The sequence below is a fragment of the Pteronotus mesoamericanus genome, unplaced genomic scaffold, assembly GCF_021234165.1.
Source record: "Pteronotus mesoamericanus isolate MK-2021 breed Mesoamerican mustached bat unplaced genomic scaffold, CSHL_Meso_final contig_502, whole genome shotgun sequence".
Taxonomy (NCBI): Eukaryota; Metazoa; Chordata; class Mammalia; order Chiroptera; family Mormoopidae; genus Pteronotus; species Pteronotus mesoamericanus.
In genome coordinates, this window is record NW_026555187.1 from 6,616,967 (window position 1) to 6,689,055 (window position 72,089).

The 72,089-nt window shown below is 41.0% G+C and overlaps 1 protein-coding gene across 1 annotated transcript; it reads left to right on the forward strand.

The window, feature by feature from the left end:
• The first annotated feature begins 3,970 nt into the window (after positions 1-3,970).
• On the forward strand, positions 3,971-45,636 carry ADAM7 (ADAM metallopeptidase domain 7). The gene is made up of 21 exons (XM_054578819.1): positions 3,971-4,022; positions 4,947-5,050; positions 9,325-9,401; positions 11,138-11,216; positions 12,348-12,424; positions 13,389-13,581; positions 15,012-15,065; positions 19,463-19,534; positions 22,340-22,509; positions 24,809-24,893; positions 26,312-26,442; positions 28,062-28,236; positions 30,028-30,117; positions 31,121-31,316; positions 31,728-31,830; positions 32,781-32,967; positions 36,650-36,730; positions 37,829-37,907; positions 38,447-38,552; positions 38,866-38,965; positions 45,574-45,636. The coding sequence occupies exons 1-21, from the start codon at positions 3,971-3,973 to the stop codon at positions 45,634-45,636; spliced, it is 2,274 nt and encodes a 757-aa protein (XP_054434794.1).
• The last annotated feature ends 26,453 nt before the right edge of the window (positions 45,637-72,089 follow it).

The following is a 72,089-nucleotide window of genomic DNA, read 5'->3' on the forward strand; positions in this document are numbered from 1 at the left end:
GCTGTACGCCTGATACCTATATAATTGTATTAACCAATGCCACTCCAATACATTCAGTTAAAAAGTTTTAAAAATTAAAAACATAAAGACCTGCTTTTGTCTAACATTTGGAATCCACAGAGCCCCTTTGATACTGAAACCTGTTTCTGGGATCATTGTTGTTTTGTTTTTCAAAGGTTTATATATTTTCAGTGACCATGTTAACTTAAACACAAAAAGCTGTAACCTGACAGCGAGAAAAAAAAAATTATAGGCTATTTATAGTTTAACATGACACCATTCTGCACTAGTCACTTGGTAGATTTTGAAGTTGAGATGTAATACTCTCCAAGTTTAAAAGATTAATAATAGAGTAATGATGAAAAAGAATAAAGTTTGCTTCCCCTAAAGAAAAGAGACACCAGTGTACAATTTTTTTTAAAACACAAGGAGCCAGGCAGAAATTTTCTTTTAATCTCTGCTTTCCATTTACTGATTGTGTCACTTGAGTATGTTATAAAAATTTTCCTTCTTTGAGAGCTCATGGTTGTTTCACTTGGGTTGTCCATAGATAATGCTGTAGCTTTAATATTTTAAGTATGCTATAAATTAAGGCTAGCCATAACTTGCTCAAAGACATCAGACAAATACCCTAAAGCCGTATCATTTAACATGACACCATAAATAATTGAGATTTCATGATTGGTATTTTAAAAGTTGTTTATTGTATTGTATTTTCCACAATTTTACCTGTAATACAGGCAAGCTCTATATAGTTTCTATCAACCAATAAACAATGTTCTTTTCAACTGTTACTGTCCATGGAGCTCGTAAGTTTCATTTGATAGTGGATAAATGTGTTTGATAACCAAATATACTTAGCGCGCCCGTGAGCCTTCAACCACCTCTTGTATTTACATTAAAGTTGCTTTAATAATTAAAATTTCTGGAAACACATGAGGATGTAACAACAATCATGTTAGCTTACAGCATTCAGTAAGTTTATGTTGACTATAGTGTCTATACACAAGGCACTGCTAGGTGTATGTGGTAAGAGAGTGAACAAAAACAAGCAGGATCTTTGCTTTCTGGAGTCAATAATCTGCTGGAGGAGACAGACAAGCAAATACTTAGACAAGTAAGTGTGTGATAAACTAACATAAGTTTTCAGATAAAAAGAGAATGTTGTTTCAGACTGAAACGTGGTCTGAGCTATGGGGTAGGGAAGCCTTTCCTGAGGGACAGACTCTTGAACTGAGAAATGAATGAGGAACTATAATAATTTGGCCACAAAAAGGACAGAAGAAAACACCAGGTAGAGGGAAAAAAATACATCAATAGGCCCTTTAGTGGGAAAGAGCACAGTATGTTGGGCTAGAGAGAGAAAGCCAGAGAATCTGAAGCTCAGAGAAGGAAAAGAAAATGAAAAGTGGGTGGAACTGGTGAATAAAAAGTAATAAAGACTAAATCAACATTAATATACCTCTGAAAAAGTAATACTTACCTAGCTTTTAATACATATCAGGCACTGCTTTTGAATTATTTAGAGAAATTACTTCAATTAATCTTCACTACAACTGCTGAGCGTCAGGTGCTGTTGCTACGCTGTTTTTGGGAGATGAGACAACAGAGGCAAAGAGAGATTGGACGTCGCCCCAGACCCGCGGGTAGGGATCGTCAGCGCTGGGGACTGAACCCAGGTGGTCTGTGTCTGAAGGTGTCCTCCTATGGGCTGTACTATCTAACCTCCGCATGATTAAAAGTTAAGATAATTACAGTTTCCTTTTCTTAGGTGCTTACTCTTACCAGTATTCTTTCCAAGTTCTTAAATGTACTGCATTAATATATTGATGTACTAAACATCATTTAGCAACCTGTCATTCTGGGCAATGAACAAAATGGACAGAAATTCCTGTCTTTATGAAGCTACATTTTTAGAAGGAGAGGTAAGCAATTAAAATATAAATACATAGTCCTGGCCAGTGTGGCTCAGTTGGTTGGAGCATCATCCTGTAACCAGGAGGTTATGGGTTCGATCCCCGGTCTAGGCAGGTTCATTACCCAATCTGGTGCACATAGAAAGGCAACCCATTGGTGCTTCTCTCTTGCATTGATGTTTTTCTCTTTCTCTTTGTCTCTTTCTAAAAGCAATGAAAAAATGTCCTTGGTTGAGGACTAACATATATATGTGTAATATATACAATCCTATATATACCGGTAAATATATAGCATTCCGGATGGCACCTAATGCAAGGCAACGAAGGGCTTACGGTACCAGGGTGGAAGTGAGCATGTCTGTTTCGCATAGGGTTTTTCGAGAAGACTTCACTGACACGATGACATGTGCGTAGGGACCCAAAGACAGAGAAAAGGCAAGACATGTGACTGAAAGGAGCGGATCCCGGGCAGCAGAAACAGCAAGCAAAGACGCTCGAAGCAGAGTGCGCTTGGCACGTTCGATAAATAGCGAGGGTACGCGGTGACAGGATTAGAGTGAGCGAGGAGAGCAGCAAGAGGCGAAGCCCGAGAATGTCAGGCTATTTCCTGTAGGTCCTGGAGGCTGAGACGGTTCTTCAGTGGCTACTCTGAGAAGGGAAGCCGCTGAATATGCTTGAGAACAAGAAACACATAATGTGATGTGTATTAATGAGATCATTCTAGATGGTCTAGATAATACTTTGTGACAGACTAGAAGAAAAAGAATAAGATCCATTAAAAGGTTGCTTTGATAAAGCAAGGTAGAGATTGATTCAGCTTGGGGGACCGCTAGAGGGATAATCAATAATGTGAGCTAGGGGTGAGGGCTGAATCCCAAACACAGATAAGGGGCTGTATTGGCAAAGAGATGTCTTGTCTAATACAGCAAGAGAACACAAACGTATACATAGGTTTGTACAGGTCCTTTGCACATTTACCTATTAATTTTTTGGCGGGGGGAGATTGATCTGAAAGAGTTCTCTATTATAAGGACATTTCCCTTCAACTTTTATTATATATGTTGCATGCATTTCTAGAGTTTTTGTTCATCTTTTAATTTAATTTAATTTGAGTTTTATAGCATTAATAAGTTTTCATAAGTAAGTTCGGTTGAAGGTGGTCAAAAGGTACAGGTCTAAGATGAATAAGTACTAGGGATATAATGCACTGCATGATGACTATAGTGAACATTGTCATATGCTATGGAAGAAAGCTGTTGAGAGAGTAGATCCTAAGAGTTCTTAACACAAATGTGTTTTTCTCTCTTTTTTTTACATTTCTATGAGATGATGGATGTTAAACAAACTTACTGTGGTAATCATTTCACAATAAAGGTAAGTTAAATCATTATGCTGTACACCTTAAACAGTGCTGTGTATCAATTACATCTCAAAACTTGAGAGAAAAGAATGATAAAGTTATGTTTTCTCATTTTTTTCTGGTGCCCCAGTGACTCTCAGTTCTCTCATCGGAGGGGGCGTGAAACAAGGATCCCTCTTTTGTGCTTCATCCAGCGCTCACCAGGCTGTTGTGACCAAAATAAAAGTTCTCAATACTTCTATCTACTTTGTTTCATCGAATTTTCCTTATGGGTTCTACATGTGGCATTTTGCATGAAAATATCTATTTCAACCAAAGTTTATGCAAACATTCTTCCATCACTTTTTTAAGGCACGCATGATTTTCCTTTCCTTTCTGAACTTTCAGTGCACCAGGAATCAATCATATTTGTAGTGGGAGTCAAGTCGGGGTCGCGGCCCAGCCCACCTGCACCTGCACCACCACCACCACCGGGCAGCGGTCGCCTCTAATTGGTACGTGACGTCCGCCCTCCAGGCTTTAGCCCCAGGCGTCTCACGAATTGTGCAATGTGACCCGGGAACACTTCCTTGAGCCGGATCAAAACTGCGGACCTACCTGGTGGGCCCTTCATCCTTGCGGTGGAAGCGAGGACAAGGCACTGTGAGCGCTTGTTTTCAAGCGCATGCACCCTCTTCAACCAGAACCATCCAGAATGCTTCCCGGGAGTTTATTTTTCATGATTCTACTCACTTCTCACATGAGAGGTATGTCTTAACCTTTTCTTATGTATGCTATGAGAGAATGTCCCTTGAACCACAAAGTTTAAATGGTAATCGATAAAAACATTGCTATCCATTGATGATTTTGCTGAGGACACAGCACAGGACAGGGCCCCGGTCGGGGCTCCCCACGAGATTCTGTGATTCGGTCCCTCCCAGGGCCCGGAGCCAGCGTGGGAGGGAGGCAGGGGCACCCGAGCGCCTGTGAAGCGGCGGCCACTGCGCTGCCCCGAGCCGCTTCGTATAACAGCACGCTCAGAGTTTTACACCGTGACCTCCACTTCCCAGAAAAGGAAATTGAGACCGATGTCGACAGATCAGAGAGATGAGATTGCTACTCACGGCCATACTGCTAGTAAGGTGGTAAAACCTTGATTCAGATAAGAGCAGATTCCACACTCCCACGCTCTCTCCTCTATATGGCTCTTCAGTGCGAGAGAGGGGAGCGGGCCTCAGCTGACAGGTGACTCCGATGTGGCCAGGAATGTGTGGGTTGTTCCGTTTAGCCCTGATTGCAGGGCACCAAAAATCCCTTTAACAAGGGAAGTCTGCTATTCAGTCACTGGAGTTAAGACTTCAAATGCAACCCTGGGAAGTAAAAACAGTGACTCACACTGAAACAGTGCCCTTTGTGAGGAGCGGAAGGTGACAGCAGAGAACCAGGTGAAGAGATGGAAGATGCTGAAGGACCTTGACTTCTGGGCCTCCTTTCCAAGTTTACTTATTTTTGCCCTAATGTGGAAACGCCTGTCTGGATTTCCTCCCTGCACAGTGGGGGTGCGCTTTTATAATGATGCTGCCCATGGCTGCTCATTGGGAGCAACTGAACTCTTACAAGAGGGGTTCTGGTGTCCGAGCCCGTGGGTGAATGTCAATGCCACATGTGTTTCCCCCTGTGCTTCTTCTTAGAAAAGCCAATCCTTGGAGCTCAAGGTCAAGAACTGGTTTATCCTAAAAGGCTTCCCCTGATACAGAAGCGCGAAGTTTGGCATACCCACGAGGATGACGTCCAGGTATAGGTTTTGCAATAGTAGACGCATGGCTTTGCAGGCATGTGGAGAGCTCCCCCTGTTTCCAATTAGAAGCAATCAAGAGAAGAGTCTCAATTTTTCTCAGGACTCGCACTCAGCTTAGAGCCTGTGCTTGGGTGGGCGTGTGGGCGGGTGGGAAGTAGAGGAGAAGTGGTAAGCAGCCCCTTGACAGAGTAGGAGGCAAAAAGGAGTGAAGTTCGGGTTTTAGGGGGTGCCATTAAACATTTTCTGGTCTGTGTGAGGCGTTCCACTAACAGCCTTCCAGATGGACGGAAGGCGCCTCTCCTGTTCTGAGCTGCCTCCCCGCACACTGCAACCTCGGGGTGTTTTGCTTTCCAGCGATCTGAAACGTAGGCTTATTTGCCTTACAGATTCTGCAGCCAAGTCAGACAACTTTCCCAGGAACGAAAAGGCCTTCTTGGCCTGTTGGCTAGAAGGGTGTTTATTCAGGTGTTAAAAGGAAAATCAGTTACTATTTTATTTTCAACAGTAATTGATGTTTATTTATGTAGAAGATACATAGTATACGTCGTGGGGCACAAAATTTTAAAATGGAGTTTTTTTTCAATTCTCGTTATTATAAAAGACATTCAATGACTTCATTTTGAGCCTCAGGTTTCTAATTTGGGACATAGAGAATATTATCACTTTGCCCCAATGTGCCTTGGGAGGGCAAAGCTTTCCCAATGCATTGGCCGTTGTCCCCTCCCCCATCAGAAGAGCCAGCCTCCCTGGCTTCCACTTGTCAGGTTTCACAGTGGTAAACGAGGCACCTTTCAGCTCTCCCATGGTGCTGCTGAGGCCTCTTTGCCGTGGCTTGAGATGATGGAAAAGCACCTCTTTATCTCCTGCAGTTTGGAAATCACGTCTGAACATTTTTGTCCAATACTCTCCTTCCTTACAAGTAGATTTGTCTTGAACTCCGGTTGTTTCTCACTTTCCCAAACCTTTCACTGGTTGAATGTTGGTGCTCAGCTAAGAGGGAAACACCAGCTTTCTGCCACCCCTTGTGTCAAAGCTGGTGGGCTCTTCTGGGGTCTGCTATCTTAATACTAATAAAGACCAAATGGAAAGTCCTGTAATGAATATACAAGGTGAGCCTGAACCCGGGCAGGAAATATACAAGATGAGTTTGGAGCACCTTGTAGTACCGGAAAGTAAGGAAGTTCTTAAACAAAAAAAATCCGAACCCACAGTGAGGGGAATATATTAAAAGAACCCAGGAGCCAACTGAAATAGCTCCCAATGGCCAACGAAGAGGCAATTTGAGCAAAACAAAATAAATAACATAGTTTTAGACAATAACAAAGTATAAATTAATATCCACAACACCATATTGATATAAATAATTAATAAGTAAATAAATGGGGGGGTGAAATAGACAAATGTCCCATATAAAAGAGTCAAAAAGTTGCGCTAGGTGCTGCTGTGCTCAGGAGGTGGAGCGTGGCTCCTCACCCATACATAATGGGCTGCGCACAGTGACCGCCTTTCCAAGAGCAGGACATGAACGGGGGAAGGTGCAACTTGACAGTGGAGGGAGCCATCAAGTGCCACCTGGGCCAGGCGCTCAAGGCGAACCTCACCAGTGATGCCAGCGATGTCACGTCGACAGCACGTACTCTCGCGATGATGTGATGAAAATGGCACTTTATTTTGTTTTCTCCCAAATCTCCATAACCCCAGTCTAAGCATGAAAGAAAAAGCATAAAAGTCTAAAGTGAGGGACGGCCTACAGGATAGCCGACCAGTCCTTTTCCGAACAGTCAAAACCTTCAAAAATAAGGCGAGTCATAAGAGCTGGCATAGTCTCGGAGCCTAAGGAGACGTGACGGTCAAATGGAATGTGGTGTCCTGATGGAATCCTAATGCAGTAGAAGGACATCAGACAAACGAAGGAAATCTGGCTAAGTGTGGATTTGAACTGCACTATCAGTCTAGGTTCATCAGGAGTGATAGATACAACAGAGTAAGGATAGCAATATGGAGGCCTGAGTTGCCCAGTACAGGAAAATTCTCTTTATTATTTTTCCAAGTTTTCTCTAAGTCTAAAATGATTCTAAAATAAAAATAAATTTGTCCTGGCTGGGTGAGTCAGTTGGTTGGAGCATCGCCTCGTACACCAAAAGACCGTGTCAATTCCTGGTCGGGGCACATGCCTAGGTTGCAGGTTTGATCCCTGGTCGGGAAGCGAATGGGAGGCAACCAGTCAATGTTTCTCCCTTTCTCTCTCTCTCTCCCCAGCCTCACTTCCTCTCTTTCTAAAATCAAATATATCCTTGGGTGAGGATTAAAAAATAAAAATATAAAGTAAAATAAAAATAAATTTAAAAATTGGGTAAAAATGAATAAAATTCTGAAATAAAAAATTAAATAGTCTATTAAAGTCTTGTCTAAAATTAATGACAAGATTAAAAATAATTTTTATCATATTTGCCCATATAAAGGGTCCCTCAATATTAACTAATGTAAAAATCATTATTCAAACAGTCAAATTTCAAAAATTCCTGATATACCATCTTGTTACACACAGAGAGACATCCACACATGAAGGTCATCGTGTTATAAAATGGGAGTCCACTCTTATTTAATTGAGCATCTGTTCCTTGCCTGCTCACTGTGAATACAGTGTCTGTATAATAAGGTCCTAATTTTATGTGAAACTTGCCATCAAAAAAGCCCTAACTGATGCCTACCTCACATTCAATAAATATAAAACTCTTCTTCTCCCTCCCTCAAAGCTGCCTCTCTCTAATTAAACAAACCAGAAACCTGAAGTAATTCTTGACTCCTGTCTTCCGCCTACCCCATCAAACAATCTCCTAGCCTTGTAGATTCGAGCATGTAAGTGTCCCTCATAATTATCTGCCCTTCCTTAGTCTTGTTGCCCCCACCCTGCCCAAAGCACGCGTATCCCATCCACAGCCTTCAAGTGCTTCTCCTGCGAACAGCCATGATTCCTGCTGATCCGTGACATATAATAGGGAAGTCATCCAAAATATCATACCTACTGAGTTGCTCTGCCTAAACCTTTTGCTTCCCTTTGCTAGCAAGGTAAGGTCTAAATCCTCAAAAGTGCCTTACTACGCTGTACATGAGTTGGCTCCTTTCTATCTTTTCATTTCTCATTTCTGCTCAACTCGACACTCCTGCACCACTGAACTCCTCTCTTCCCCTCAAACATGTCAAGCCCCTTTGCACTCGCTGTTCTTTGTCCCTGACATCTTTCAATAGCCCCAACACAGTCTCTGTGTTTCTTCTATTATAATACTTATAATATTCAATTACATTTTCTTGATTTTCTTTTTCGCCAAGCTGGGGCTTCCACGAGGGCAGTGACCTCCAACTTGTGCACCACCGTATCTTCCATATTGTCACTGTGACTGAAATAACAGCAACCGAAGACGTGAATGAACACTAAACGAAAGAAATGTATAGCATATATGACCAAGAACTACGAATTCTTAAATTACAAAAAATTCCTATTAATCATAAAGAAATAAAATGCCAGAAAAAAATTATGAAAAGACATAAATTAGAAATTTGTATATTGGTATACAAATAACAAAAGAAAATATCAATTCTAATTTTTACCAAAGAAAATGATTTATCACAATGTTATTTTATTAATGATAACATTTAAGACAAGGAAATGAGAACCACTATAAATTTCTAAATTTGTACTTTTGTTCTTCAAGGTTATCTGGTAGTATTTACCAAAAGTTTTACACTTTTCCTATGTTGTTGACAATTAAATTCTGTCTAATTATAGTGTATAGCCCAAATCAAATCTCTGATCTAAGTGTAGATTAAATAAATTCACATAGTCAGCCATAAAATACAGACCATAAAGGAATACTTGTTGGAATAGGAAAATGACCCTGGCTATGATTTACTTTTATGTGAGAAAGTGAGCTATAAGACAGAGTGCACAAAATTTTTCAAAATACATAAAGAGATTTATTTGGGTTTGAAACTGCAAGGACATATAGTAACATATATTTCTGGATTAGGGGACAATATAACTTTCTTATTTTATTTTTTAACTTAAAAAACATAAAAATTTAATGAAAAATAATCTGAAAGCAAAAATCTGCTTTTATTAGCTCTCTTATCAATTCAGCTTTCTCAGTATTTATCATTTTGTCTGAAAGGACAGTCTACCTAGCAGTAGTCGACCAGACTCTTTACCCCATGCCCACCCCCAGTCCACACTAAAGGAGCACATACTTACACGATGGATTTTTTTTTTTCAGGAAACTTACGAAGACGAATTGTTATATGAAATAAGTCTACATAAAAAAATCTTAATACTTCACCTTTTAAAATCAAGGTAAGTTCTGTTATGATTCAATAAAAAAGATTTATTAGTCTGTAGTGTTAACAGTTTATGTAAAAAAACTGCCAGTGAAGTTAATTCCTCAAGTCATTGTCATCTGTACATAATCTGAGTTCTTACCTTTCAGACGTAAGCCTGCCTCACTTCCACAGCCTCACATTGTGGGCACTGCTCTCTAGTTCTTAAGTTAACCCTGTGTGCGGTACTGGAGTACTCTGAGATCCACTGGCTCTTAGAAGAGAGGTAATGCTTTGTGACTCAGTGGAACAAAAGAAATTTGAAAACCATGGTTTTTAAAGTAACTTCAAAGTTATTTAAAATAGATATTGAACCAAGTTATGTTTACACATATAGCAAAGTTGAAAAAATTTTATAGTGAACATTTATACCCATTTATATATCCATATACCCATAATCCCATCAATATAGACATATATACATATACTCACTAATATTTTATTATGCTTGTTTTATATCAAAGTTCCTTGTCTATTCCTTCATCCATCTATCCTCCATTATTTTTATGCATTTCAAATTATATTGCACACATTAATATACTCTCCCCTAAATAACAAGCACACCATTAAAGTTTTTTATGTGAAAATCTTTATAATGAAATACACGAACTTGAAGTATATATACATTCATGGAATTTTGACAAATGCATATACCTGTGTTACTTTAACTTCTATAAAAATGAACTACAAAAGTTTTCTTTTATTTGAAATGGTCTTTATTTTTTCTTCATTCTTGAAGACCACTTTTTGTAGATATGAAATTATGGGTGTGACCGAATGCAGGTCTGGCTGCCTGTCACTACTACGAAAGCCAGTACTTGCGAGGCAGGTGCTGATGTAAAGGAAGGTGGGTTATTTGCTGATGCTGGCCACCTAGAAGACAGGGGACACATGTCACAAAGCCCATCTCCTGAAAGATGAGGACTCACATCTCAAAGCCCATCTCCCTCTCTCAGTGGGGGCAGACGTTTTATAAGGAGGGAGAGGGAAATACAACAAAGAGATCAAGGGGGCATGTTGGAAAGTCCTCTATGTGCAGATGAGCACGGTCCATTCCAGTAAGGCAAGTGACGGTCCGGTGTGGGTCACGCTGGTTTAGTTACCCTGGCTTCATGGGTGAAGGTCAGCAAATCTCCCAGAGCTGGGATGCCTGAAGGTTGCAATCTGTAGCTTCTGAAGTCAGTTACAAGAATTCTTATACAAACATGCTGTTCATGCACAAGCTGCATGTTAGTCTGAGTCAGCACTCACAGAAACAAGGTCACAAGAATGGGGGGGTCACAATTTCCCACTGTTACAATTTTCCACTGTTACACGGGTTGACAGAGTCTTTATTTCTTTGACAAAAGATGCTGATATTTTCTCCTCTCCTGTGACTTTTATGCTTTCTAATGAGATTTTTTTTGCATGAATTTTGATTGTTAAGGCAAAGAATTTTTACTAAGATAATATTTCCCCTAGGTTCTTCTCAAGACGCTGCCTTGCTGAAACTGCCAGTATCTTTTTCTGTCTTTTCTGCAGTCTTTACCAAACCATGAAATCTAGGTAGAAAGGTTTTTCATGTGAGTAGGATTGATTTTGCTTATCTGGTTTTAGCCTGGGAAGACTTCCTGAGATTTGAAAGCAGTCCGGAGGCTTCTGGTTCACATAATCGTTTTTATCTATTAACCGTTTAAAATAAGTAAATCTCAGAACCTCTCTCCTCTGTTCCAGGGAGTTCCTAGCCTCAAATTATAGTGAAACGCACTACACGGCAAAAGGAGAAGAAATGACAAGACATCCTCAGATCTTGGTATCTTATAGAATCTTCCTACGCCCCTTTTTTTCTAAGACTGTTACTTCCTCATGTGATTTTGCAACCCACTTCTAGCTTTACAAGCAGCTTCAGAAAGTGTTACATCAGAAACGAATCCTGCCTTGACAATTGTCACTGAACGGTCCTGGAATAGGAACTAATGCCCTTTGAACTCTACATCTAAATAGATTCATCACTGCCTAGCACCCTGATGAAATTGTAATCAAGCTAAATGGATAAAACCTAAATAAATGAAACAATTTTAAACCCTCCATCTAATTGACCCCGAGGAGGGTCACATCCCCTTTCCCCATCCATCTGATGCACCAACACTGAAACTTCACCTTCATTCTCCTGATAAACTTGCGTTTATTTATCATTAGTATCATTTCAGTGGGTATAGGTTTTATTTTTATAACTTTATTCAACTTTCCAGAACATGCCTTATGCGGCCTTCTGACAAAGGAGAACATTATCTCTCTTACCAAAAGTATGCTTTTAAAACTTATTTCCTCTATTCAAGGCAACTGTTAACTATGAAATCTAAGTCATCATGCGATCCTTGTAAAAGAGAAGAGCAAGAAAAGTGGAGCACGTGTCATGTGGGGGTGGGGGTTGGTCTGTGAGGGTCTGAGGTCCCTGGAGGCCCCTGGAAAGTGTCACGTGTAGGCGGAAGTTGAACGGATGGAAAGGGTGCAGAGAGTTATTACCTGACGGAGTCACATGGGAGGAGCACCACGTAGGGAGTGACAAAGATACCAGCTTGGTTGAAGCAGAGAAGCAGGACAGAAAGGCACAAGGGAACCTGGTTGAAGAATGAGACCTACTTCTAACAATCATAGTCAACTCAACTGGAGGAAAAAATATAATAACACATGAGAGGTAGTTGGTTGAAATTTTAGGAAGGATTTAAGTAGTAATATTACAGAAAGTAATCATGCAATTAAAATTAAAAGACTCTAAAGTAGTTTCAATATTTTTAAATGAAAGAATGCATTGAAGGAATGCATGGATGAATATAAATATAATTTGTGAGAATGAAACGCTGATATATTGTGAACATATAAAATATAGATATTTATATACCAATAAATGTACTTATATTAATAGGCTCTTCACCTATTTTAGGACCACTGTTTTTACCAAGGATCCATTATACACGAACATGATTCTGCTGCCAGCATCAGCACATGTCACGGTCTCAGGTAAGGCACACTCTCCCCCTATTTTCTTTGAGTTTTCTTATGGATTTTTAAAGAAGTTGATTTCTCACCTTTCTTTTTAACAGCCTGGTAAATAAAAAAAATTAATGGGGAAAAGCTACTGCATATTTTCAGCATGAGTGTCCACTTCAGCCCATTGTTTATGTCCAGCCCTAAGCGAGAAAAGTTCTTCAGTATGTGATCAAGGGATTCGGAGATGGGAGAGTACTGGAAATCTCATGTTATAGATCAGGGCACTGAATTCAGAGACTTGCTCCTGGAACATTCTCTTTACTAGTGTTAGAGTTTAGTCCAGACCAGGTCTCCTGACTCCTAGTTCTGTAAATCCCCACCGCACTGCAACACTTTGCAGTGTGTGCTGTCCCTAGAAAGTAAAACATCAAAAGTAAAGCCTATGGAAATTCCCTATAGGTCTGTGGCTCAAGGACAAAGAAGGGCGATGTGGAGAGGCAGAGGGTAGAAGAATAAGAAACTTCTGTCTCCTGTGATGAGGGCTTGAGTAGTTCCCGGGATTTCCAAGTATGAGAACTCTTTAATACCAAAACTACCACATAATGGTGCTTGTAATTTAATATATACTTACAATTAAGGCATGATGGACATAAAAATTCACAGCATTTTCCCAAGAAATCTGAGAGTTGCCAGGGATCTACAACCCCAGGTGGGAATTGCTATTCTACCTGATACTTCAAAGTAGACACGGGGGTGTCAAACGTCTGAAAAATCCAGATGATCTGACTCTTACAAAAATGTGGTAATTCAATCAAAGGCCACGTGTTATCTCATAACTTTATCACTCAGAACCCCTGGCTGCATGCTCACGAGGCTCTGCTCCCAGACTTCTTCCCCTTCTTTAAAAGGCAACATCAATAAAAGTGGAATAGTTTTGTGGAGTAATGTAGCTGTAAAAAGTCTTAACTATGCATTATATTCTCAATTTGCACAGGGGATTCTTCAGGGTCTATGACCAAAGGTACCTCATTGAACCAGTGAAATACTCCGATGAGGGAGAACACTTGGTGTTCAAATACAACTCAAAGGCGCAGTACGCTGCCAATTATTCTTGTGTAGAGCTCAACTTCACCAGGACAGCTGTTCCGAACAATAATACCAACTCCATGGAAGACTTCCAAATGGAAGTGAGTGCTTTACTTTTAAATTATCTTTTCCTTTTTACTTTTACGATCTCAGCAGGGAAATTATGGCCTCAGTCAATGAAGTAGACATACTACCTGAGTTGAACTTTTAATTGTTTGAAATCTGAACTGTCAAACATTTGTGTTTGTTATCTATATACAAAGTGATGGTTCCACACAGTAAATCTCCGTTTGTGCCATTGATTTCAAGGAAGGGTGATACCTACAAATGTATGTGCATAACATCAGGGCTGTAAATGGATAGAAAGAATGAAATGTATAATGTCTTGAAACCTACCCTACATATTGTCTGCTCTTGTCTTCTCTGACATTTTGGGAGAATTGATAAGCCAGGTTCTCTCCTTTTCATCAGGTCAAACGTCCTAACTGTTAAGGGCAATTAGGAGGAGTACCAGTTGCAGCGTCTGGTGGGATGACTGCACGAAGAGAGTTCGCTGTGTTTTAGAGTTTTCTCTACAACTAATTTGTATCTCTTTAAATCCCCACTGGATAGTAGCCTTTAAGCTCCAACAGTGTTCATCTTCTTCATGTATCCATGGTCCAGACAGTGTCTGAAATACACCAGATGCCTAATGACTTTTCTAATTGAATGAATCAATCAATAAATGATTACTTAGGCCACAAATATATGGTGATGGTAGTTGATTTGACTTTGGGTGGTGGGCATACAATGCAATATACAGATTATGCATCATAGAAATGTACACTTGAAACCTACATGACCATATGAACCACTGTCATCCCAATAAATTTAATTTAAAAAAATGACAATTTTTGAACAATATGTTCCTGCTTTATACTCACAGAATATGCATGTACATGAATACATGCCACCAAAAGCTGAAAGCTTAGAATTTCTTAGTATTGGTGTTTTATAAAAGATCTATAATTAGCAACTTTGATACATGTTTGTTTGGAATCGAGACTATAGCAGCAGACGATTTGGAGAGAGGAACAGCAGTAAATAGAAAACAGTCATCCCCATTAGCCTGGCTATAGACTAATACTTAGCTCTGTGTTAGTTGTGAGCTGTTACAGAGAGGTGATTCTTTTTCTTTCACAAGAGCTTACTTTGTAAGCATTTATTTTGTAAATGAAAAAAAAAAACCTAAATGTTAAAAACTAGATTTATAATTTTTTATTTATAACTTAATTTAGTGGAAAACTAAACCAAGAAAGAATAACCAAAGATGGAATGTTGCTTCAGTTTTATTACAATCTGATGTACCGGGCCACATGTTTTAATAATATAGTAAGTTTTATTTAGATATCTTCCTAGAATTATTAAATATACATCCATATTTCACCTTCTTGTATCAATAAAATTAACATTTCTTATCTTATAAATGTTAACTTAAAATGTTAAGATGAAATATTAACTAGACTTCATTAAATTTTTAATAAATTTCCAGAATACCCAAAAGGAAAAGTATGTCGAACTGTTTGTCGTTGCTGATGATAATGTGGTAAGTTTTCAGCCGAACATTTGCTCTTCGTTCATCCTTATTTTATATTTTATCATAAAACTTTAGTTTACTAGAGTTGTGGTTCAAACAAAGAAAAAAGTATTTTAATCAGAATTTCATTCTGGGCTCAAAGATCTGTTTTCAGCTTCCCAAGACAGATTCATGTGGGAGGTGATTGGGTCTGTTGGCCACACAGCAAACTGAGCCAAAGTAACAGAGCTGCCCTTCCCGTCACAAACATGTGAAGATGCTGAACGACATGCAAAAAATTAAACCTAAAGTCATAGACTGCAGTTGAGCTTAAAAAAAAAAAAGAAAGAAAGAAACAGGCAATCTCCAAGTGCTAAAAATGAGGAAGAAAATCTTCATTAGAGTAGGAAATAAAATTCAAAGGCTTGGTGATCCACAGTGTATAGAATAGAGTGCATGATACCCAGAGCCATAAAGGGCTGGCCCAGCTCTAAAAGGGGACCTAGAAAAGCTCCGTGCACCAAAGACACAAAGAGGAAGGAGATGTTCTGTCTGCTTGCAGCAAAGGGCAGTAGGCATGCGAGGGAAAAGCAAAAATCCTAGGTCTGCGTCATGCACAGAGTGGTAGTATATTTTTCTTCAGATGCAAAAATGCCAAGCAAAAGCCTCAACATAAAAAGTGATCAGAAACTTGGCAAACTGCTAGAGTCCAAATCAAATATGCCTTTAAAGGCATTTTTAGATTCCTAGATCAAACTAACATGAGGAAGAGCCAACCAACATAATGGAAAGGAAAATAAACTCTCTGAGAGCTGTCAATCACCTGATGATTTTTCAGATTATATACCTAACATCTTAGTCTAAAAAATGATAGGTTATAGAAAAAGTAAGGGTTTTTGGCTGTCATCTAGCAGAAAAATTTAGGTCAAGCAGTAAAAAATTCAACAAAAATGGAAAAGATTTGAACCATATAAATATGGTTGATTTAATCATTTGATAAAATATCTTGTCCTCCCAAAATAAACAACATACATTATTTCAAGTGCAAATAAAACATTTTCAAAAATTAAACTGATATTTGACCACAAAGTAAAAAAAAAATATGAAAGAGTAGATATTATAAAGATTTTTTTAAAAACCAGAGCCAAATTGGAAGCTATAACAAAAATTGTTACTTGAATCCATGAAAAGATCATCAATTTAGAAGCTAAAAGCAAAATATATTTTCAGATGTTAATTGACTAAAAATTAAATCTGAAATTATGGCATTTATTGCAACAATAAGAAATTAGTATAGATAAAATGTATTAGATGCAGATGGCAAAGCAGTATTTAGAATGATATTTGAGGACAAACATTTCTATTAAAAAAGAAATTTAGTGAACTAAGAGTAGAACTGGAAAAGTTAGAAAATGAAGCAGAATAAATTTTAAAAATACAGAAAGAAGAAAATAATTTTGACAATAAATAAAATTAATAAAAGACATAGTCAAAAAGAAATAATTGAGTAGGTCAGCAAAACCAAATGGTAATCCCTTGAAAAGAGCAATGAAATAGAGGAACTTCTGACAATATTTATTAAGAAAAAATAGAAGTACAAGTAAAATTAGAAATAAAAAACAAAACATAATTGTAAATGTAAAGGTTGCACAGCATTTTTAAAAATGTACAACCTTGAGCCAATAAATTTATTAGCGGACACATGTACTATAAGGTTATCTAGCTGAATCGAGAAGAAATTGGAAACTCCACAAAGATTATAACAAATTTAAAAAATTAAATAAGCAGTCCACAATCTACCGACTAATAAGACACAGCTCAGAGGAGTTTAAATACAAATTTTGCCAAGATTTGCTATAATGGATAGCCTTATCTTTTATAAACTTTTTTGAATAGGAAAAGAGGAAAGATTCTTCACACATTTTTATAAAGTTACTATAATCTTAACATTAGTTACCTACAGCTGTGTAACAATCTACCTAAAACTTGGCGTGGGCCGTCCGTGCAGCTGCCGTGATCTGGCTGGCTGGCTGGCTGGCTGGCAGGAAATGGCCTCCGTCACCGCTGGCTATGCAGCGCTGGGTTTCAATTGGCCACCTGTCTCCAGCAGGCTGCCTGTGCCTGTCATATCATAGCTGGGCATCAAGACATCAAGAGACAGGCCAGGCTTCAATGTGCAAGAGCTTTTCAAACTTCTGCCTGCATTATATTTATTAATGTCTCATTTGCCAGCCATATGCTCAAGCCTAGAATTAATGTTGGAGGGAACTACCTATGGGCTGGATATCTAGGAGAGTAATTTCCTAGAGGGTCATTACTGTAACAATCTATGATGATATTGATAACACATCCAGGCAATTAAGTAAAATCAGAAGCCAATTTCACTTACAAACATAACTTCAAATATACTAATAATATATGCATGCCCAATCCAGCACATATTAAAAATCAGCATGACAATGAAAGTATATAGTAATGCAGTTATTAAAAACCATGTAATCATCTCAAATATCATATCTATATTTCAAAATTCATAATAAAACTCTTAGCAAATAAAAAATGGAAGAAAATAAAGAATATTTACCAAAATCCTATCCTGTGTAAGTGTTAAACTTAATAAATAAATATTGGAGATATTTCCTAGAGAATTGGGAATCAGTACCTCTGTTCAGTGTCAATAGATTTTTTGCAACATATTTACTAAAATTCCTAGCCAATGTTAAAAGAGAAAATAAGGTCTATGTTAATTAGAAAATAAGGTAATTGTTACACATTTAAAAAATAGGAATAACTACAATTAACTTATACTTTTTAAAAAATGCATTAGTAATTTCTAAGCACGAATTAATAGACAGGCTTACATTAGCATGTTAGTAAGAACATGTTAACTAACTTTTGAAAAGAATGCTAAGGTAAGTTTTGTTCTGAATAATAATTTATTAATAAAGAGTAAGAGTTAGTGTATTTCAGTAGATAGATTAGGAAAACAGAGGCTGCTTTGGGAAACACGTTGAGGGTTTTACACGTCTTGAAAGCAATGTGACAAGTCTTCAGCAGCTACGTAGGGAGAGGGTGCGAACGTGTAGACCCAGAGTTAGCGAGCCGAAAGAGGAGGCAGAGCACATATGCCTGAGTCTGGGGAACACTAACCACTCAATAAAGGTTTGGCAATAAAAGCGCCAAGACCCCGTACCATCCCTCTGCCTTACCCCCGGGGGCTGGAATCGATGACCAGTAAAGCGCCCAACGCCTGTGGCCCCGGGGACGGCCTCAGAGCCACTGTCACCTGCTTGTCTGAGGCCAGCCCTACCCTCTCATCAACAGGAATCCTGGGTGAAACATCCTTGTCATCTAGATTTTAAGGGGATGGTGGAAAAGAGAAACCTGTGCACAGTAAGACACTAGGAGTATATATGATAATAGAAATCAAGATGATAAGAAATGTCTTGAAAGAGAAAATGGTCAGTATTACATGTGAACAAGATGACCAGGAAGATGGGGAAAACATGTTCAGAGTTGACGGTAAGAGGACATTTGTGGATCTAGTGAGAATAGTTTCAATGGAATAGTGACAGCCAAGCCATGAGCAGTGGTGCAGGAGGGGGCGGGAGACGGCAACTGAAGAGCGTCCAATGGTGTATCTTTGAGGTGCGCAGGTATTTGGGATCACAGGCCGGCAATGAAATGGCAGCTAGAGGATACTGGTAGGATTCAGGAAAGGCATACCTCTTTGTATTTTTATCGGGTAAGACGCTTGACCGCTTGCATAAGGATACCTTATGTTATGATTAACTATATTTTTATGAGTCTAAATTGATAAAGCTGAGAAAGGGTCCTGTGGGCACAAACAGAGGGCCCATCTGTAAGAAGAGAGCAGGAGTCGTAACAGGCCGGAGCAAGAAGCCAGCGCTGCCCTCCTGGCCTTTTCCTGGAGACAAGGGCGGGCCGCGGTTCTGGGCCCCTTTCCTCAGGTCCCTGGCTCCAGGGTAACCCGTGGTTATGTGCTCCTTAGTTCGTGACCACCACGGACACGGAAGGGCTGATCAAGTAGCTATTTCCCTGCGATATCATGACTGCTATGGAGCTTTAGTAAGTTTTGTTTCCTCAGCATGAACATATGAGCTCTAAAAACACATTAGTTGGTTTGATGAATCATGTAGCTGTGATAAAATGGAATGTGAAAGAGGACAAAGCTGTAAAAAATTTTAAAGTAGTTGCAGTGTTAAAACGTGTCTTTTGAAAATGTAGTATCTATTTTATATTAAAAAAATATATATTTCTGCTTAAGTTGCCCAGATTTTAAGCTGACTGAAGGAATGCCAATGAATTTTTTTCTTTAAAATATCTGATAATGGGTGAAATATTTTATTGAATTTGTATTCAACTCTTATTTTTAATAAATGTTGAGCTGATGTTTATATTTTCAGTATCGCAGGAATAATAATCCTCACAATAAACTGAGGAACCGAATTTGGGGAATGGTCAACTTTGTCAACATGGTAAGAGTTTATACAGTTTAAATCAAGCTAAAAATACAAATGGAAAAACTTTTAGGATAAATATTCCTGAATTTTTATGTTAATTCTGATATTGAGGCAGCCCAAAAGACTAAAATTCACGCAGTAGACTAATTAGAAAAAATCATTGAAAAATTCACAGCAACAAATGAAGCACAGGTCGGAGTTTTTGTTTTCTAAGTAAATTACATTTAATATTTAAACATTTAAGTGCTTTTCAAATATTGATCACTAACCACAAAAATTTATAAAGCAATATACAAAGACTTGAATACCCATCCTGCATAAATCAAATCCACTATTTTAAATTACTGCTCCACGACCTTGCATAGCAAAAGGTTTTCAAGCTCTACTTTATTTCCATGTTTTGACAGAGAAATTAAGGAAAATATTTTAGTAAAATGTACTAAAGTGATTAATTTATCTAAAATAGAATGAACTATAACCTTTTTTAAGAAGCGATACTGTGAACTGTGCATTTTTTAATGATGACTTCTTCTAAGTCATTGAGCTTCATTACCAGGCCCAGAGGAAGATGCTGTAATGAGTAGCCCCGTCTAGGTGTGTGGTGGTTCATTCACCAGTTGAAGAACAGTTTCTAGGTTTTGCTATAGTGATTACAATTTCCTTTAAACATTTGCATAGAGGTGTATGTGAAAACATAAATTTTTATTTTCTTCTTGTAAATGATTAAGAAATAAGAATGTAGGGTCAAGTATTAAGTATATGATCTCTAGGTTGCTCTCACAAATTTTAATATGTTTTTTTATTTTCATTCAATTCAAAAATATTTCTAAAATTCCTTACGACTACCTCTTTGATTCTGTGGGGATATACATATCTTAATATATCTTAATTTCCAAATACTTGGGAGAGTTTATATACCTTTATGTGAGAATTCTGCCTACCACACCCATATTTTCCACTAGAGTTTTAACATGTTAATAATTGTTATTTTATGTTTCCTATCAAATAGTTTCTACATTTGGGTTATCTCCGAGTCTAGTTTTGTTGATTCGTCTCTTGAACAGTGGGTCACTTTTCCTTGCTTTTTTGTGTGTTCTCTAGTATTATCTTGGATACTGGACATTTTGCATAGGAAACTAGGGACAGAGGAAATTGTATGTATGCCTGGAAGTGGAAACTGCTTTGTTTTGCCAGGCCATTAACAAATGGGATTGAATCAACCTTGTCAGTAATTACGCTGGTTTGAGGTTTTGCTATTGCTGTTGTTACCCATAGTGCACCTTGAGCTTCAGATTCCTGTAATGTTACCTTGTGCTTAGAATGGGTCCTGGATTTTTGGAGAGAGAACTACTGCTTCAGCCTCAACCTCAGGCCTTTATCCAGGGCCAGGGCTCAAAGAAGGTTTTCCACTGTGTGTCTCTTCTTCAGCAGTAAACTGTTCTTGTTTTTTACTCAGTAATTGCTGGGCTAGTTATGGGATCCTAAGTGTTTCCTGTTACACTGACCTATGCTAGGCCTTAGGAAAGTCCCACCCATGGGTCTTTGGGTGGATATTTTTCAAAGTTCATGCTCTCCTGCTCTGGTAGGAGACCTCGAATGGCCTGGCCTCGAGACAGTTTCCTCCCTGTTCTCTCAGGGGAGGTGGGGTTTTCCCCCCTTTATTCGGCCACAGCAGGACTTCACGTGCACTCTGGGAGTGTGAAAGAAAAGGTGTGCTGAAGTGCATACAGCCGCTTACGGCCTTTCTTCCTCAAGAGAGAAGAGTTCACTAGGCTTCGGGATGTTCCCCAGGCGGCACTTGCCCCATCCTCCAGGCCTGGACCACCCAGGAGGATATCCCGGGCTCCCACTCCGCCCCCCAACGTGCTCACGGGCATCCAGAGGGGGCCGTGGAGAGGAGTCTGGGCGTGGGCCTGGTTCTCTGTGTCCGTGTGTCCCGAAGGGTCCTGCACTCTCATTCTGTCCCACATTTGCCTTTTAGCAGTTCCTTAAACATATTTGCTGGATTCTTACTTCCTGTTTGGTGCAAAGCATCTCTTTTTCTCATTCTCTGCCACTGGGGGATGCTCTAGTACCATTTCTCTTCGAAGGAGTCTTTCCTTAGAGTTCAGGCTACATGTTTGCCTTGTTACCTCAGCGCTCGTGTTTTCAACAAAAGACAGGATTTTGTAGATTTCCTGGTTTTTTTGTTTACCTCAGGGTAGAAGCAGCACTGTTCCCATCAAGAGACTGTCAACTAGGTGTTTACAAAGCAGATGGGAATAGAGGTTAGAAGTCTTATGAGCTACGCCTGTTTTTTCCTGCGTAGAGCAAGCCACAAAAAGATTCCTCAGACAACAAAGTAGTTCCAAACTCAAACATGGAAAACAAACATGGCAACTAACAATTGGTTTTTGAAAGCCAGTGTCTGCTTTTAATCTGCCACAGAACTAACTCTCTGAAAGTAGAGAGATGAATAGAGAACATTCATGCCTGTGTGTGCTACTGTTGTCAATCCGAATTTCTAGTTCAGTTGTGATCTCGGAGCTTTACTAAATTATTCAGTCTAACACATCCTGGGCCCAGTGCCTGCAGGCTTATGGTAGTTCAAGGGGAAGAAGGCGTTTTCGGTTGAGTTTCATTGTTGGCCATGGCGATTCACCCAGTATTCCGAGTGATTCACGTCACCTTAGGTTTCAATACAACTGTTTAGTGTGAGCTGCACTTTTTGTTTGTGTCCCTCGTACATTAAAATTACTTTTTTTAATCTAAAAGAATATAGTAATTGTGAGGATCTTTCTACAACTTGACTTTGTGAAAAATCATTTCTTTTTTGAACAGATTTATAAAACCCTGGACGTTCACGTTACATTGGTTGGCCTTGAAATGTGGACAAATGGAGATCAAATAAAAGTAGATTCCAATATAGACACTACTTTATTGCGTTTTTCATTCTGGCAACAAAGAATCCTTAAAAAAAGGAAGAATTTCGATCATGCCTTGTTACTCAGGTATGTAACTGCTCTATTTTCCTGCATACTTTAGGAGGAGTATTAAAAAGAAAACAAAACAAGTGAACAACAACCAAAATATTTTAAGGCAATTGACTCTTTTGGATAGCACACAGGGACAAAATGTTCTGTCTGGCTATAGAGAAAATTTCCATGTGGACTTTTAATAGCCTATCTTTATAACAGTGGTGAATACTAGCAAGAAAAAAATCTAATTTATTTATATTCCTGGGCAGGGTTGAAAATGTCATTAAGTTCGTAAAGCGCTTTTAGAATTCATTTACTTTACTTCTCCATTTTCAACACTAACTCCCTTCAGCCTCCCACATCACACTATTCCAATTCTCCCCCGAAATCAACGCTTCTGGGAAAACACCTTATTCTCTGCACATTTCCCTTCAGCAATGTGTGCCCTTCTGGTGACCAGTGGTTCAAAATGACGGAAACCTAATGTGAGGAATTAAAACTGCCACAGGTCAAATATTCCTAAGAAAAAACCTGAACTCATCTAGAACTTAGGCCATTAATTTTTAAAAATAAGAACCATTTTAAAAATCATTTTTGTTTTTCAAAATACCTGAGGGCACTACTCAGCCTATAGAGAAATGATACATAACCGTGGAGCTGAACTGACTTCAACTTTGAGTTTTACATAGTCCTGTGTAAGGAATGTTAAATTACAGGAGAACAGCTTTGGAGCAGTGGAGTCCTTTAGGGTCTCTCCCGAGGCCCTTAAAACTGCTGTAGAAGACGGGGCCCACTTCACCTACTTCATCTGCCTGTAACACCAGTGCTTCTCTAAGGTCTGCAAACACGGCCTGCAAACGCGCTTTTGGCCACTATCATCTAAGTATTAGCTCCCAGTCTGCACTCATAACCTTGAAGCCTCCAAAACCTGGAGTCAGATGTCAGGTCAAGCCTTCTGTCAGAATGACGAGCCTGAACCAGACCCACGAAGTACTATCATTTCTGATTTTCAGACCTGGGCTGGCCCTTAGCACGCATTCTAGCTTGGGCCTGGCTATTCATGAACTAATATAACCCAAAATTATGAGGGGTGAAGTATTGCTATAACCTTCACAGTGGGCGAGATTAGCCCCTATGCCTATTCCTTGGACATGTGTTTTAAAACACTCAATAAAATAATCTAAAAATATTTAAATGGGCATAAATGGAAAACCTTTTACTTCCATGAATGACTCTTACTCTGAGTGGTAATGTCTCTCACCACTAATATGTCTACCAATATAGAAAGGATGGGGTGGAGGTTGCTACTAAGTGTCTACCTGGGCATTATATTCGGGCTTTCTTAGGTGCTGAGCTTCTTATCTATCTTTGCTTGTATATTCAGATAGACCTAGAAGTGATGAGCCACGATGTAGGGTATTGTCATGATCTGACTGTTGGTTTTAAGTGGCAGCGAGCCAAGTCAGAATCTGGACTGTGCTTCCCTGGGTGCTTCTTCTCGGTGGGTGCTGCTCCCCCAAGGTCGCCAGAGTCTAGGGAGACCAAGCTCCTGCAGGATGTAGAGTTAGATCCTGAGACTTTATGTGGGTACAGGCACATTTCAATTATAAAGAAAGAAATAGAGCACATCTTGGTTATCAAAACATCTGAAGACTGAAAGGAGTCACCTGGCCTGACCACCTTCCGTGTAGCTGCGCCCTTTCTGTTATACCCCGGGCGTGGCTCTCCAGCCGATGAGAGCTCTCTTTAAAGTGTTCCGGCTCTCAACGTTCTTCTCGAAAGCCTACCAGATTGGGGTCCCTTTAGTATACACATCTACATCTGTCATCTTAGTTAATCTGGGGATAGTCCTGTTTCCACAAGACAACTCCTTTCAAGGGTTGATGATAGCTATCAACTTTGTCATGAATTTTTATGGTTGATTAAACATTTTTTAAAATTTTTCAACCACAGCTAATTAATCATGGTGTTGAGTCCATTTACTATGTTTCATTTTCACCTCTGAATGTTTTCAATTAATTTTTTGTTCTTTTGAGTGACTTCATCCAAAGCTGAGTGTAGGGTAAACTAAAATCAAGTGAAGTGGGGCTCCATTTTATTGGGGTTTTTTGGAAGGTTTTTTTCATGCTTGCAACTTGATATTGCATTGACTTTGCCAATGCCACAGGTTTAAAAAGAGCTTAATGCCAACTGAGGCCACCCTTACTGCCAGGGAAAAGAAAAGGCACTTTGGTGTGCAAGGCACTGGCGTTGGGTGGCCACTGCAGCTCAATCCATGTGTTAATTAAACTGCTAGGTCAGCCTCAAGCATCTGTTTTCATCCTGTGTGTAGTGGGAAGTGGCTGTATACTCACGCGCAAGGAACTTCTTATCCAGGGGGTATGTGCCTGCCCGTTTATTCCTCCAGTGTTGTTAAGGTGAGCTGTGTTTTAGTTACATTATGTAATAAAAAGTTTGAATTAAATTTTGGTAATTTGCTATGTGCTGCTGAAAGGGACAATGTATGCACTTCTTCATGTATTCCCACCAAAATATGTCATGATCAAACTGTCGTATTTCCTTTATTAAGTGAAGAAAAAATGTTTTCTAAAAAACCATAGATGATTAGTAAAGGTAAACCAATGCCCAGAGTTTAAGAGAACAACATATATGAACTAACATACAAACATTAAGAAAGCTCTTTTGCATATTAGATGTAGTTGTATTCAAGGACATGTAAAGTCCATTGAACTTGGCCAATTTAGCAAGTGAGGATAGGCGTTCTTGTGCTGAAAAGAAATTACATAGATCATTTGAAAGCATATCCAGGCAGACTTGGAATTCATTTTCCAAAAGCCTAAGGTCTTCAGACTGCTGACCCGCCTTGTTTATCTCACCCTTGCACAACCCACTAAGCTTCCAGTAAATGATCTGCAGGTAATTGTATCTAAGAAATGCTTGGAAACATCAAGTTCGGGTTGTTTTTCCTTTAAAATCTCTGCCTAGTGGTTGCTACACTCAGTGCACTCTTGTTAAGGCCTTGAAATTAAGCTAATATTAAATGACTCAGTGGCTTTATATGCCCCCTTATATGATTGCATCTTCTGCCTACGGAATTTTAATAACATAAATTTTGCATAAAGAGTCAATCTAATCTAATGTAGGCTCTCCCTACTCCAATTATGGTATTATAACCCATCTAGGGCATACTTTAAACTTCAAATGATTAAGATGAAATGGCCAAATTAGGGATATTTTATAGTAACCTGATACCCCACCCCTTTGGAAATTAATATTTTTCATTAATATAAAGATTAAATATTAAATAGAGCTACAAACAGGTAACAATCAACTCTGCCTTGGATTTTGCAGCACAAAACTGCTGGTATTTTTTAATAGTAGAAACTCTCCTCTCATGATTGCATAAAAATTTTGTGCAGTTTGAGACTATACATTGAAAACATGAGCCATGCATATTTTATTTTTACCCCTTCAAATATCTAATACATAGAAAACGACCAACAATGTTTAGTTCATTGGGTAAAACATTAGTTAATAACCTTTAGGTATTTGAAAGAACGTGTGTACATAACTCCAACAATGATCATTACTGTGCCACAAAAAAGAATTTCAAAATTACAGAGTTAGGGACACTCAAAACATCATTTGTCCAACCTCATGATGTAATTAAAGAAGCCGAGGGGCTGAAAACTAGGCAACCAAGCCCATGGCCTCTCAAGTAAGTACTAGCTAAGTAGAAGCGGGGGCACAGGTCTGGACCAGCAGCCCGGAGCACTGTGCTCCGCAGCGCCCTCTCTGGTAGGAATGTCTAATACACACCCTTCTTTGCCATCAGGACCTTTTACCCGACCTTAATGTAGTTGCCAGCAGGATGGCGCACCAGCTGGGCCACAGCCTTGGGATGCAGCATGACGGTTACCCGTGCACCTGTGCTTTGGGGAGGTGTGTGATGGACAGAGGTGGAAGGTAAGGCTCAAATGACATAGAGAACACACTGAACTAGTTTGGGAGTGACTTTTGATTAAAACTCCATGTTGGAGGGGCATGTCGTAATTCTACAGAGTTCTTCCTAATACACTCCAGAAGGTCGATGACAAAAGCAGACATGAAAAGGTGTTTCCTTTTGGCAGCTAAATCTTACCCGTGGGTAGTGTCTTTCCTCGTGATATGATGAAAGAAATTCTAAAACTCCCTCTGGGCATATTGCAAGAGTGCATGACAGTCAATTCATAATTATACCAAGGTGCTTAGGAGAGGAGTACACTCCACGTGCCTTGATTTGTCATCTTTACTATAAGCTATAATTTCCTCTTTTTACTCTTTTCTTAAACATCATGGCCAGCAAAGCCTAACCCTAATCTGACCCCATTTTTCAGTCCTGCCCCCTCATACACATGCACCCTAACATTATCCACTCCTGTCCCTTTGCTTGTCTTCCCCCCACTCTTCAGTACTCACCACTGTCTAATACAATCTACGTTTTACATATTAGAGTTTTACTCTTCCATTAGAATACAAACATTATGAGGTCGGGGGTGTTTGTGTGTTTGTTTGTTTGTTTTTTCTCCTTTGTTCACCGTTAAAGAACCACAGAGCAGAAGAGTCCCGGGCGCACCTGGGGTACTCTGTAGGTACAGAATGAGAGAGTGGCCAGCTCCCTTCCAGCTCAGGATTATCTGCAGTCAGGCCCTAAGCCTTGTACATCTTGGAGCCTTTTCACCGTGGGTACACGTAGCACCTTGTATACACTAAGAAAAAATGTTTCTTGATGGTGGTCAATGCTTCTACGTATTGATTAAATGAAGTAAAGTATCTAAGGCACCGAAGCACAGTGACTGGCATAGAGGAAGAGTTCAATAACTGATATCTACTTTTGTATTATTATCTACATCATTAGTCATTTATTTTCAGGGTTCTACTATCCCTATCTAATAATGTAGTGCATTCAGGACTCTAAACATCCATTTGTATTTAATCATTGCATCAATAATAATGAGAAGGGAGTCAAAGGGAGGTGGAGGGGAGGTGAATTTCAGGGTTGTTGTTTTTTTTTTAATTGTAAAGTTCTTTTTAGAACTACATTGCATTCCTGGGATGAGCAAGGTATTATTAAATAAATCGTTTGTTTTGACATATTTTTATAAAGAAGTACTCTGTCCTAGGCATTGTGCTAACTAGTTTTGTTCTGTTTTTAAATTTGAACATGAATTGAGAAGCTCATAATCTCACATGGACGATAAACAAGTATGTAGACTATTCAAGAACGAATAAAAATTAATATGGAAACGTCAAGGACAAACAGTCAGTCTAAACCGTGGGCTTCAGGAAGGATATTCGGGAAGCAGTCTAGCCAGGGTGCTTTCACGAAAACAGCCTGTGACGGCCGGGCTTCAGTAAGGCATTTTCTGTAATAAACAGCCCGGTGACTCAGCTATGACAGTAAAACCAGAGTAAGAAAAGTAAATGGGCTTTTAGGGTTTCTCATTAAAATTTGTTCTTTCTCGATTATTTATAAAACGTTCACAGCTGTTTACCGGTATGCATTGATATGATTCATCGGTGCTTTGAACTCACCCCATCTCTAGCGTTCCCGCACTAAAATTCAGTAAGTGCAGCAGAATCCAGTACGAGCAATTCCTGAAGGACTACAAGCCAACGTGCATGTTTAATGTCCCGTTTTCTGATAAGTTAAGTGATTCTCCGTATTGCGGAAACAAGAAGCTGGATGAGGGAGAAGAATGCGACTGCGGCCCCGCTCAGGTATTTGCAAACGCTGTTGTCTGTAAGTTACGGCGCGGGTGCTCAGCCAAAAGCTAGGCAGGGGTGTAGCCATCGATCACCCATGGTATTCCTTGTAAAGTTTTTAAAAATGTGCCTTTTCCCCTCATTAGGAAACTAGCTATTGGTGCAGCCTCCTCCAAGGCTTCTCACCGCGTCATGAATTGTGTATAACGATTCAGCTGGAGGTCCATGCTCTCCCGTTGGCCTGGTTTACATAGTAATTGGCTCGTCTTGTGAGACCGGCCCATCCATATTCCTGTCTGATCTGTCACGCATGGTAGAATTCATTCTACAAACTTCTTTGCAGTCAGTCCAGTTTTACTCTGGAAGTTATGAAGTTAGCTTATAGCCTGGTAGGATTGTTCATGCTGTAAGAAAACTGTAATTGAGTAGGAAACTTCCAACTTTTCATAAATTTATTGCAGTCTTGGTCTCTGAAACTTTTATAATCACCCCTTGAGGCAAATTTTAAAGTAATTCTTAATTGGCTTTTCTCTAACATAGAAGTTATTTTTGTCAAGAAATTGTCTAGAATAATTATCAAGTGCGAGTAAATTGGCTAGGGATGTTGGAGTGGGCTGAGATCCTTCATTCTTACCAATTCGCGAGGTTAAGCTGATGCTGCAGGTCTAAGGACCACATTTTGAATGTCTACACTCCAGACACGGCACAATTCAAACAAGTCTCGTAGGATGACAATTACGAGCCTCTACCATTAGAGTGGTACAGGAATGTGTCCAGAGGTTATAACACATCAAATCTTCTCATGTCTTTCATTAAATGTAAAGAGAATTTAGCTTCGGAAATTGATACTTTTGTCCATGTGCCTTCTTTGGAGTGGTTCTACAATTTCATTCTAACACTTGAAGTACCATAATTCAGGGGCCCCCAACCTCCAGGCCACGGACTGGTACTGGGCGGTGGCCCATTAGGAACTGGGCCACACGACAGGAGGTAAGCAGGGGGCAAGCAGGGGGCAAGCAAGTAAAGCTTCCTCCCACTCCCCACCACTTGCATTGCCGCCTGAGCTCCATCCCACCTCCACCCCCGACCCTCTGTGGAAAAATTGTCTTCCAAGAAATCGGTCCCTGGTGCCAGAAAGGTTCGGGACTGCTGCAAGACACATGGCAGTATGCAGACAGTGTTGTTTGCAGTTTAAATTTTGTTTGAGCAGATAGGGTCTAAGTGTCCACCCTCCTGCTATTACTTAATTATGCATTGAAAAAAAAAAACACCCCAGCAAGATCAGGCTGAAATAGTTGGTATCTGGAGGAAAACGTAAAATCGGATCTTCAGCAGTCGTATCACCTGGCACCGCACAGTTAGCAGAGAGAAGCAGCAGGGCCCTCCCAGAGGACCGACAGCGGGAGATCGCACACTGGACTTTGTGTGCTGCCCCGGGAATTCGTCAGCTCCGGGCACAGAACAGCCACATGGGAAAGGAGACAAAGTGAAAGTCTCCAACCCCAGTGGCAAGTGGGAGTCCTTACACAGAGTTGGACAAAAGTAGGTTTACAGTTGCTTCTATGGAAAATAATACAATAACTAATAAATAATAATACAAGAATAAACTCTGTGTTTTGCATACTCACAGCTGTAAACCTTCTTTTTCCCTACCCTGTATAAATATGATAGCCAAGGACCATGCATTTGTATTCAACTCTGAAAGACGAGCGCTGCTAAATTACACAAAAGTGCAACTAATTAACTCTTCAAACAAGAGTCAAACAGCAAACTGATTTCTGATCTTTAATTTTTGGTTCTCGCCAGGAGTGCACTAATCCTTGCTGTGACGCAGACAAGTGTGTGTTGAAGCCAGGATTTACCTGTGCAGAGGGAGAATGCTGTGAAGCTTGTCAGGTAGGACACTTGGCTCGCATTGGGCTTCCCTGTTTTCGGTTTATTAAGTGAACAGACGACCCAAGAGTTGTCTGACTACTGCATGACCCTACGCCACCCGTCCCAGACTGCGGCTGGGCTCGCTGGGACATAGCCTCCTCTGGGATGCTCCGACCTCCGAGCCCTGGGCGGCACTGCGGTGTGGAGAGGGGAGACGTGGGTAAGCGGCGCTTGGTCTTTCAGGAATGGAGTCACATGGCTAACATGCCTCCTGCTCCTCTGTAAATCATTACCCACCTTTTCACCCTCAGCTTGGGGTGATTCCAGCAAGAGTGGACTAACGGGGAAATGGATTAGGCTGGAATGGGAGGTATATTTCTAGGAAACGTGACCAGAAACCCAGATGGTTCTGTTCAAGCATTTACTGACACGTCTCCCACCTTCCTAGATTGTGAAATCACAAAGGAATGGAAGCATGTCTTATTCATCTTGAAATCTTTCCAGAGCTCAGCGCAGTTAAATGCACGTTGAAGGGCTGAATGAGAGAATCCTTCCATGCCGTGCCCTCCAATGAGAACCAGGGAGTTTGTCTACTTCGGGAGAAACTTGATTTCTTGGGAATGGAGATTGCTCCCAATAGGCAGGGGCTCTCAAGGGTGTGTGTGTGTGTGTGTGTGTGTGTGTGTGTGTGTGTGTGTGTGGTGGTTGGGGGAGGGGAGAAGCTCCGGAGCAAGGATCGAAGAAGGCAGAGCATTTGTTCATTTCTCCAATTCACGTCCATTCCAATTCTGCCCAGCACCATTCTAATACCAAATTTCAAAAACACCGTCTTAGCGTTACTTAAACTAATACAAGCCAAGGCAGTCGCCAATGATGGTAATTCTCAGTGGAACGGAAAAAGAAGTTACAATTCGGCCCTAAAACTTTCTTTAGGTAAATTGAATGGGCCAGCCTTCCTTCTGCTCACTGCACCTTATCTACCTAAATGTGCCCAAGATTCAATCTCTTCGTTTGTCTTCAACAGATGAAAAAAGCAGGGTCTATTTGCAGACCAGCAAAAGATGAATGTGATTTTCCTGAGGCGTGTACTGGCCACTCTTCTGGGTGCCCCAGGGACCAATTCCAAGTAAATGGCCTCCCTTGCAAGAATGCAAAAGGCTACTGCTTCATGGGGACGTGTCCCACGCGGGACGACCAGTGCTCTGAGCTGTTTGATCACGGTGAGAGACGGCCCCGCTGGCGCCTGCTAACGCTGGCAGCCATCACCTCTTTCATTGCCTTGTGCTGGGGCCAGAATGGGAAATCATGCTATTTGCGGAATTTGCTTCAAGGTATTACCCAGCATCTCTTCACATACTACCTTTAATATTAATTGTTATTACCTCTCATAGTAATTCACTATCTCAGTATGTGGATTAAGGTATGTTTATTGCTTTTTTATGTCCATACTAAAATAGCCTCCTGAGGGACTAAAATAGTTTTTAATTACTTATGTACCCCATTCTGCTTCACCATTATATAATGCTGAAATTTCAGTGACATCAGAAAAAGAAAATATTTTATAATGAGCAATATAAAATAATGAACAATGCTTTTGTGGTTTCACCTTTATTGTACTGTTTTGCACCCAGAGGCCAAAGACAGTCCTGAGGTCTGCTACATGATGAATAAAAGGGGAAACAGATTCGGCTACTGCAAAAGCAAGGGCAGCAGATTCATTCCCTGTGAGGAGAAGTAAGTGCCCTCTCAGGAAGCTTTGCAAATCAGAGCAGCTGTTGTTCTGACTGTTGCTGGGAGGAAGCTGGGGCGAGGGAGGCGGGAGGGGGCGAGCACGCACCCGCTACGGCGTCAGCCGGCGCTCACGCGCTCTATGTAGTGGCTGAAGGTCATGGACTTGGTTGGAGGAATGATGGGGAACATTTCGGATTCTTAGTAGAGAAAGGGAGGGGAAAAGCTGCAAAAGGGAAAGGAAGACACAGGAAGAGGGGGAAAGTACGTAAAGAAGGGCACCGAAGAAGAGAGAAGGAAAGAGTGGAGCCATGAAAAGAAAGGTAGACGTTGAAATTGGAAGGCAATGGGAGAAGTGGAAGTCGGGCCTGATTTTTAAAGCACGAGCTGAGCCATCCTGGCCTGTTTGTCACCGACACCAGGCAAGGCCTTCTGGGGTCCACAGAGCAGGCTGGGACTGAAAACAGCTGCAAAAACCTAGGGTCGAGTTTGCTTTGCTCCTAAATCTAGTGATGAAAATGGGCAGTCATTTAACTTCCCTTATTTCCAATTACTTCCTAATCTTTAAAATGGAGGTTATAATAATAGCAAAGTTTATGGTGAGAATCAACGAATGTGCTCTATGCAAGAGAGGATAAGGAATCTTAGCATCCTGATTAAAGTTATGCTAATTCAAATTACTAATGAAAATACCCTTCTGTAAATTTGAGCTAATGTTGATGTGTGAGGGCCGCAGGGATATCAGAAGCCGTGATCATTTCATACCTTTACCTGTTTGTCTCGGTTGCCAGCTTCGGGACTTGGTGGACAGCAGTTTACCCCGCCTCTCTTGGCCCTGTGCAGCTGGCGGATCAGCCTGGGTCTAGGAAAAAGTGGCCAGGCCACTTCGGGGCAAGCCTAGTCTCTCAAGTTCCATTTCTGGTCCCAAGTCTGAGACTCTCGTCCCTTCTCTTCAGAAACGTCAAGTGTGGAAAGATATACTGCACCGGTGGGCAACACTCCTCTGTCCTCGGGGAAGAAAAGATCTACCACCTTCAGGTGCCAAAGCAGAATATCACCACTGCTTGCAAAACCTTTTATTTATATCACAATTCTAAAGATTTTGGCCTGGTTGCTCCTGGAACAAAATGTGCAGATGGAATGGTAAGATGAAAACTCTTTCTTTTATGAAAACTTCTTGGTTCAGCCACTTTAACACACCTTTGGATCCTATAATTGGTTCCAGAGGGCCTATATATGAGAAAGCAGGGGAAAAAAAAATAAGGTATCTTTTTTTTTACTGAGCAGAGTAGCAATAGCATTATCACACATATTCATTTTGTCAGATATTTATGATACAAACGATATGTAAGTGTTATAAATGTGCTTAATTAGCATCTTACGGTAGACATCTAATGAAATTATAGATATAATTTTTGAATAAATTAGATTATGAAGTAGCCATACATTTTTCATTTATTTTATTCATTCAGCCACGTTCACTGGGCACATTGCATGGTGCCGGGACTGGGCAGGGCCCACGGGATGCCGAGACGGGCGCCCTGGAGAAGTTCATAGGTTAAATGAAATGTATCATTACCACCCAGCACAAGAGCTTTCATAGTGATGCGCCCAAAGAGCCTTTGAGCCTGAAGGACTGACTTCACTTATAGAACATGGAATGGCTTCTTCTAATGCCATATGAGTGACATTTCAGCTTTGACTGATGAACAATGTTTTTCAACACAGAGAAAATGAAAAAAGACTTCCTAAAAAGTCTTTTATATGCCATGTTACAAGGTGTGTAGCATAGTCAGATAACGGACCATTTCAGGGTGACTGGAGTTTTGGGTGAGCTGAAAAAAAAAATACATTTGAATCAGTAGAATGAGGTTGTATTGGAAAGGGTTTATTATTTCAAGATGAAACTTTAGAATGCATACTGAAAACAACAGCCAGCTCATCAATGCTTTTTAAAAAAGATTTCATTTATTTATTTTTAGAGGGGAAAGGAGGGAGAAAAAGAGGGAGAGAAACATCAATGTGTGGTTGCTTCTTGGACGCCCCCTGCTGGGGACCTGGCCCGCAACCCAGGCAGGTGCCCTGACTAGGAACCAAACTCATGACCATTTGGTTCTCAGGGCAGCACTCAGTCCACTGAGCCACACCAGCCAGGGTTCATTAACATTTATAAACACAAGAATATATGGAAAACATATAAGACTTTATTTAAAAATTAACTATTTTGAAATTGAATAGTTTTTTTCTGTGATGTGGCTTCCCCTCTTTATGCCAAAAGTTACAAACATTACAGCGTCCCTCATATAATGCAATAGAGAAATGAATTGGAAAGCAAAAACTCAGAATGTAAAAAAAAAGATTAGACTTTAAGAACTTAATGAAGACCAATATTTCAAGAAACTATTTAATTATACAGCGTCCCATTAAAAGAACTAAATAAATATGAAAATGGGAAGAGATCTCTCTTTGTGAAAATTGAGTTATGTGTACCAACCACAGTCTAGAAAGTTCAGGGATTTTTAAAAAGATAGAGTGCGATGCATCAGGTTAAAATAAAATACCAAACAGTATTTTATTCACTTCAAGTAAGGAAAGTCATCCAGAAGCACAAGGTAGAAGTATGACATTCACTTCATACAGCCCCATTAGGAGTGGCAGGGGTTGGACAGAGCGGGGCTAGAGGAGCAGTTGTTAAGGAGCGCAGCTTGACCTTACAAGTACAGTGTGGCCACGTACCACTGCATGGAGCACCTATTCTTCCAAGAGCAGTCTTAGTCCCGAAATTTACTGACCACAACGGTGCTGTTCTTGGACCAATTCCTGGTGAGGGAGCCCAGTCATGGCAAATGCCAGTCTATGGAGGTGTCACAAAGACACTAGGTACAGAATTCATTTTAGTTTTCCATTGAGATGTTATTTTTAGACACAAGGAACTTAAAGTATATAAAAATATTCTACTGTCTCTTCATAGTTATTTTTTATGCATTGGTTATATTGCAGAGCTTAGGACAGGGCCAATAAGAAAAGAAAAGGAAAGAAGAGAGAAGCGAAGAGAGGAGAAGGATGGAGCAGAGGGAAGAGTAGAAGAGAGAGGGAAAGGAAGGAAGGAAGTTAGTCTGACCTGTGGCACAGAGGAATTGCTGTAAAACTCTCTCTTTAGTTATCTCTTCATCACACATACAAAAAATTAAAAAATATAAATCAGAAGTATCTCACTATTTCCATCTAGTTGAGATCTCCCTGGGTTTTAAAACAAAGTCCCCAGTGTTCAATCATATACAGTCACGTGCAACGCAACCACGTTGCGGGCAACACCAGGCTGCACACGCAGCTGCCGCCCGGTGAGATCAGGGTGGAGCTGAGTGTCCTGCAAGAAATGGAAGGACAGGTGGTCCAGGAGGACTTTTTCTCTGATGGCAGCAGTATCTGCGAGGCTCGGCAATAGATTCCCTCTCACCGACGGCACCTCACTTTTGAGTGCGCGGGCTGCACGCCAGTCCGTCACCACTGACCCGGGCCAGCGCAGAGGAGCCTGTCCCCTAGCGCTGCGTATCCAGAGGGCAAGGGCGCTACAGCCCTCGGTGTCGCTTGCTTGGCTTCTGCGCACAAGGCTGCAAGTTCTTTGGGGAGGACCTAAGACCCCGTGCAAGGACACAGGTCCACAGGAAGTACCTTAACAAGTAATTTTTCTTTTTTAAATGTGATTTTTTCCAGTTTATTATTTTTAATTGTTTATATTTTTTGTATTAGTGTCAGGCATACAGCAGAGTGATTAGACAATCATGTACTTTACCACGTGTTCCCCTGACATTTCCAGCACCCACCTGGCCCCATACACAGTTTTTACAATATAATTGACTATAACCCCCATGTTGTAATTTACATCCCTGTAGCTATCCTGTAACTACCTTTATCTTTTAACAAGTATTAAGTGCCTTTGCCACTTTAGTAAAAAGTTTCCTGTGGTAGCCTGTTTCTGTACTTTGGAAATATTTTCAGGTTGTAATGATGCGAAACATGGATGTTTTATTTCATCCATTAATTTAATGACAGGCAGAGCCCTTTGTCACAGGTAGGGTCAATAAAACGGGCAATAAAGTTCCAAAGTAAAGATATCAGGTCCTCCATTCTACACCCTCTCCCCGTCAAACCCCCTCTTTTCTTAAGAATTCCACCAAGTTCATTAGCCTGACCAATGGCCAATCACCCAAACCGCATCACCACGCAGCTCCCGTTCCCTCACCTCCCGCCTTGGTTTCTCCTTCCTGCTGACCCCCAGGCCGCCTCTCCCTCCCGCCCTCCCTCCCGTCACGGAGAAATAAGCCTACGCCTATGCAGTCAACTAATCTTCGATGAAAGCCCCAAGAATATACAATGGGGAAAGCAGTCTCTCTAATAAATGGTGGTGTGAATGCTGGATATCCACAGGCAAAAGAATGAAATCAGACACTTACCTTATGCCACAAATAAAAATTAACTCAAAATGGATTAAATACTTAACTATAAGGGATGAAACAGTAAACGCTTAGAAGAAAACATAGGGAGAAAGCTTATGGACATTGGTCTTGGCACTGATTTTCTGGATGTGACACCAAAAACATGCAGATCCCACTTGAAGAATCAATAAGACACAGACATTTCTGTGGTTAAGGAGTTTGTGTGTAACGGCACTTGAATGCAGAGCGCATTATTTTTCAATGGCCACCAAAGATGAACAGAGAATTTTGTATTCCACGGAAGATTCTACATGTGACTGTTCACAGTAAAAACTACGTAAATACTAAGGGCATGTTATTCCAATTTATCTCGGTTATATCATTTCTAGGTGTGCAGCAATGGCGAATGTGTGAATATTGAAAAGATCTACAATTCAACCAATTGCTCCTCTGAGTGCAATGAAAACGCTGTAAGACTTGACTCCTTTTTAAATTAATGCCTTCCCAGACATTTACTTCCCTAGGGCTTATTCCTGGGCCTGTGTGTGAGAGTGTGTGTGCACATGTATGTGTGCATGTATGTTTGTACGGTGAGTTTTAAATCAAATGTGTGTTTGGGAACCATTTTTTCATATATCATCAATAAAATTAGTCCCAAGAGCCAAGTCAGATATTATATATAGATATTGCCAGTATATGTTTTTTTATTAGACTGGTAATCTAGAAACCCAGTAACTTATGTACATATGAAGTTTAAACCTAAAGTTTAAAGTTGGATCTATCATAATATTACTTAGAGTTAACTTACCTAAACCTCGACATTTGCCTTTTGGAAAAAAACAAAACATTATGCATTTTTTACTCAATTAACACTATTCAATAACATTAGTGCCAAGTAGTCATGTTTGTGAATAACATCTTTCCTAAGCTCAATTAATCAGGAACACTGCTATTGAGTTGCATATGTATCAGGCACTCTTTCAAGCACCTTATATACATATTAAATTTTAAAAGCTTCATAACAACTTAAAAGGTGAGTCCTATTCCTATACTGACTTTTACAGATGAAGAACAAGTCACAGTTTTTGTGGAAGGAAACGCTGAGATTAAACACAGGAAGAGTGTGTGTTCTCAGCCATTCACAATGCTTTTCGATGAACTAAGCATTGCTCCCCGACTTCCATCCCACAGTAATATCGCCTCATTATTGTCAGGCCTGGGTAGAGCCTGTTCTTCAGCTGTGATACATTCGACTCTGGCAGGGGTTGTTCCTTTGCTGACACGGGTGCCTTCTGGAAAGATCACCCAAGTCGTCTTGTTTATCTGGTTTCGAATTTGAATCATTCTCTGGTTCACAGGCCATCTTCAAAGGTGGTCGATTCTTGTATTTTGTTTGCTTATTTCTTTTGAGAATTGATTTCAGTGTGCAGTTTAGTTAATTGATTGATAGAAAGTGTGTGTGTGTGTGTGTGTTTGGTGTCGAACTAGCCAGCATCAAGCTAAGTTAAGTACAACACACAGCTCCTGTCAGTCATTTGAGAAAATGACACGGTTGCCTACTCTTCCAGGTGGATGGCAGTGACCTCGAGTGCCTGTGTGAGGAAGAAGAAGTATTTGTGGATTGGGAAGAGACCTTAAATGTCACCAGTGAGCATCCTAGAATATACTGTCTTGTATATATCAAAAGCATAGCCAGTGAAAAAGCTTTTTTCTTCTTGTCTGAGTCTATTACATATATGTTGTGTTTCTGTATGCATTTGTATGGTCTTTTAAAATTATTTTGCATATATAAATGCCCAAATTTGAGTTTACTCTCATTGCTTTTTAGAATTAATATACCTTTTCCCAGTTAAATTCGGATTAGGTATTCTAGGAGCCTGTAACCCAACAAGGCTTCTTCAGAGTCTGTTAATTGATAATCAAAACTTATCTGCTGTTTATGGTTCTCTTGCACATAATGGAATCTTGGGTGGAGTGATAATTGTTAATATAGATGACAATTTGTATAATATTTTGATCTTTTTCTTTATATGTAAAAAAATTGTTGTCAGGGGAGGGTATCAAAGTCTTTTAAGAAAAGGAGAACCAGGCTTGTAATAGCTCAGTTAAATGTTAATATTCTACAGTCCTAAAGTCGAAATCCTAGTTGAAACTCAAGTTTCTTTGTTTGTTTTTCTCCATTCCAGATATCTCCATACTGGTTGTTGTGCTTGTCTTGGGTATTATCGGTGTTGGGGCTATTGCGTTATTGATTCGTTCCCAAAAATGTATTAAGCTGAAGCAAGAGCAGAGGTATGTCTGTACTTTCTATTTGTTGAAGAGGGCCGTTATTGAGACCACGCTGGCTTTGTGGCCAGAGAGGGTGCTTGATGGGTACAAAGTATGACCTCTTATTAAAGACTGAGTAAGAGTAGCAGTAAATCAAGTTCTCATCATACTGTTTATCTCAATGTTTTTTTAAATACTAACTTTGCTTCCTCCCTCATATTTAATTGTTATAGAGTATAACCTGAGTATCAGTCTTTTGAAAATCTCCTAGATGATTTAATGTCAACCACAGGCTTATCCCACATCTTGTGTCAACATTCAATTTCCTTCCTGACAGCCCGGCTCGAGAGGCACGGGGAGTGGAGAATAAAGGGTACTTCGGTGATGAGCAGCAGACAAGGACTGAGCCCATCTTACCTGATATTCATCCCCTACACGTAAGATAATTTTGTTTGCAGTAGTTGATTAATTAATTAAAGAGCAATTGTCTGTGTGTTTGAAGTGGAACCAGCCCTAAAGCTGATGAGGTAGGAGGTGCAGAACAGTTTAACACAATTCCATCCCATCAAGTCTTCAGTCTACATATGGGGAGGAGCACATGGCAGGACTCAAACAAACCAAGACACTATTTCAGAGCAAACTTTATTGCTTAAATAAAATACTGATTTGTGTACTACTGGAAAAAAGTATAAACATAAACCATATTCTGGAACAAAAACAAGTCTTAATAAATTTAAAAGAGTTGAAGTCAAACAAAATATGTTCTCAAAATAAAATTGCATTAAAAAATCAGTAAAAGAAAGATACTGGGATAAACTCCAATTAAAAATTAGACAAGTTTCAAGGAACCCAAGGACCAATGAAAAAAATCAAGAGAAAAATTAGAAAGTACTTTAAACTACAAGAAAATAAAACATGGCATATCAAAATTTGTAAGGAACAGTAAAATTAGTAATTAGAGGAAAGTTCATAGCACTAACTGCTTATGTTAGAAAAGAGGAAAGGTAGCAGATCAATGACCTCAGCTTCCACTTCAAGAAACTAGAAAAAAAATAAAACACATAAAACTCAATGTAATCAGAGAACAGGAAAAAAATAAAATATTAGATTGGTTACCAATGAAATAGATAACAGAAAAACCAATTAACACAAAGCCATTTTGTAGATAAAAATTAATAAATCTTATAAAGCTTCAGCCAGTCTGGTCAGAAAAAAATAAGAGAGCACAGACTATCAGGAATCAGAAAGATGACATCACAGGAGAGATTATTACACTTATTAAATTCATAATTAGAGAATATCATGAAAAAGCATCATTTCAGTGTGACAGTGTAATGAAATAGTAATCTTTTTGAAAGTTACAAATCACCATGCTTATTCATGAATAAGTAAACAACCTGAACAGCACTTTATCTGTTCAACAAAGAAATTGAATTTGTAGTAAAAACCTTCCCACAAAGAACACACTGTGCCTATATAGTTTTACTGGTGAATTATACTAAACATTTAATGATGGAATAATGTCAATTCTATGTAAATTCTTCCAGAAAATGAGAGAAAATGGATACTTCCCAACTGATTTCAAGAGGACAGCATTTCCCTTTTCTCCTCCTAGATAAAGGTATTAGAACAGAAAAATCTATTTGCCATACTTCTAAGGAATATAGGTGCATAAACTATTATTAAATTCTAGCCAGTTAAGTCTTACAATATATAAAAAGGATAATTCATTGTGACTAGTTGGCCTTAATCCCAAGAATGCAAGGCACACTTAATATTTAAAAAATCATTCAAGCTCATTTGCTGTATTATCAGACTCAAAGAATAAAATCGTATGACCATCTCAATAAAAGCAGGAAAAACATTCTAAAAAGATCTGATATCTACTCCTGAAAAAACTCAGGAACCAAAATATAAGAAAACTTCCTGAACCTGATGAAATTTAACTACCAAAAAACCCTTTGGCTAAAGTCATAGTTATGGATAAAAGACTGAATCCTTTTCCTCTAAGATCAGGAACAAAGCAATGATGTTCACTCCCACTATTTCTATTAAATGTTTTACTTGAGATTATAGCCATTACAATAAGGAAAGAATTATAAAGAAAAAGTACTCTTTTGACTTAGAGAAGACACAATCATCTACAGAAAAATTCTACAATGGGTAAAAGTAAATATAGTAGGATTTCAGGATGCAAATCAGTATACAAAAATCTGTTGTGTTTCTATATACAAACAAACAATAATCCAAGAAAACAAAATGAAATAACAAAATATCATTTACAGTAGCATGAAAATGTGAAATACTTAGATAAATCTGACAAAAAATGTAAGCCTAAACATAGAAAACTAAGAAACACTAATGAGAAGAATTAAAAACAAACATAAATGGAGTAAAATACATATTTATGAATCAACAGGCTCACTATTGTTGGGTTGCCAGTTCTCCACAAATTGATTTATTGATTCAAAACAATCCTAAATATGATATCAGCAGAATCTTTTGTAAAACCAATAAGTAAATTAAGCAAAGTTAAAGGATAAGAAAAATAAGCAAAAATTAATTATAGTTCTATATACTAGCAAAAAACAAATATGAAAATAAAGTATAAAATAGAATGTGAAATATCACCAAAAATATAAAATATTTAGGATGAATCTGACAAAATATGAACCAGAACTTTATATGGAAAATGGTAATATAATGCTAATAAAACTTTTACAAGGCCTAAATAAGGAGGTATAGAGAACCACATATGTATGGCCAGACGAGTTTTTCAAAGATGCAAAGGCAATTCAGTAGAGGAAGAACAGCTTTTTCACAAATGGTGATAGAACAATTGGATACCTACACATACCAAGATTAACTTTGATCTATTCCTCAAACAACAGACAAAATAACTCAAACAGCAATATACACATAAGTACATGTATCCTTTTCTCACAAAAATTAAAATTAAAAAATGTACATTACTAAATTATAGGGTTGAGAGACAAACATTTGGGTGTGAAAATATAATCACATGCAAGGAAGAGGTCATTATTTTGAGTCAGGAAAGAGCCTAATTTGGGCATAATGATAAGAAAGTTGAAATGGCAGTTTTATTTCTTAACCAATGCAGTGATTACAAGGATGTTCACCTTAAATGATTCATGAAGCCAGGAATCTGTTTTGTGTGTGTGTTGTTTTATCTATGTTACATTTTCCCATGAACTGATGAAAAATAAACAAAGGATAACAATAGCAATTCCTAGTAGGGATATGGGCAGTGAAAACTCTCATACACAGCTAATGAATCTAAATGACCTAAACAATGGGGGGAAGTAGGTATGTGTACTAGAACCAATTGAACACGTGGCCCATGACCCTGCTGTTCTTGTCATGGACATAACCCCACAGAAATGAGCACACATGGACACCGGAGACCGTGTACAATACTGTTTTCGGAGTAAAAGGGAGGAACACATTGCTGATATTCGTGCGATAGAACACTAAAGACAAAGAATAACAAATGAAATACTGATATCTATAACAACACAGGTACATCTCACATACTGTGAAGCCAGACACCAAATCCACAAGGAAACTGTACGATTCAATTTATATCAAGTTCAAGAACTGCCATTGCTAATTTATGGCACTAGAAGTCAGGGTATCAGTGACAAAAGAGAAGGCAGGCTCTTCGGTGCAGGGGAGAAAGGTCTATTTTTGGATCTGCATGGGGCTTGGTCACACAGGGGCACTCATTTATGAAAATCCATCTACCTCCACATTTAGTGCTTGTGCATTTTTGTATATATTTTACACTAAAGGAAAGGTTTATTAAAATAACTACCTATATATGTAATATATATAGTCCTAGCAATATATGAAAACCTAAGAAACAAACTGACAATCCCGCATAAATCCCTACAAGTAGTGGCTTGTTTAGTGCCTTTAACAACAACTATGATTTCCATTGCATTCAACTCACAAAAAAAGGAAAAAAACAAACAAATAAACAAACAAAAAAACACCTGTGAATGCACATTAAGAAGCTATAAAGGCATTTTTAAAATCCTCACCAAAGGATGTATTTATTGATTTGAGAGAGAGAGAGAGAGAGAGAGAGAGAGAGAAACATCCATCAGTTGCCTCCCATATGTGCCCCAGCTGGGGACTGAACCTGCAACCTAGGTATGTGCCCTGACTGGGAATCAAGCCTGCAGTTTTTTGGTATATGGGACAATGCCCCAACCAACTGAGCAATCCAGCCAGAGGTAAAGGGGTTTCTTGAATGAAAATGAATCAATGAAGACAGCATTCTTGATAACATTATATCCATGAAACAGTGAAATGGGACTGTCTTGAAGGAGGGAATATAAGCCTTACATTTTGAGGCGAACTATCAACTGACCATCACTAGATGCAAATGCCAATGAAAACATAATGGTGCTAGTATTTTAGATTGGGGTTTGGGGGTTCACGGTCTGGTTACATAGCTCAGAGGTTTCAAATGCTTTACCCTAACCCTCCATGCCCCATGAGGCTTGCGTTTTCTCCCGGCACCATATTGCCGAGCCTGCTGCTACCCAACCCCCAGGAACACATCTGACCCTAGAGCATAAATGCTTCTATTGGCCTTTGCTCAAGGATTTAGGGACAGATCATCTTTCTCCGATTACGTGATTGTTTATTATTTTTATCTATTTGTACTGTTTATTATGCTAGTGGTGACCCAAAGCTGATCAAAACAAATATTAAGTGTCCACTCAAATGGATGGAAAATATCGTGTGACAATGTTTTAAGCTTATACTAAGATTTTGCAAGGTGAAATCACATGACGCTAATGTCAATATATAAATATACTTAGCACAGTGCTTGGTATATATTTAGCCCTTAATGTGTGTTAATTATCAGTTATGCTCCATGTGCTGTTGCAGTACTTTCCTAATTATGGTCTCCTTAAATTAATATGCAAGGCAGGTGCACTCCCTCAGAAGCAAGGTGGCCAGAGCGTGCGACCAGTGCTAGAATGGCAGAAGCCAGGGAGAGATTTAAATAGAGCTGGGACGTATGGTTACTCTCTAGAATGTGAGCTTCTCAAGGAACTTTGGCTAATTAAATGAGGAACTTGATATTTGCTTAATATATGAATAAACTTACTACTAGTGATGTATATACCATAATATGTTATAAATGCAGATTGCATAGAAGAGTTTGGGCCCTCAAATCTCATGTTTAGGTTTATTGTATTCTTTGCCAAAAAATTATAAACATAATAATGATTTAGTCAGTTTTTGTTTGACACAATGTTTACCCATCAAAGACCAGTTCACAGCAAACTTGTTTGGGAACAGTGTGCTCTTGGCATCGTTTCCCTAGTACATTCGCGGTGCTTCGTTAAGTTTTCCTCTGGCACCAGTGCCTCTGCTCGGTCCTGTTTCCACTGGAACATGCAGTCTGGTTGGTGGTGACAGAAAGCACTTTACGGGGGTCACCTTGGCCAGGCATATCTCTATTAGCATATTAAGCTCTGAAGGCCCTCAAAGGTCCTTGAGGTGCAGAAGGATGTAACTGGTTGTGGAGTTGCAGGCACCCAGCCAATTAAAGGCACCAAGATTCGGAGGCTAACAGGCTTGCCTTGTGCAACTCATGGCGTTATACCTAAGGAAGCTTCTGCTCTCCTCCTTTGTGAGTCCAAGATCTTGGACTCATCCATCACAAGAGAACAACCTAGGAAGATTGTTTCCATGTATTTTGAAATTTGTACACTTATGAGGATTGTATTCCAGGGATGGCTAAAAAAATTATTTCATGGGCTTGGGAAAGAGTCATACTTGCTTGAATACTAATCTCAGGGTCTTACCACGCCCTTTCCCCAGCAAAGAACTGCAAGATCCTTGGAGAGGCTCCCAGCCAGTTCTCCCAGTGCCCCCTGCATCACGCTGCTTCAGTCCCTTGCCTCCTCTCTGTTGGCCGTGCCAGTTGGTTCATTTCATCAATAATTTTGATGCCACTCAACCATTCATTGGCTCCTTGAAATGATCCAATAACATCAGTCTCGGATGTGAGACAGCAGTAGGGCACTTCCAACTTCTCAGCAGGGCGGGATGCGGTGGAGAAGAGCCCAACGGCTCATGCAACGACACAGTCAGATGCTGTCTTTATTTAAAGTTTTGATGTGACGTTCATCGTGAATTCTTGGAAATTAGCTTTATATACAATGACTGAGTCTGCATGTGCCTCTTTTCAGTGCTGCTCCTGAGACAAATGCCTCGTTCATCTCACCCTAGTCCGGGCCCCGGTTCTCAGGGGCCAGACCCCAACGGCGGTTTCCAACGGGGCCTTGGTCAGCCCCAGGACTGCCCCCTGGCTGAGGAAGTGCATCCCCTGATCAGTACTGATGAGAGAGGAACAGATTAGCCAAACGAGCACGTGCATGCATTGGAGACTGAGTCAAAAAAAGAGACATTACAGGATCTCTAGGATCAACCGAAATGCTAGTCTACACATCAACATCTGTATTCTCAAGGTCAGAGTAGGGTGCTTCTTATTCAGAACTGGGTGCTGAAAGCACCAAGACCCTCAATTTTGTATGTTTTAAATGAGCAGTTATCATTAATTACTGTCTTTCTTCATGGCGAGAAGGGTGTGGTTAAGATAGTTTTCAGACTGTACTTTCGCGGACTCCGCCTATCACACAGGAGGGTCTCAAGAGACGCTGCCTACTCAGCCAATATAGTCTATTTTCCATGGGTGCTTTTACTGGAACTTCAGCAGAGAGGCTTTTTGAGCGAAAGCTCGAGCATTTGAAAAATGTTGGGAAATCTCTTACTAAATATGTGGTTGGAGAGAGTCAAAAGATTTACAAGGAAAATGGTTTCCGGTAAGACCTCCCTTAACCAGAACTGTCTCCTCCACCCTGTCCCATAGGAATTTATAAACTGTCTTAGATTTTTCATGAATCAAGAAGTGGCGGTCTGCATGTGTATGTGCTCATGTGCGTGTGCGTCTATGTGTGATACCTGGTGTCATTCCTGACACGACATTTACCTACTATAGAAACCTGCAAGTAGAGAGCAAGGAGGACTCACTCGCAGATTCCAATTAAGTGCCAAATGGTAGGCTCCCAAGGCAGGTGGTTCCTCCCTGTATTTACATTTTTCAGGTGCTGACATCCTTTTGTGTCCTTGACTACATACTCGTTGATTGACTGGGGCTATCTTCCACTGTTATCAAAAGGATAGGATGGCTGAGGTTGTTTCCTCTGATATGCTCACGTTTCTAACAGATAATCCAGCAGAGCATGGTTTCATTCAAGAGCTCTCAGCCTGACCAAAGCAGCGAGCTGGACTTCAGCAGGGCCAGGGCCAATACTTTTAGAAACAACAACAAAAATGAAACTTCTTTCTCAGTTTTTCCCTGGCCAGAATGTACACACCCATGGGTTCTCATGAAGCATTTTAAAGGACAGAATAGTACTGGTAATGACAGAAAAGGTATTTCTAGTGCCCATTTTTTTTTTCATAATTGCTTTATCAAAGTTTTCACTTACCAAACCGATAACTGACTGTATCTGAGGGATGATTTCACTTTTGAATTATTATGTCTGTGTTAGAAAATTTATCAAAAATGTGATTTGTGCTGAAGGGAGGCAAGATTAGGACTGTTTGGCTGCATTTCATAGGTTTTTGCTTTCTTTCCTTCTTTCATCCACTCCTTGTTGAGTTCCCACAATGCACTGGGTTAATATGAAGCTTCCCCCCACGACGCATTCTGATAGGAAATACTGCCCAACACACTGTCGTTGTTGGAATGGAGAAGAAGGATGTTTCTAACGGCCCTACCACTTCACAATGATGAGCCTGTCTCATCCCGAAGAGTGAAGAAAGTCGCTTGTAGTGCAAGCAAACTGGCTTCCTGTAACAAAAAAACTAAGTGATTTTTTTTTTCCTTTATGATAGGCTTGTTTGTTTTACAATAACTGCTTAATTAGCCTTGGCTAGGAAGAGCCAAGTATAGCAGAATCCAGAAAAGCTATTATAGTTAGTAGATATAAATAAGTAACTGCAATAGAACATGTTTATAGATTTTAGCAAAAACAACTTTTTTAACCATATGTTTCTGTTCAGAGCTTGAAATTGGATATCCAAAATGGCCACACAAGGCTAAGCTGAGGCTACTGGATGCAAGATCTTCACAACATTTCCTCAATATGTGCTACACAAATTTTGGTAGTTTTTCAAATATTCTTTGTCTAAACAGAAAATGTTGAAGAGAGACAACTTCTTTCTGTAATATTTGCCTGTAGAATTCATAGCCCATGGTGAAGACATGCTACAAAAATTATTATATTTTTCAAATCCTCTCAAGCTTAATACAAACATAAACAGTCTCCTTGCTCTGGTATTTTCCTATAAAAATGTTAATCTAGACTCTAAAAAAAGAGTCAAAACCTTGAGGATAATAAATTACAACACTGAGTCTAAGAAGCAAAACACATTGTTTATGAAAGTTTATTTCTTTGGGAACATAAAAGTACCCATCTCGATTTGAACATGGCGTGACTACCACTAACTCTGGTTTAAATGAAATTCTCTCCTGCAGAAATGCTAAAAGACTCAGTGCAGGAAGCCATCAATCCGCTAGCTAATTAAAAGTAGGCGCTGTGTCACTCGTTTCCTATCAGGAAGGAGGCAGAACAGTCACCCTAATTGCAGAACAGTCCTTACAACTCTGTTGGCAGCAGGAGACAACTTGAAATGTTCCTGGTTAATTCTCAATTTCTAGAATTTAATTCTAAATCCCTAAATCTTCAGAATTCCTTAAGAACTCTGGCAGAGAAGTCAGAGGGTTACAAGTATTTCAGAAAATTAACGCCAACAGAGAAGAAACACGATTCCCATGAAGGGCTGCAAGCTCCTTATGATTTGTGGATTTGAGCACTCCGTGGGGGCCCTGCGCTGTCTCCACCCTCCCCGTCAGCCGATTACAGTGTGTGGGATTGTCCTGGGAGTGATTTCAGCTGCTGCCTGTACCGACGCTTCTCAGCGTATTCTCCTGTGCTTCCTACTTTCTTTTTGTTAACTGTTAAAGCCGTATGCAATCACTTTTTTTTTAATTCACTGAAATAAAGTTTTCAAGTGCTAAATGCAAATTTGATGATTCAATTCAATAAAAGCTGCAAATCAAGGAAGAAGGCCGGCTGTCGGTGAGGCTTCCATGGCCCTGCTGACTGGTTCACCAGAGGAGGGCGTGAGCTCTAACAGCAGTGACTCAGAGCTTTGGACCCAGGCAGCTCCCCCAGTGTCTGTTGTTCTAATGAACACCCTCCCTTCAAGAATGTTGGTAAATGTCTACTTAAGGCAGAAGATGTGAATTTAAATATTTTCTGTGATTTATGAAAAAAGAAATTCCATATAAAATATAAAATCTCATACATACTAGCAAAAAATAATCCTCTGATGTCCACAGTAAAGGGACAGCCACATATCTGTGTTCACCCGAACAACACTGCAATGCTCTGGTGATGAGCGGCATACATTTTGGTGATACAATATTCCTCCTGCAAAAGGATATCCTTCTTGACTGGTCATTGTTACCATTACTGTCCTTCCTGAGAACTCACAACCACCAACCACTTCCTCTGCCTTGGGCTTCACATTCCCTGAGCTCTTCATTTCTAGTGACTGTTTTCCAAATTTCTCCTCTCCCTGCGATTACAAATAGGTCTGCTACCCCCAGATCGTCCTGCCTGGCTGCTTCCTGCCCAGATAATCCCTCTGGATTCCTAGCCTGCTTCCCTTTGCTCTGACGGTGAGGAGCCTCTTCCGTTTCAGGTAGTGTTCTTCCTGCTTGCCAAAGCTGCATCTCCTAGCCCTTCGAGATGCTGCCTGCACCTTTTCAAAGGCTGCTGCGACCTCCCCTGTTTCTCAGGAAACCTTTCCTTCTGATACTGTCTATAGACTGGGAAGCCGCTTCAGCCTTTTTCCTCCTAGTCAAGTGGCCCCCTGGGAGGCCCTGTTCTGCCCCTGCGTAGGAACCAGTTATGATTTCACAGTCTTACTGTTTCTGGCTCTTGCTACCTTCAGGGCTTTGACTTCTTCCCTTGAACCCCAGCGGCGGGCAGGACTCCTGCTGTGAAGGGACAGGCCTGCAGGCCTGCCGTCTAAGTCCCCTGTCCCCCGCCTCCGACCCGTGAGCCTCCTGCAGCCCTGCCCAACGCACAGCTGGCGAACCCTTCCCGCTGCTGGGGCTCGCCTCCGTGTAACCTAAGCCTGAGCTTCCGACAGCCCTGGGACGTTGTACGGTGGGGTCCTGGGCTACCCTCTGCGGCTGGGCCACGTACTCTAGGCCTGGGACAGAGGCGGATTTATGTGGAACCGGAGGACGCTTGCTTGAGCTTCATGCCCATAACGTACACTGCTCCTTCTGAGACTTTTTAACCAATTGTGTGTTTACATTGTTTTAAACACATTCAGTGAGCAGGATTTGGTTGGGGAGGAGGAATTCAAATGATTAATCAGCAAAAGTCCCTATAGGAAGGAAATAGGACAAAGATGCATCTTTGTTAGGCTGAATTTGCAGCCTCAGCAACAGCGAGGAGCGGACCAGCTCAAGGCAGAATGGGGTCGGGGCACCTGGGAAGGGGAGGTGAGCGGGAGGCTTGACCAGACACCCTCACCCCCGCCTGCTGACCCGAAAAAGACCTTCGTGGGCGTGGCTACCCAGGGCCACAGGGAGAGCGAAACCCCAGACCGGGGCGAAAGCTGGGTGAGCTTCCAGCGCGTCCCCGCCCCGGTGCAGACCGGTGGCCCAGGGCAGGAGGTTTCCCCGCTCGGGGAGTCCGGGTGAAGCCCCCGCTGAGACCCCTGGCCTCTGCGCGATGCAGACCCAGGGCAGCCCCCAGGCAAACAGCCCGAAGGAGAAGCACGAGAAGTAGCGCCCGAGCAGAGCCACCAGCGGCGCGTTTCCGGGGGCAGAGCGTGGGCAAGATTCTGCAGCTGCGGTTCAGGCCAGTCATTTAAAAAGACACTCAGAAAAATCAATCAGAATCCACATTTATTATTACATATTACCGAAAGGCTCCTGTGCCAAGGAATATCAAGTGTACTTTTACCTCAGTCCTGCCAGGAATGCAGTGTCGGAGCAAAACCAAACCAAACCAGCATTACCAACGGAGCGCCAGTGACTCTCAAACATCACCCGGCTGCACATAACCACTTTGCCTTCTTCTCGAGCCATCTTTCCCGAGAGATGGTTGTGGAATTTTAAAAAGTACGTTGGATGCACTAAAATTGGGTAGTCATATTCTAAAGAAAGGTAATCATTTCCTTATTAACATGCAAGTATGTCTGCACCTAGCAACCCATCATGAAGTTCCTGGAATGACCACCGGGTGGCGATCTAGCAAACTAAATCTGTGAGCTAGAAAATTCCATGATTTCATCCCTTTGTCAGACAGCCCTAGACCTTCCGAATCGTGACTTTAAGTCAACTGACTAAGAAATTTGTTAAACTCTGTTCCTGGTTGTTAAAGCTGTAACTCGGGGGGAATTTGGCCACACACCACTCCCTTCGCCGCCGGGGTTGTGACAGGTGCCCAAACTGGGACCATGCTCCTAAACAGAAGGGGGCCTGGGCTGGCGCCGGAAGGCCTTGAATGAGACTTGAAATCGGAGAGATAAATGCCATTTACTCCCATTTCTGAAGTCCAGTCTTCTGACTAAAGCGCACTTGTCAATGGCCCTCAAATGACCCAGTCCTCTGAATGCTACTGTGGGTGTCTCGTTTTGGGTTTTGTTTTTTTTTTTATTAATTTACATTATATGTTTACCTTTGCCTTGTGAAGACCAACAAATTAGCCAGGGCTGCCATGGGCTGCAGAGCTCCTCCTGTCCCCGGGGACACATAATGGCTAGTAAGCGTCAAGAGAAGCCGCAGCCTGTGTGACTTATGTGACTTTGTGGTGGGCCATTGACAACAATTGATGTCTCCCCAGTAATCATCGTGGAGTAGTGAGAAATATTGATTAGACTCCTGAGCTTATTGGAAGCTTCCTGATCACTTTCTAACCAAAGGTCAGGCTTTTAGGAAACTCAAGAGCCCTTAGGTAGGGAAGTGGCTGTGTCCTGGCCTTGACAGAAGCCATTAATGTCTTTCTCCAGGAAAAGCTGTAACCGTGAGCTATATGTAATGGGTATTGATTGCTAAGAAAAGAGGATACGTATAACATTAACCCTCAGGGGAATCCAGGGATAAAAGACATAGGCAAGTGGCCTCCAGGATCACAGGGGGACACAGTCTTATCAGAGCTGCCTTCCAGGATCTTAGGCGAGTCAATGCTTCTTGCTCAAGGATACCAGCAATCTGCTGCAGAGAGCAAATGCAGCATTTATGGAGGACACACGATTTGTCAGGCACTTCATATGTATGATTTTATTTAACGTAAAGCAACTCTATGAATCAACTACTCTTATCATCCTCATTGTACAGCGTGAGAAAATCAAAGCAAAAGTCAAGTCATTTGCCAAAAGAGAAAGCCAATTAAATAGTATAGTCGGACTATCAGCCCAGGAAGTCTAACTCCCGAGAGTACACTTTCAGTCCCTACCATTCGGCTGGCGTAAATATCATTTTGTCCAGGAAAAGGCCCAGGCCTTCAGACTTAGGTAGGAGAAATTAATATATTTCACGCCCACTCTCATTTCTCATCCACCAAACGTCCCAGCCTTCTCAGTAACAGTCACGATGACGTACGGGTTTGTGCAGCAAGGAAGGGGAGGGGAAGCAAGGCAGTAGTCTCCCCTCAGTTCAGCCAGACTCTGGCTAGACACGGGTGACCAGAGGGAGCTCTATTTGAAGATGCACCTGAGACTTTTAAACACTTTGTACTGCTCTCCTGGCCACACCCTAGGGGGCGCTAGTGCCCCTGAAATCGTCCCTGCGTTTTACAGCTACTTCAAGCTCTGAAAGATGCTTTCTCAGCGGAACAGGGCTCTGCCTGAGTTTTAGTTCAGTTTAGCGTGGCTGGGAAAGCTCTCTGTTGCTGCCTCCACCATCTGTGTGCCGAGAAGGAAAACCAACCCAGTTATTCACACTTGGGAGCAGCTGGTGGGACAGAGATGGCAGAGGTCAATGAAGGGGCGGAGCCTCAGGTGACGCCTTCTTCCCTGCTTCAATAAAGTGAAGGATGCACCGGATGAGCGGGCACTGGTACACATAGGGAAAGAGGGCGTGCCTGCCCTGGACCCTTCACACTTCGGGCACCTGGCAGACCTCACGTTTCTCAGGTGCTGCCCACTGCAAAGCTCAATGATGAGTATTTCCCAGGCGAGGGAACTGAGGAAAAGAGGTCCCAGGACATACAGCTGTAGAGAGCAAAACAGAACTATGAACACGGGCCTCAGGCCAAAGCCGCAACCCAGACTGTTACCCACTCCACTCCCGGGGCTCATGGGCCGGGCACCCATGTGACAATGACATCGCAGGTGACCATTGGCTGACCTGAGCTTATTTCTGGAAAGGGCAACTTTGGTCTGGAAAGGGGCTCGCTAGCCAAGGGCAGTGGATGAGCCGACATTTTTGTCATGGAGCAGCAGGGTATTCATTTTATTTCACATTTTCTCCAGGTTCTTCAAAATAGTCATCGCAGGGAAGAACATGTTCAAAGGTCTAGCCTCATTTTAACAGGAATCAAACAAGTAATCACTAGATATAAAAATACACATTATTTTAAACAAATCCTCCAGCATTTAAAATCATTCTCATCCTATACTTAAACTACTCTTTTCCTCTCATATTATCAGCATCAGCCTCTGGATATAAAAGTTTATGTCAATGACCCAGGGAGAGTGGCGTGAAAAAAAATAACCTAAAGTCCTGACTCAGGGACATGCCTCTCCTGTCTACCAGGGAAAGTAGCTGGAGATTAATTGGATCTTCTCTGAAATGTGTCCGATGCTGTCTCCGAAGAAGGACGTAGTTTAAAATAGCAGTAGCTCCTGCAGTCTTTAGACTGGCTGAGGAAGGAAGAAATAATCTAAGTAGCACATTGAGTAAATTTGATGCCTGAATATTGAGGCACTGCCAAGCAATTCAGGAGAAAAATAAATCAATTCATCCCATCTCATTAATGCTGCCCTGATAGCTTACCAGGTTTCTATGCTGAAAATATCACCGGCTGGACACTGTGTCATCCAAAGCCCACCTTCAGGAATGAATATCAGGCACAAGCCCAACCTGATACCCTCTTCCTCCCTGGGTTCACTGGCATCTTCTAATGAGGGAGCGTCAGACTCACACGGAAGGTAAGATGACAGACCACACAGCATCGTCTGTGGGATCATCGCTCAGCTGAAGTCACAGTCTTCTTCACCCCGCTCCTCACCCCGCTTCTCCAGGTGATGCTCCAAAAAAGTAAACAAGCAAAACCTAGAGACAGAGAGCAATCATACTTGTAGATTTCAGAGAGGAATTGGCATGAAAATTCCAAAATAAATAAACATGGATTAATACCACTTAGGTTCTACTTGATTAATTATTCACTTCTTTTTTAAAATTTTCTTCTTTTATTGATTCTAGAGAGAGGGGAGGGAAGGAGAAAGAGAGTGAGAGAAACATCAGTGTGAGAGAGAAACATCGATCTCGCACGCGGCCTGACTGGGGACCAAACCTGCAACCCTGCCCAGCATGTGCCCTGACCGGGAATCAAACATGCAACATTTTGGTTTGCAGGACAACACCCAACCAACTGAGCCACACGGGCCAGGGGGTTCACTTCTTTATTCATCATGCACTCAGGATATTTGTCATAGGCACCTGCTACACAGGTGTATAAAGCTCTGCCCAAAGAAACCCATGTCTCATGGGAAAGCAAAATAGACTCCTAAATGAATGATTGTGAAATAGGGGCACGAATGGCACAAAGGAAGAGTTTTAACAAATGCACGAAGGTGTTTCGAGCAGAGAATTAATATCCCCGGGAGAATCGGGGCGCATGGCTGCCAGAGTTTCACGGGTCCACTCCTAGTGAGTAGACGGTGTAGCTGAATTATGAGGTGTATGGGAAAGTGCGGCACGAGGGCAGGTCGAAGGTAGGCTGGGTAATGCATCCTGAGCTGTTTATCTTAAAGGCATTTAAATGAGTTAAATGACAGTAACATGATCAAACTTGTATTTTAGAGGAAAATGACAGTCATAATTGTAGGGTGGGTTAGAAACTACTGGGCGTTCCAGGTTGGAAGTTAGTAAACTTGGCAGAGACCAGGGATGGCAGAAACAGGAGCAGCCAGCCTCGCGATGCTGTTTATCACATAGTGAGGGAACAGGGATGAGCTAGAGGGAAGGTTTAAATTGGCTTTTAGGTTTTTGTTTGTGTACATGAGGCTTCATCGGTTCCTTCACCAACAAAGAGAATGTGCTCATTGATTATCAACAATCACCATCTGCCATTTGAGACTTACGGTCAACCCCATGCACCATCCTGAGACTCACCAGCCACTCCCCCCAGGGATTGGAGGCTCTAGGATCAAAAATGTTTTCCTGTTGGGTTATCTTTTAACTTAAGCATGAAGCCAGCTCTACCTATCCCCGCTCTGTGACTTGGGGTAAGAGGCCCCCCTACCAGGCCGTTAGCTTTCCTGAGGGCTGTAGGCAGCTCCTTATGGGGAAGGACTCCACTTTTCCAGGTGGGCCCCCTGCGCAGGTGGGTGGGTCAGAAGGGAGAATGTAAGTGGGGAAGCAGGCTGGGCTGGAGGTGATAATTAATTACATTTGAGGCATTTTTAGCTGACTCATGTAAATAAGTACAATAAATTACTACGGTCATAGGAGCAAACCGGGGAAAAGTATTTAGAAAAATTTTCCTTAAAAAACCACTTTAAAATATCCATTCAAGTTATTCAATTATTGAAGTGGAAGCTGACTACCTATTGCAGAATCCTGGACTAGTAGCACAGGGTAGAACACAAGAGAGTCTCCTCCAATACTGATCTAAATTAAAAAGAAATGTGTTTGCTTTTTTTCGGTAATGAAAACAAAGCCCAATGAAATTAAGTAACTGGTGGAAAATAACTGAGGTGCTGATAATTTTGGAAATAGGAGCCAATCCCAACAAGTGCTCAGATCTCTTTAGTTAAATCGATTATTGTGCAAGAAACTTTAAATTAGGCTATTTTAACTCCAAGAGGAAATGTACATGGAAAGAAATGTACTCACACAGAGTATGCTGTTCAAATATGATGGATATTTAAAACTAGTTTGCTATAACTATTTTGGGAAGTTTAGGAGACAGGCGTGGTGAGAAATAGGAGGTAAAAAAGTGATACATCTTATCTTTTTCAGTTGAAAGACAGAAGATAATTCCTAAAACTGGCAAATTCACAAAGGGGGGTATAAGTGACTGACTTAGGAATATCGAGATAGCTGGTAGCAGAAGTGACTTGCAGTGTCGGATGTTTAGAGCATCGTGAGTAGGAGCCTGGAACAGGAAAGAATGCGGAAGAGGCTCCTGCCTCTCATTATATATAAATCTTTGAATATTATCTGATAACTTAAAATATATGTATTTTTATTAAAAAATATTTTCCAAGAAGGTAAGTCAGCTGTCCATCATGAGATTCAGTAATTTAATTAAGAAATTAGATTTCTGTCTCATATAAATTGGTGAGTAACTTAGACAATTTTGATAAAAAATGTAATACTTTTATTTTATGCTTGAAACACCTAGAGGCAATTTTTTGACCTTCACTATAATTTTTTCCCATTATTTCAAATTAGGTTCCCTCACGGAGGAGCCGGCTGAGCAGGCCAAGGGGGTGCACCCAGGGCTGGGCTCAGCAAGCACCGAGGCTCCATCGCCAGCCCCACGGGGCCAGAAGGACAATGTGAAACTGTGACTGGGAGACAAAATAGAGGATGATCCAGAGAGGCGTCTGTGAAGTGGGCCCTTGCAGCTACAAGGAGCCCTGGCCAGGGTGGCTCAGCTGGTTGGAGCATCGTCCCCTAAACCGAAAGGTTGTGAGTTTGATTCCCAGTCAAGACACATATTCAGACTGCAGGTTCAATCCCCGGCTGGGAGTGTGCAAGAAAGCAGCCAATTAATGTCTCTCTCCCCCCTTCCTTTCTCTAAAAGCAATGGGGAAAAAAAGTCCTCGGTGAGGATTTAAAAAAAAAGAAAAACTGCAATAGAGGAAACATCAAGAGTCCACATATTGAAATCAGCTCGAATTGGAGAGCAAGGTAGTTTGGGGGGAATTGGCTGGAATAGGAGGTGGGCTTGGAAAATGCCAGCGCCGGGAGCCCATGGTGGCCACCAGGCAAGTATGAATTCCCTGTACATGTCGGTGTGTGAGAGTTCTTGAATTAAAAAGGATGGGACCAAAAAGAATGTCAGACTCTCATATAAGAAGAAGACTCAGAAACTGAACAAATACACTTGCCTACACGCCAACGAATACACAGAGGACAAAATGATCTCTTATTTTGAAATTCAACACACAGTTTCTACGAGCCATCCCAATCATGGAGAAGAAGAGATGGCCCACCTCCCCGGGGTCAGGACAAAGCCTCCTCAGCTGCCGTGCCGAACGGGCTCCACGGGGCGACAGCACCACAGGAGGCCCGGCTGACCTGAAGGAATACCTGGCCTCTTTTTCACCAAGAATCCTAGCATGGAGGGCTTGTTTCTCCTGGGCACTGGGTCTACATGCCTCTTTGCGTTAAAGGGCACTGCTAATAGAGGACTATTATAATCAAGTCTTCAATAATAACATGAAGGTTTTTTTTTCAGGCATTTGTTATTTTGATTAGATGTGGTAAGTAAAATATCTTGCACTATATTACAGCACTTAGAAGATGACAGTGCCATTTTCCTTTTATCACAAGAATAACTTTTATTGGTGGACGCAGAGGATGCACACGCATATGAGAAGTCAGCATGGGTTTTATAATAACAACTATGTCACAAGGAAAATTTTAAAGTCCACTAAGCTAGTGATGTTAATACTTGCATGCGTGTGGCTAAAACCCTTCCCTTTTTCACTCCCCAATTTTTCAACTATGCCTATGTGAAGTACACACTCTCCCCCTAGTTACAAAGTTGTTTCTTTGGGCGGTGGGTTGCATTTTGGTTTGTACTGTCCACACCCCTGCTCTGGATCATTCAGAGCTTTCGGTCGTCAGGCAGCTTCTGCTGGGTGCTCTCCATGTACCCCTCAATTCACTCTACCTTTTTCACCCTTTTTCCTGCCCGGGGATGCTGACTCATGTGGACTGACGTGGTGAAACGTTGCTTCTTCTGGCTTCCTTTTGGGCTCGGGCAATAGGAGAAAACAGGCAAGACCTTAGAGAGAGAGAAATGCAGTTGGGGTTTTGATTTCCCCATCCTTCCAAGCTGGGCTATGAGCTGGAAGCTGCTGTGTTTCCATACCCAAGTGCACCGTCTGCATCAGCTACGTCGCACCTTCTCGCTCTCCCTCCCTCCCCCATCATCCCTTTCTCTCAGTCTCAGTAATGGTTCCCTCCATTGGCCACTTTGAGTAAGGGTGGTAAGAGCTAGCTGCTGTTGATAGCCTCAGGGCGCTTCACCATCCTTTTTTGAATCGCCTGAAACCCTACCACACCTTTTTGCAAAATAACAAATTCCCCTCCAGCTACTCACCAATTATCCCCGTGGGAGTGTGGCATATGCCTAGACCTCGATGGCTACAAAGCCAAAACTCTTCTTAGTTTCCTGCAGAAGTAAGGAAAATACACATCTTTTTCCCTCCTTTGGTGCCCCCAATTACAAAGGCCCTAAAGGAGATCAACTTAGATTTGGATCTCATGAAATTCAGTTCCCTACGATCTTAGAAAACAAACAAAAAAAATTAAAGAACTAAATCATTTGATACCATTCTCTATCTCCTTCCCATTATGCCCTGCTCCCGTTCACAGCACCCCTTCCAAGCATAAAATATAGATACAAAGAGACACAGTTGATGGGTGGGAGGGGGCGGGGCATGTGGAGAGAGGACTTGGCCTACAGGACATTAACTCTCCCAGCAAAACGTTCTCAGTTACAACTGTAAAATTGGGGGTAGGGCGTTGGGGTAGGTAAGAAACTCATAATCACACAAGTTGGATTAATCATAAAAGCGTTTTTAAACTGGATGGTTCCATCTTGACCCTGACAAAGAGGAAGGATTTGGGATTCATTAGGAGTTTAGAGAGCATTTCAGGAGAAGGTTATATTTTGGTAAAGATAGCGAGGCAGAAGATGAGTAGACTGTGGGCAGCAGGTGTTCAGGAGTAAGGGAACATGGGATTAAATGTGTGGGTGAAGCTCCTTGATGGAAGGGCTGGACAGCTGGGAAGAAATGGTACGACAAGATGTAGGGGCAACAGGAAAACAGGGAAGTTCTATGCCAGGCATGACCAGGCCCCTGGAAAGGATTCTTTTCCAGCAACTATGGTGAATCTAACAGGAGTTGGAAGCTGTGATAGTGCTATCCTCAGAAAGTTCATGTTTGACTTTCAGGAAGACAGGAAAGCCGAATAGGAGCCACGTCAGTGGCCACGTGGAGATGTTGAACTTTGTAGTTAGGGGAGTGCTAGAGAGGGCTGTGGTGCTTTGCTAAACCTCACTCAGTGATGGAGGAAGGACAGACCGTGGATACAATTCTGCATGTGGAAACCACAAAGCCGTCAAAGTGTCTCACCCAGAAGTGGCTGCCCATGGGAAAGTTATGATTTTTCCATCTCTGAAAAAACGAGTCAGTAGTAATTCTTTAGGCCCACGCTGCATCTACTAGGACACCTTGTTTGATGTGCAGTCTGCAAGAACCACTGATGCAAAAAGGGGCAAAGTGAGGAGAGTGACCAGAATTGGGTGCAGACAGTGTCGCTTTGACATGAACACCAGTAAAATCAAGGTCATGAAGTGACCTATGCATTTTAACCACCTGAATGGTCTGCATAGGACTTTTTCTTTTCATCTCATACAAAATTAATATGGGGGGGGGGAATTAACATGTTTTTGAACATTTAAGAAGGGCTAAGATCTGTGCTATGTTCTTTAAATTTCCCCATTTAATAATCAATTTTGTTAAGTCCGGGGGTGTTTAAATAGTTTGTTCATGATTACACATCAAAAGGTTTTAAATCAGGTCACCCATCTTCAATAATTAACACCTTTCATGTGCTACTCACCTGGTGTAACTAAGCAGAAGCGGTTTGTTTGAATAGTATACATGTGCAGCTCGGTAGAGACGAGTTTTCTTCCAAGAATTTCCGACAGGTATATCCAACAGGTGTGCTGCGGCGCTAAGTCCCTGGCTGCTGTGATCAGTCCTGCGTGGCCCTGACGTTCCCCAAGCCTCTAGTTAAAGGAGGTCCACCCTCCCTCCCCGGCACTTTCAGTGTTTGCCGTTGTTGTTATGTTGGTCCTTCACTGTGTGTGTTTGAGAGAAAGTAGGATTTGATGTCATTTGTTTACTTATTTACATTTTCATATATTTTAGCGCCTCCTATATGCAAGGTATTAAGAAGTGCTAAAGCTAAAAATAAAACGGTAATTCCTTACTCAAGGAGTTTGACAAAATGGTTAGGGAATAGGCAATTGTGATAAGAAATACTATTGATCCTCCAAATTGTATAAATATTCAATATTTTATATTAAAAGTAACCCTGGAAAACATATGATGTTGAAGTGACTATTTTTATGTTATAAAATTTTGAATGCCAGCTTTAAGGAATCTAAAATTTACCTAGGCACTAGAGTATAATTTTACATTTTTGAGCAGAAAAGTCGTGCTAATATTCCTTAAATCCATGTAGTTTTCAAATACAATTGTGAGATTAGCAATAATTCCAGTATATATGTAGAATAAAAGCATTAAATTTTTAAGTTTAAAAAAATTTTTTACTATGTTTTTTCCCATTACCATTTATCCCCCCTATAAAATCACTTTGTTCTAGCCTCTCATTTGTCAAGGTAAATGTTCAGACTCAGAGAAATGTGAAAATTTCTCACCTGGGTCTAATAGGGTCTGACAGGGCTTCCTTCTAAATTTAAATGTCTTAGTAAATTGTCATTGAACTGAATGTCCACTTAACTCACCAATCAGTAGTATTTCCTGGAATCTTTGTGACCATTGACTCATCATACAAACACATAAAGTGAGTAGCAGATAAAATGCAATGAGTAGCTCTGGACAGAACAAGAAAAGTAGCCTCGGTGCTGCCTGGGAAGAACTTCATTTATCCAGGGGAAGCTGAAATGCCAATCAAGACCAACGTTAATACACTTGGAGAGAACAAAATGTATTGTGGCACCTTCCTGCCCCCCTGGACTTATTAAAATGCATGGATATTACATTAAAAACATTCTAAATGAAAGGACTATTAAATACAAGTGACTTCATTGTAAAATCCTTCTGGTCTGGAATAACTGTTCACGAAGGTGTTAGGCAGAGTTGCCACACTTACAGGGCAACATCCCCATTCGCACTAAGGCCACGGGCACTTCAATCCTCAGCGACGTGGTCCCCTGCTGGGCCGGCGGTGGAGCCCCAGCGGCCGCCAAGGCAGGCTCCGCTGGGAGAAGGACGGAGCGGGGTTTCTCCCCTGCTCCGAGGCCCACGGCTCTGCTGTGGCAGTTGGCCTATTTGCTGAGCTGCAGAAAATCTCTCTTTTCCTAAGGAAATCTTATTTCACAGATTCAGACTGGTTCAAGGCTAGAAAGGTCATTGAGCTATTTTCCTCATTTTTCAGGAGAGGACACTGACCCCACAGAGCCTAGGGGACTTGCTGGTGAGTAGCCAGAGGGAGCGAAACACTACACTTTTGGCTCCTGCTACACTTTTTTTTTTGATACCTTCTGCAGTGTAATTCCTTTATTAGTGAACATGCAATGACCCACTACAGGGCCGTTTCAAGAAGAGTTCCTTCTATTCATTCAACACTAATCTGGGTCCTCGTGGATTCCATTCCCAGCACGGCTGGGATGAGAAGGAATGACAGACACCAACAGGGATTTCTCTTTCTTTGTGGCAGCTTTCCTGGGATGCGCCACCTGTTAGCCTAGACCGTATTGGAGCTCTGCGCACTCTAGCAATGTAGCGTTTGAAACTTTAGGAAAGCCGTAAGAGAGGTGTTCTGCCAGACACTTGGCCTGTGTTATCCCATTCAGCCCTGGTGAATCTCTCAGGAGCACGAGGCTGTGTGTGATTATCTTTATTACGTAAATTTAAAAACTGAGGCTCTGAGAGGCAATCTGCCCAAGTCACATGCCTAGTAAGTGACAAAGCTGAAAGCTGGAAGGACTTAGGATTTTGTCTTCTTATCTCCCTGAACCCAAATTCATGGCCTTCACTCTGCACCGGTTTACTCCTCAGCTGCCTCAACTCTGCCCCTAATGAAGCAAAAGCAATATCTGCTTTCATGCAAAGTAATCCTATGTGTATTGTTCTGGGTTTAGAATGAACAGAACTATGCTTAGGTGTGTAAGGAATTTTGCATTTCCCAAATGTTTTGCACTCTTTTTTATTGCTTGCTCAATGAGGAAAACCTTTATAAGGGATTTTTGCAAGTCATAGTGGTTAAAAGAAAAAAAGCAAGGCGTAGAGGCCCTGAGCAGGGATGGTTCTGGCATTTTATAGCCTCAGAGGCAGAGAAAGGTTACAACTTTTAACATTCCCTGGGCTTGGGGGGCTGGGTAAAAAAGGTAAAGAGATTAAAAAAAAAACTGGTAGGCGCAGACATCAGCATGCTGATTACCAGAGGGAAAAGGGGGTTAGTGAACACATAACACAATCACAGATGATGTACTAGAGAATTCTACAGCTAAAACCTACATAATTTTATTAACCAATATCAGCCCAATAAATTCAACAAAAATTTTTAAAAATAAAATGAAGTTCCTCAGGTTTTGTCAATGACCTCAGTCGAGAAGCCAGTCACTCTCGAGTCCAGAATTGGTATAGAATTGCCATTTACAACTACTCTCTAAACTACCAGGTCTCTCTGTTACAAAGCAAAATGAAAAATGTCAGGGTTCTATCTGGGAATCAGAGAAACGCATGTGCGTGGCCTGCGTAAGTCTCCTTACCTCCACCAAAGTGTCAGTGACTCTGTGAGACTCATGAGCCACCAGCCTCCAGCCACCCAGCATTACATAATGGAGTAAAGTTCACCGCGCGGGGAGCAGGCCAGGTGTCACTGTGTTCCAACATCTCTGTCCAGGGACCAGTGCAGCGACTGCTTCCACATCCGTTTCCTTTGGCTGACTTGAGTAGGCTGCAGGAATTTGCATAATAAACACAGCGTGGAGGCCAGTCTAGTTTACGCTGCAGTAACTCTAGTCAGCAGCACCAGTTCTCCAGAAACCCCACCCCGTAGTTCCCAGAGCCAAAGACTGGAGAATGGTACAGTTAAGCCAGATGGAAGTGCTGCAAGGTTGAGATGTGGGAGGTAGTTTCTCACCTGCTCCAGCTATGGAAATAGATAGACTATGGACGTCTATTTAAATCATAAGCAGAAAGAAAAACAAGTAATGGAATAGTGATAAAGGAACTATCCAGCAGGTATGGAAAAGTTGCAGGAACAAATTCTTGTAAAACACTGTGGCTAAAATCTACTGGGCCACAGCTAAAGTCTAAGTTAGGTGCTAGAAAAATCAGCACTGATTTTTTTAAAAAATATAATCTTAGACAAACAATCTGAACTTGCGTGTCTATCCCCACAACTGTGGCTTGAGGTCTGTGTCTCTGTACCCTACCAACAATATGCCTAACTCACATTTACCACACCTAGAGCACAACAGTGCCTAATTTATAGGTGATCCTAAAATTAGGTTTATGGAAGGACTTAGGATTTTGTCTTCTTATTGCCTATAGTGCTCACACATCATCAAGAGGCAGCATAGTTTGTTGGTTAAGAATATGAGGGGGGACCCCAGAAAACCCAGAATTTATTTATAAAAAATTGTGTATCTATTCTTACATGTTTAAACTTCAGTCACCTTCAAAGTGCTCTCCGTTTGAGGCAGTACACCTATCAAGACCTTTTTTTTCCACTGCCCAAAACAGTTTTTGAACTCGTCGATTTGGATGCCTTTTAGTACTTCTGTTGCTTTTTGTTTTGCTTCCTGCACATGGGCAAAACATTTCCTTTTGAGGACTTTTTTTAATCCAGGGAAACAAACAAAAAAGTTGCCTGGTGTGAGATTGTGTGACTAGGCAGAGTGGGGCACAGGGGTTGTACCATTTTTGGTCAAAAACTGCTGAACATTCAGCCAGTTGTGGGCAGGCGCACTTGTAAATCACCCCTCATGAGATGGGCAAATGTGCTGAAAGAGTCTGCCAGAAAAAGAAGAAATTCACTGAAGCCAAAGACAGCCTCTCCCAACAACGCCCGCTGGTGCGCTGATACAGACGGTTTCCTAGAACATTCCCCTGGGGGAGAAGCCTGTGCTACAAGGGGCCCGCCCTCCAAAAGATAATTCTGGTTTTGGGGGGTTCTCTCATACAGATTGAGCTCAGGAAGCTGGTACTTGAAGCCTAACTACACTACCCACACATGCAAACCTGGCCAGGTTCCATAAAAGCTCTGTGCCTCACTTTCCTCAAATGTAAAATACAATGATAGTATCCACCACGTAAGGTTGTTACAATGATTAAATGAATTAATACATAAAGCCATTTGGACAGAGTTTGAACATAGAAAACAATAGTACATGTCAACAAATATTACGATGTTAAAAATAGCTTCCTTAACTCGATCATTCCCTACTTCATTCTCTTCAATGACATTCTATTAAAGGCATTTATGAATACTGAAACGCCCAGTGAAGAGCAAGGGAAAGAGAAGGCAACAATGAACAACCAAAAAGCAAGGACAGGCGTCTTGCACATCCCAGATCCCCTTGTGCTTTCATGTCCTAGAGCACAAACAAATCAAAGCATTTTAACGATGCTCTTGCATGAAACAATGCATTACTCATTATCTCAGGACTTTAAAAATGAAAGGCATCTCCTCACAGCTGCAAAAGAAAACCAGAGGGCAGGTTTGCTATCTAATTTCCTTGTCTGAACTCTTATTACTGTTAGTATTCTCTTTTTTGGCTAGAATATCCCGGGCGTAAGACGTTTATTGCAAGCTTTGTCTTGGAGGCCCTTCGTTTGCTAGCACTTCCTCCCACACTTGCCCGTTGCAATTAATTTACTGGCTGTTTCTCCTCACGGGCACTCATTACAGTCCCTCCAGGGAAGCGCTCCTGCTTCTATGTCTTACACACAACGTCGTAGAGGTTTACTTGTCTTAATTTCACATTCCACTGAGAAAAAGAAAAGTTTCCAAAGGAAAAAGGCAATACAATTCCTAATTTTGTCTTTAAAACACATAGGAGATCTGTTTAGAATGAGACCCATCTTGAAAACACAGGGTGGGAAGACGTAACATTATCATCTTATGATCCTATTCCTGGCTCCGCTATAGCTCTTGGCCCATCATGTGAAAACTCAGCGCTGCGCCCATTTACATGGCAACCAAGGGTGCCTATAAGGAAGCTGGTCGCTGCCCTTAAAGAGGGTGAAGGACTGTCTTACTTCACCCAGTCCACGGTCTGTTCCCAAGCCCGGGGTCTGTCACATTCAACCGTCAACGGAACCGCAGTTTTGCACTAACGTCCGTCGTCAGTGTCTATACCACAGCCTGGGCTTGCGTCTCTGCTTCCCGTTGGGCGCCCCAGTCCCTGACGGCCTCGGAAACTGGAGCCAAAGCCTGACCGAATTAGGTAGGACTTCGGCCTCATTGGCATTTACCTGGGTGACTGGACCTGTCCTTTTGACTTCATTTGTTGGTTTTTCTTTTTTCTCTTCTTTCCTTTTTCTTTTTTTATATTCACCTGAGGACATTTTTTTTTTCATTGCTTTTAGAGAGAGAGGACGGGAGAAAGAGAAACATTGATTTGAGGGAGAAGCATGGATCAGTTTCTATTTCATACACACCCCAATGGGGGATCAAACCCACACCCCTTTGGCCCACTGGATGACGCTCCAACTAGCTGAGCTCCACTGGACTACGTCATTCTAAACCAAATGCACCACATGCATTCATGATATTGACTTCACCTGACTAGTTGTGTCTCCACTGTTCAGAGATGCTCCTTATTTTGCAGCATCCATGAGATCAGGCTCCCTTGTGTGTAAATGACAGCCCAGATCAAGAAATAATGCTGCTTTTACACTCAGCCAGCGACTGTGCTCTCGGAGCTCAGCGCTGCGCCTGGGTCTGGTGGCTGTGGCCCAGCACACGTCCACATGTGCCCGTAGGGCACAGCGGAGCCTCTGGCCGCCCTGCTTCATCAAAAATTAGAACCACACGCACATAAACGTACGCATGTATGCACACAGACACGCAGTCTGGGTCCCTGGAAGATGGTTTCTAATGTATTCATGTGTCCCAGCTACTTCCAAGTCACTTATTCAATCAATACTGTTTGAGCAACAACAGTATGCCAGGAACTGGAAAATGGGAGAAGAATTAAAAATCAGAAAGATATGATTTAACACAAGAAGAAATAGAAAATCTGAATAATCTTACATATCTTAAAATATTAAAAACTATAGGTTAAACAAACTTAAAACTTTCCACAAAGGAAAACCCAGGTCCAGCTGTTCCACCAATGAATCTACCAACTGTTGAAGTAAAACATTGTTTCAATTCTGTACAGACTCTTCCGAAAGGAAAACCTTCCCGCAGTTTATTTTATGACATGAGAGTGACCCTGGCGCCCGTCCTGCAAAGGACACCACGGAAGGGACGGGTACAAGTCCCCCAAAAACAGGACTGCGAACGTCAAGAGCAAAATAGACGCAAATAAAATTAACCCGTACATAGAAATGATAACACATCACAGTGAAATTAGGCTTATTCCAGGGAGAAAATGTTTGTGTAACATTAAAATTTAAGTAATATAAATCATTATATTAACAGCCTAAACAAGGAAAATTATACGGTCCTCTTACTTTGCATAGAACATCATTCATTAAAATTAATATCCATTTATGACAAAAATTCAAGGTAAAGTAAGGGATAGAAAGACGTTCACGTGGCCTGATTTAAAGCATCCACAAAGTCCTACAGCAATATTCATACTTAATCATGGAGACTGAAACTTCCCCTCTGAAATCAGGAGTCAACGAAGATGCATTCGGTCACTACTTCTGTTCAACATTGTATTTTCTTAACACATTAAGAAAGTAAAAGAAAAAAACATAAAGGTGGAGAGGAAGCAATGTTATTTATTAATAATGTTTTTATTACTGAATAAACAACAAAATTTACAGATTGTTTTAATTACTAATTAAATTTAACATCTCAAGCTATGAGCAAAGATAAGTTGTATTTTATTATACTATCAAAAAACAATGAGAAAATGAAATTTTTAAAAATCATATCACGTACAGTACTATGAAAAATTGTATATTTAAGTCCAACAATAGACAATTGGGCAGAGAAGGTGTGGCCCACATATCCAATGGAATATTGCTCAACCGTAAACAAGTGAAATCTTGTCATTTGTGACTACACGGACGGACCGAGAGGGTATTAGACTAAGGAAATAAGTCCGAGAAAAATAAGTACCGTATTATTTCATTTATATGTGGGATCCGAAAGACCACATATCCGTACGAACCACCAGAACGAGAGAGACCCGCAGGTACAGAGAACACGGATGGTGGCCAGACGGGAGGAGGCTGAGGGGCGCAGGGTGAAAAGGGCGCAGGGAGGCAGCCGCGCACGCCGGCAGTTACCACGCAGTCGCGGGGCGGGGAGCGCGGCCTAGGGACGTAGTCAGCAACGTCCTAGTAACCCCGCGTGGGGCCGGGGGCGGGGCTTACCCGGGGGATTACCAGGAGGATCGCTTCTTAAGTTATACAAATGCCTAACCACCGCATTGCACACCTGGAACTAATATAATAGTGAATGTTACAGGAATTTAAAAATTAAAAAAATTAAATTGTATACTTAGGAAGAAGTCTAACAAACTATGTTCAAAAACCTCTACACAGGAAACCATAAAACATTTTTGAGAGAAATTATGGAAGATCTAATAAATGGAGAGAGAAACGTGTTCATAATTTTGAAGATTCAGTATTTTAAAGTTGTGAATTCTTTCTAGACTGATCTACAGATTTGATACAACCCAAAATCTTCAAATTTGTGTGTTGCAGGGGTGTAGGTATATATGGAAAAGAGCAAATTTTTTTTGGTTACCTCTGCGGAGAAAAAGGAGAGACTGAGGTAGGACATAAATATTCTGTTGCATCTGCAAATGGAAAGGACTGGAAATGGCTCAGGTAAACTTGAAGAAAACCAAAATTGGATAACTTATACTTCCAGAGATGAAGAATTTTATAAAGTCATAGTAATGAAGGCAGTGTTAGCAGATGCCCAGGTATTTTGGGGGAAGCTACAATTATGACTGTTTTTGGGAAGCTACAATTATGACTGAGGTAGAGGGGTAGGAAAAAAGAGGGGTGCGAGGAAACAGAGGGCTGAGGAGCCGCCTCACACGCACGCACGCGCGTCAGAGTGTGCGGAGGCGGCCGTCTTTCGTTAAATGCTGCTGGGCGCTTTCGTAGCCTGATAAAAGGGGACTCTTGACTCCTACTTACTGCATATACAAAAATCAATGGCAGGTGGATTGTTAGACCTAATTTTGAGATAATAGAGAACATAATGTATGTGAATCTCTTTATAATACTGAGGTAGAGAAAGATGGCGTAGGCAAGACACACAAGCCAAACCATTAATGATCAAGGAAAAAAACGGATGCATGGAATAAAATTAGCAATTTCTGGCCATGAAAATATATCTTTAGATATGTTAAAACACAAACCATGGAATGGGAGGAGATACTTGCAAAACATTAAATTTAAGAGTGTTTTCATCATAAATACATAAAGCAGTCCTACTTATCAATAAGTATATAAGAAATAACTCAGTAGAATCCGACAAGGATGCTAAACAGGCATTCACAGATGAGGATAAGAAAATGACCAAATGTCAATACATATGGCAATCATTAGCCATTAGAGAAATGTAAATTAAAACCACAGTGAAATGCTATTTACCACTCTCCAGAATTACTGTATGGAAAGGCTGATAAAATAAAATCTTGGGAAAGAGGTAGAGCATCAGAACTCTCATACACTCTGCTGATGATAGTGTCAACTGATATAATCACTTTGGGAAAACTCTTTGGTAGTGTGCTAAAGATGTGTGTGTGTGTGTACATTTTAAGACGCAGAAATTACATTCTTCTGTGTATACTCAATAAAAATACATGTATACATGCATCTAAAGACTTGTACAGGAATATCATAGCAGTATTACTGAACAATAGAATGTATAAATAAAATGTGGTATATTCAAACAATTAAAAGCTACAAAGGAATGAAAAGGTATGATTTACTGCTACATGAAACCTTATAGATGAATTTGCAGGCACAGTTTTGAGTAAAAGAAGATAAACACAGAAGAGTATATACTATAAGACTGTGCTCCTAGAAAGGGCTAAACAAAGCAAGACCAAGTGGGAAGAGTGGTTACCTCTGGGGAGAAAAGGGAGAGACTGAGGTAGAACTTAAAATTTTTTTCAGAAACACAGATCATGTTCTACTGCAATTGCTCTGGGAAAAGACATTTTCACATTTCCTGTCTGTGCATTTTTCTGAATGCATATTATATTGTAATTAAATGTTATTAAAGCATTAAAATATGGCTCCAGCTCCTTTATGTGGGGAACCCAGATTGATAAATAATACATGATTGTTCCTTTGCCCATCTGTCTGCCTCCAACATAGGACTATTTCCCAGTGGGGATATTTTCCTGACGTCACTACGCTTGTCACCAGACCGGAGGCAGTGTGGTCCTGCAAGCACATCCTCACTTAACCCTACAAGGCCATGCTTTCCGCTTCTATCATCATTTGAATCCATCCTTTCCTCCCTGCCTGCTGATACTCCTTGTGCTTGATATTTTCATGCCTTTTCCTGGACAGTTGCAGCAGCCACCTAATTGATCTTCACGAAGGCATTTTATACCTACTATAAATATAACTCCTTCAAGGCCATAAATAGGATACCATTCTTTTGCTCAACAATGTGAATTTCTCTCAATTGCCTACTGAATAAAATGAAGGCCTCTGAACCATAGGGTCTTACTCTCCATGTTTTGTTTCTTTTGCTCATATTATTCTCTCTGCCTAGAATTTCTTTCCTACAATCTTCAGAGACCTAAGTCTGTGTGTCCTACAATTGTCTAATTCAAATGCCACCTCTTCCATGATTTTCCCCCTAATTTCTTTCTGATGCAACCTCCCTCCTTTCAAAGACCACCCTTTGTTTTTATATCTCTTATGTCCGTCTATTGATTTCCACATTATATCAAGGGACTATTTTGCTTAAAATTGCTAAACAGGTAATCAGAAAGCCTGAGTTTGAATTGCCTCTTGCCACTCAGTACCTGAGTGATCTCACACAAGCCTCGATTTCCTCTTTTGTTGAGATATGGCAGATGCATAAGCCTTTCCAGGACTCACCACCTTATGACCCTCGTCAGAAAATAAAAGCTTTCCAGATCTCTAGAAAGACAATGAAAAGACTCTTTCCTAGGCAACCTCTAAGGCCACTCCAAGTTTCATGAACCTTTCCACATTTAAAGATATTTGTGTACATTTTCCTGCCCTCTACAGGGCTACACGCTCCTGGCAGATGGAGTTTGTGATTTATTTATGTTTACTCGCTTAGCACAAGGACACTGCCGTACGTGCCATGCTTGCTCAAGAAATAGTTGTTCTTTAAGTAAGTCATGCAAAAGAACAATATGTTAACTCTTTGTGGTGTCTCATGCAGTCAGTACGTAAGGAATTTGATGAGGGAATGGCCAAAGATACTGGAATCAACGATACCTTCAGGATCTAAGCCAAGGGTCACATCTCAGAGGCTAAGGCTGTAATAATTTGATACCTCGTCCAATCACAGACAAAATAGTGAAGGGAACCCTGGTGGCCATCTAGTTCCAGCAGGTCATTTGGTCACTGAGTTCCCCCACCGCTGAGATGCTTTCTCCACATAACACAGCGAGGAAGCTATGGGGAGAAGCAAGGTTTCCTCCCTTCTCTAGAGATCTCTTCAGTGTGTCCCATTACTTACCTCCGGAAGCTCTGTTGCTAGGCAACCATGAGCTCTTTCAACCACTTAAGTTTTAAGTGCATTTTATAAAATTTCTCTGCTTGACATACTTGAGTGATGGTGGCATTTAATAGCAACAAAGAAGAAGCCTGGAAATGGCCAGTCTGTGAGCTTCATGCAGTAACCCAATCTGTTTCTCCAATTGGAAAATGGGACCCCTCCCCGCGCCCCCGCCAGGGGAATAATGAGCAAGATAATGGCATTAGAGCATCAGGCACTCAGAATCCACACGTGCTTCCGAACACTGACTGAAACACTCACCTCTCTTTCAATGGCAATGAATATTAATCGGATACAGTCTCAGCACGTCCTTTCAAAATACCGATTTTACACAAAGCTACATCTTTTTTGTTGTTTGCTTGAACAGCATTTTCACTGGGGACTTCTGTATTAAACTGATTTTTGTATAACACCTTACTGCAGTATAGAGCCCCTTCTCTCACCCCTGAAGTATCACCGTTCTCTGGAAAATGGCCCCGGGGTCCCTTCTGGCCTGCTGCTGAGCGTGGGCCCTCTTCGTTTCCTTGGCTGCTTGACCAGGTTGCAACTGGGGGTTGAAGCTGGATCCTGTAACTGATGCAGCCCTGCTACGCTAGTTTCTCTGCAATGCACCACAGAAGTGCCTTAGAGGTAGCTCTACCCTGGTAATGTTTTCATTCCTATATTTCTTCAAGTGTAATATATTTCTATTTTGGAACATGAACTGCATGTGTACAAAAGGGTACAACTCAATAAAGGCTTGGATACAATGAGTAGATTGTATCCAATTACTCCCTGATGACTCTGTTTCATAAGCAAACAAATTCTGGACACAATTTACTTCACAAAAAACTGTTCGTTTCTTTTTTAATCTTCTTAATCCAACCCTGCCAATGATACTTCACCTGTTAAGCTAAAGCGTTTTTATACTTAAAAATATTTGAAAGTTGCTAAACACATTCTAAAGTGCCATACACATTTTATGAGGAGTAAATTATTAAATAATTTGTAAAACATCAGAATTACAACTTATCATCATTTGCTTTTATGTGCCTCCCTTCAAACTATGAAATACTTTATTCTGATGTTCAGCACGACCCTGTGAGGTGGCCATCACTCTGTGAAGGAAAGCATGAGCTTCGATGTACACAGGTAAGAAACTGAGGCCCAGAGAAGCCACACGATTTGGCTAAAAGTATTTTTTGGAAAAGCTGAGACTTTAACCCAAGACTTACAGTTTCCAGTCCACAACACTACTAATGATTCCTTTTGTCAAGTGTCAGCGAATCCTATATACTGAGCTGTTTATCCCATTCTCTGCTTGGCAGGAAGAAATGACAATCGTAATTATCTAATATCAATACTAGAAGTATCTAATACTTTGGCAAGCAATGTCCTATCAGGTGATTTTCCCCTTTTACTGATGAGACAATTCAGGTAAAGACAAGTTAAATAATTTGCCAGGTGGCACACCCTCAGGAGAGGTGAAGAGGTAAACCTGGGCCAGCTGACGATTCCCAAGCGCCCCAGTGATCGATGGAAGGAGCACAGCAGCGAGCAGAAGTAAGGTAAAATGGTGACTGTGTAAGCTCACGGGTTCATGTGGAGACCCACCTACAACCCCAAGGCCATTACCCCCGCATTAACTCACTGAAATGTTTAAGGAAACAACTGCTGGGTTTAAGAAGGAAGATCCATTGTGAGCTACCAAGACTGCAGCTAAGAGAGGTTAGACTTTATCACGACAGGTCTGAGAACACAGCTGGAGGTGGGGGACAGACATGGCTCTTCCACCAAGTTACTGACATGGGCACTTGCCTTCAACTCTGCTCTAAATGATTGCAACACCTTTCTTCCCCATGATATAGTTCAAATAAAACATGGTAGGTAGGACGATCATACATCCTCATTCGCCCAGGTCATTTTTGTTTTATGTCTGTTCCACAGTAATTGTTAACAGTAACCCTTTCGACTCTCAAAATGTTTCCAATGTCTATAGTACATTAGGCACAAAACAAAACAAAACAAAACAAACAAAAAAACCCCACCACAACCTGTAGTTTCCAAAACACCAAAGTCTTTAATTTAGTGGAAAAAAACCTATGTTTTGTTACAAAACTGTTTTCTAGTTACTAGCTGTTTTAGCTTGGTAAATTACGGATGTTATTTCAGTCTCATCTCTCTCATTTGCAAAACAAGAATACCAATATAAATCCTGCTCCGTTTTTATGAGGGTTTAATGATGTAAAACGTTGGTTCCTGGCAAACGTTTGTTCCCGTTCTTCATTTCTAGTATCTTATTCTTATTTGCCACTTAGCCGCATGCCGACAGTTGCGCCTCCCCGTACGTGCCGCCT

Coding starts and splice junctions, on each gene's coding strand:
- ADAM7 (XM_054578819.1), top strand. CDS start 3,971: ATGCTTCCCGGGAGTTTATTTTTCATGATTCTACTCACTTCTCACATG. Junction 9,402..11,137: donor CTTCACCTTTTAAAATCAAG/GTAAGTTCTGTT, acceptor CCTCTGTTCCAG/GGAGTTCCTAGCCTCAAATT. Junction 12,425..13,388: donor AGCACATGTCACGGTCTCAG/GTAAGGCACACT, acceptor CAATTTGCACAG/GGGATTCTTCAGGGTCTATG.